We start from the raw sequence: 72,089 nt of genomic DNA, 5'->3' as shown, positions 1-72,089 counted from the left end.
TTGTGTAGGATCATTTCCCAAGGGATAAAATTAAAAAAAAAAGAATGTGCAAAAACCAGAAATACATTAAATACTAAAACTAAAGTAGTACATAAAGATTAAAGATGAGCGTTCAAATACCACTAACTACATTCAACTTCAAATACCATTAGGGCTGTACATGAGCAGATTTAGCTTGGTAGCTCGCTCGACTCGACTCGGTTCAAAACTGAGTTCGAGCCGAGTCGAGCTGATTTTTTTAGCTCGGAAAAGTTCCGAGCTGAGTTCGAGCTTGCCCGAGCTCGACTCAACTCGACTCAGTATTGGCTCGAACCTAACTCGGTTCAACTCGGATCGGCTCGGATTGAAAACCAGGTATATTAATAATATAATATATTATATATATAAATACTCAGGGGTGCTTTACTCTTTTTTAAAAAACACTAAATCTCTAAATCCCCAAATCCGTCCAGCGTCCAGCCCTCTCTCTCTCTCTCTCTCTCTCTCTCTCTCTCTCTCTCTCTCTCTCTCTCTCTCTCTCTCTCTCTCTCTCTAATGTGTAGCGTCCGTTGAGAAATGTCCTCAATCATATAATACTTCAAATCCATAAATCTCTTCTTCTCCAAAAACACCGAGAAGAGAGAGAGCAAAACCCTAGATTTGCAGCAGAAAAGGCAAAGAGAAGATGTCTTTTACTTTCAGCGGCGACAAAACTGCTCCCTTCTTCGGCTTCCTCGGCGCCGTTGTTGCCCTCTTCTTATCCTGTAATTTCTTTTTGACGGGTGTGCACACCTCTTGTCGGGGCTTGCTGGGTTGTCGGCCGGGATGGCAAATGTGAACGTCGGTGATGCTAGCATCTGGTAATTTATCCCTCTCTATTCATTTTCTTTTGTATATCTGGAGGTAGAGTATGGTGACTAAGCAGTTAGCAGTTCTTCAGTTTTTGAATTTATTCATTTGGATTTTTGAAGATCGGGTCTTTTCTAACTTGTGTTACGAGCTTGAACTCAGCTCGAAAACTCGAACTCGAACTCGGCTCGAACTGGACCGAGCTGCTAGCCGAGCACGAGCTACTGTTCCAAGCTCGAAGGCCAAGCCGAGCCGAGCACGAGCTGAGACTCAAGCTATCCGAGTCGAGCACGAGTTGGGCAAAGCTCAGCTCGGCTTGACTCATGTACACCTCTAAATACCATGAAGATCACCTAGTGCAAAAAAATCAGGCTAATCTAATCATCAGGTGGGTGAGACATCTGCTTTGGATTAGTTCAGGAGCCATCCCTTCTTTCCTGCAGTGTGGCCCACTTGATAAGCAGATCAACCTGATTTATAAAATATTTTAGACCAGTTGGATGTCATACAAACATGACACATTGACCCTTTGCACTAATTTCACAATAGCATCACAGTCCAACCAGCTGTATCTGCACATTCCTTGCATAGTGTGAGAACTTCACTAAGCCCACATATGTGTGCAAAACAGCTCATGTACACACAACACATGCCAGCATAGCACATAGGTGCAAGATCCAATCCATCGATCAGGTTGGTCCGACCTTGTGGATGCATTCCCAACAATAAATCTGGTCCACTCAGCAAGTGGGCCCATGTATTGGAAACAGGTGGAAGGCCAAATATTTGTCAGTGGATCAACCTTATTCTTGGGCTACGGCATCAATACAGTGGTGCCCTTCTGATGGATAGATTGAATCTTGGACCTACATGCCAAGTTGGCACATGTGTGGCTTGTACATGAACTGTATTGCACATGCGTGTGGGCTTAGCAAAGCTCTGAGCAGGTGGGACCCTGTACTAGAAGCAGGTGGACAAGTTGGAAAACTTTATCCAAATTTTTCATAGCCACGTTTGTTTTGCAAGCTGTGGCCCACCTGACTGATTCTTGAGCTACGGCATCAATACAAAGGTGCCCTTCTGATGGATAGATTGGATCTTGGACCTACGTGCCATGTTGGCGCATGTGTGGCTTGTGCGTGAGCTGTATTGCACATGCATAGCAAAGCTCTGAGTTGGTGGGCCTCTGTATTGGAAACAGGTGGAATTTTCACAGCCACATTTGCTTTGCAAACTGTGGCCCACCTGACCAGTAGATCAAGCTGATTCTCGGGCTACGGCATCAACATAGTGGTGCCCTTCTGATGGACAGATTGGATCAGGGACCTATGTGTCATGCTGGCACATGTGTGGCTTGTACAAATGACTCTGTACTCTAGTTATCTAGTTATAGAGCTCCCAATTGCATCTGAACACTTAAACCATCCAATCCATCAATCCAGACTGTCCACTAGTTCCAGGATATAGTTCGTGCGCTAGCAATGCAATGATCAAACCGATCCTAAAATTCTTGACGGTTTACCTTATAGGTTATCAATCGGATGGATGAAATCGTCTTAGCTGTGTATTTTTTGCACAGTAACCCATTAAACATGCCCTGGACCTAATGTACGGTCCGGATCGCTGGATTGAAGGATTCAAGTATCCCCATGCAGCTAGTACCACTACAATTTACAGTACTCCTATGTGAAAATACACTGAAAACTACGAGAACGAAAGATAATTGCAGATGCATATCAAAATAAAAAATAAAAATCAAATGGCGTCGAAAGATCAAAACCTGACAAAAGCCGGAAATTTTTGAAGAAACGAATCCAGAAACCCTAACCTGTTCTTCGCTGATCAGCTCCTGCAGCCTGCCTTTGAGGGTGGGACCCAGCCGTCCGCCGCTCCGCGAATTTACGAAGACGACCATCGGCGCCTCGGGAGCTTCGCCGCTGCCGCCGGCGTCATGCGCGTCAGTAGCTGCGGCGGACGGGTCTTTGGTGCGGATGGCCTGTACGATCGCGACGCGGAGGTGGTGGGGTATGAGGATCCGACGCTTGAGATGCTCCTTGTCGATGCGGATGCTGGAGAGGCCGCAGCCTCTGAGCGAGTCGACGAGTGAGGATCGGGCAGCGATCCGGACCGAGTCGCCCGAGTTGGTAGCGGTTGGGGATTCGGTGGTAGCTGCCATTTTCCGAGAGAGAGAGAGAGAGGTTTTCTCTGCTATGGGAATGGCGGGAGCAGTATCGGAACGGATCGTTTTCACGGGTTTTAAACGAGGGTTGTTGCAGTGAGTGTGAGAAATATCGCCGAGATTTTAGAATATCGAGATATTTTAAATATATCTTTCATTCTTCAATTTTTCGCTATTTTATCGTGGAAATATCCCGATATTTGCGCGAAAATTTGTTAAATTTTGAACCATCTCGTTAGCGCGTGCATGTATATTTAAAATTTAGAAATCGTTTATTAATTTATAATAATTAATTGGGTTTTAAACCCTGAAGCATGCTTTTTGAGGATGAAATGACCAGAATGTCCTCGTCCAATTTTTCTTTTAAAGAATGGAATTGGAGAGTGGATTAGCTGTTATCCAGACCCGGCCGTGCATGGCTCGCCTTACGTAATTTTTTTTGTAACCTTTAAAAGATTCAAATTTCAGGTGGATCATACCATTAGAAACTATGATAAATTATTATTATAAACTTTTTATATGTCATAGAAGTTTTAAATCAAGCTAATTTTTGCATTTCTTTTTCTTTAATTTATGTTTTATTAACATTATGGGAAATAAACATTATGACGACAGGCCCTATGCAATTTTTAATAGTGAGGCACTCAATCACCCGTGTTTCATATGGTGTGGTCCACATAAGATTTGAATTTGCTTAATTTTTCAAAGAAGCATTAAAATGGACTACAGAAAAGATGCACGGCGTGGATATATATTACATCATCAAGGATTCAAGGTAGGTCTCATAGTAAGGGTAACACGTAACACTTAATCCACACATGTGGATCCATGTGTTGTTTATATGACATCCAAACCTCTGGACAAGTGTACCTTTTTATGATAATTAGATAAATAAAAATCAAAATAATTCAATGGTGGTCCACAGCCATTAAAAAAACAATTATACCATACAAGACAAATATAAATTCATATGTGGCCCACCAATGTCAAATTTACATGATTTTTAGTTTATCCAATCTTTATCATTAGACTAATATACTGAACGGGTTGAGTGTAACACACAAAGCACGTGAACCCATGGTCCACTATACTAATAGACTTTAGAAAGAAAGAACAAAAAGGTAGACGAGGGCATTGGATCATTTCATCCTTTGAAAATCATGATCTTGTGCTTGCCCAACTGTAAGCACTTTTGGTAAATTTAGAATTCTCGGTAAAAAAATATTAATTATTTCTCTTTATTTCTCAAAAAAAAAAAAAAAAAAAGATAAATTTTAGAGAAATTTATGACTGTACGACCCCTTTATGGCCCATTTAGGAGACTAAGCCCACTTCATTTTCCTCTTCGAGAATACGACCCAGCTGTACGGATAGCTTGCCAAAGGTCGAAAATGCCCCTGCTGGTTCCGTCAAGCGGATCGGTGGTACTCAAAGACAAGCGCTGACACTCCTCGAACTCCGAGTTGCACGAACGGTTCAAAAGATATCAAAGTTACATGGGCCCCACAGTTACGTATTTATTATATTCACAACGTTCATCCACATTTCGAGATCATTTGGGAGCATTATCACAAAAAAAAATCATATCCAAAGATCAACTGGACCATACCACAAAGAGCAACGGGAAAATTGATTTTCACCGTTAAAAATTTTGTAGGGCCCACCATAACATTTATTTTCCATCCAATCTATTCATAAGGTCACAAAAGCCTGGATGAAGAGGGAAAACAAATTTCATAATGATCCAAAACTTCTGTGACCCCTAAAAGGTTTTCAATGGTAGACGTTCAATCCTCTACAACCTTTTACAATGTGGTCCACTTGATAGCTAGATCTGTCTCATTTTTCATCTCAAGCCTTAATACGAGTTCGTCCAATATATGGACGGTTTGGATATAATACATACCTCATCATAGGACCCACAAAAAGCAGTGGGGATTACAAAAGTAAAAAATAAAATAATAATAAATAAATAGGCGAGGAACCTATGGCTATGGTGTTTTCTATAGCTACGGATTATAACCGTAGCCACAGCCGTTGCCCTTGCCACTTTGATATGTCCTTTTATATGTATCGAAGGTCTTTCGATTAATCGAAAAAGGTCCAAAACTGTCCAGCGAGTTTACCTCAAAAATTCTGCAATTTTCGATACATATCGAAGAGTATTCGATATGTATCGAAGATGATATGACCAATAGCTACGGATTATAACCGTAGCCATAACTGTAGTCTGTGCCGGTTTATGAATTATTTTTATTTTTTTTATTTTTTATTTTTTATTTTTTATTTTTTTACATAGATAAATTTATTCAACCTACAATTTTCTCTAATACATATTTATATAACTATGTATATATAAGCATATAAAAAAAAATTTCTCTCTTTTTTTCATTTATTTCTTTATTCATTTAACAAGAATATCTCCTAAACCAAAATTAGTTACTTGACGTACCCTATATGATTTTGGGGTAGGAGAAGCTACTTTAGCCAACCAACCTGGTTATTTTTCAAGATTTCATTAGATCTATGGTCGAAAATCCATTTCATTCACTTCGCGGTCAATTTCAATAAGTTCGCGGTCAATTTCATTCATTTCATTTACTTCGCGATCAATTCCATGCATTTCACGGTCAATCCCAATGATTCTGTTTTGATTCACGGTCATTTCCATGCATTTCACAGTCAATTCCCTTCACTTCACGGTCATTTGCATGCATTTCGCGGTCAAATCGCTTTAAACCATGATCATTCCCAAGCATTTCACGGTCATCCCAAACTATTTCGTGTTGATTCACGGTCGTTTCGAGGCATTTCGCGGTCAATTCCCTTCACTTCACAGTCAGTTGCATGCATTTTGCAGTTAATTCGCTTCAAATCATGATCATTCCCATGCATTTCACGGTCATACCAAACAATTCCGTGTTGATTCACGGTCGTTTCGAGGCATTTCGCGGTCAATTCCCTTCACTTCACGGTCATTTGCATGCATTTCGCGATCAAATCGCTTCAAACCATGATCATTCTCATGCATTTCGCGGTCATCCCAAACAATTTCGTGTTGATTCACGGTCGTTTCGAGGCATTTCGCGGTCAATTCCCTTCACTTCACGGTCATTTGCATGCATTTCGCGGTCAAATCGCTTCAAACCATGATCATTCCCATGCATTTCGCGGTCATCCAAAACAATTCCCGTGTTGATTCACGGTCGTTTTGAGGCATTTCGCGGTCAATTCCCTTCACTTCACGGTCATTTGCATGCATTTCGCGGTCAAATCGCTTCAAACCATGATCATTCCCATGCATTTCACGGTCATCCCAAACAATTCCGTGTTGATTCACGGTCGTTTGGAGGCATTTCGCGGTCAATTCCCTTCACTTCACGGTCATTTGCATGCATTTCGCGGTCAAATCGCTTCAAACCATGATCATTCCCATGCATTTCACGGTCATCCCAAACAATTTCGTGTTGATTCACGGTCGTTTCGAGGCATTTCGCGGTCAATTCCCTTCACTTCACGGTCATTTGCATGCATTTCGCGGTCAAATCGCTTCAAACCATGATCATTCCCATGCATTTCACGGTCATCCCAAACAATTCCGTGTTGATTCACGGTCGTTTCGAGGCATTTCGCGGTCAATTCCCTTCACTTCACGGTCATTTGCATGCATTTCGCGATCAAATCGCTTCAAACCATGATCATTCCCATGCATTTCACGGTCATCCCAAACAATTCCGTGTTGATTCACGGTCGTTTCGAGGCATTTCGCGGTCAATTCCCTTCACTTCACGGTCATTTGCATGCATTTCGAGATCAATTCGCTTCAAACCATGATCATTCCCATGCATTTCACGGTCGTCCCAAAAAATTCCGTGTTGATTCACGGTCGTTTCGAGGCATTTCGCGGTCAATTCCCTTCACTTCACGGTCATTTGCATGCATTCGCGGCCAAATCGCTTCAAACCATGATCATTCCCATGCATTTCACGGTCATCCCAAACAATTCCGTGTTGATTCACGGTCGTTTCGAGGCATTTCGCGGTCAATTCCCTTCACTTCACGGTCATTTGCATGCATTTCTCGCTCAAATCGCTTCAAACCATGATCATTCCCATGCATTTCACGGTCATCCCAAACAATTCCGTGTTGATTCACGGTCGTTTCGAGGCATTTCGCGGTCAATTCCCCTCACTTCACGGTCATTTGCATGCATTTCGCGGACAAATCGCTTCAAACCATGATCATTCCCATGCATTTCACGGTCATCCCAAACAATTCCGTGTTGATTCACGGTCGTTTCGAGGCATTTCGCGGTCAATTCCCTTCACTTCACGGTCATTTGCATGCATTTCGCGGTCAATTTGCTTCAAACCATGATCATTCCCATGCATTTCGCGGTCATCCCAAACAATTCCGTGTTGATTCACGGTCGTTTCGAGGCATTTCGCGATCAATTCCCTTCACTTCACGATCATTTGCATGCATTTCACGGTCAAATCGCTTCAAACCATGATCATTCTCATGCATTTCACGGTCATCCCAAACAATTCCGTGTTGATTCACAGTCGTTTCGAGGCATTTCGCGGTCAATTCCCTTCACTTCACAGTCATTTGCATGCATTTCGCGGTCAAATTGCTTCAAACCATGATTATTCCCATGCATTTCACGGTCAACCCAAACAATTCCGTGTTGATTCACGGTCGTTTTGAGGCATTTCGCGGTCAATTCCCCTCACTTCACGGTCATTTGCATGCATTTCGCGCTCAAATCACTTCAAACCATGATCATTCCCATGCATTTCACAGTCACCCTAAACAATTCCGTGTTGATTCACGGTCGTTTCGAGGCATTTTGCGGTCAATTCCCTTCACTTCACGGTCATTTGCATGCATTTCGCGCTCAAATCGCTTCAAACCATGATCATTCCCATGCATTTCACAGTCATCCCAAACAATTCCGTGTTGATTCACGGTCATTTTGAGGCATTTCGCGGTCAATTCCCCTCACTTCACGGTCATTTACATGCATTTCGCGATCAAATCGCTTCAAACCATGATCATTCCCATGCATTTCTCGGTCATCCCAAACAATTCCGTGTTGATTCATGGTCGTTTTGAGGCATTTCGCGGTCAATTCCCCTCACTTCATGGTCATTTGCATGCATTTCACCATCAATTCCCTTTATTTTTTGAGGACTGATCACCTGCAACCGAGATACATATGCACATACAAAATTCTGAAGCCAAAAACTAGGTTGTGGCGTACCACTGGTTGTAGGTGGTGATCGTTCCCCCTATTCTCTTAAGATTATAGAATAATTGTACAAATATCGATATTGGTTTCAACGGCATTACCCTAGCAAACGCTTAGTCTGACCTGAGAGAATATACACTGGGCACTTCTCTTTCAAGTATTTCAATCAATTACTATATCATTTCACGCTCATTTCCATGCAATGTATGGTCAATTCTGACGATTCCACTTCACTCCACGGTCATTTCCATGCATTTCACGGTCAATTCCCTTCACTTCATGGTCATTTCCATGCATTTCACCGTCAATTCCCTTCACTTCACGGTCATTTCCATGCATTTCACCGTCAATTCCCTCCACTTCACGGACAATTCCATGCATTTCACGGTCAATTCCGACAATTCCGTGCATTCGAGTGTCCAACCTTCCCACACTTGAAGGAAATCAAAATTGTCTGTGATCGACTACCTCCTGTCATCCAATGCCTTTGTTGGTCAGATTGGGAACATTTCCTTGGCTGTGCTACCACACCGTTTGTGGTTGCTAAATGTGACCCAAGTTCTTCGATCTGCTGATGATGGCCCACCTTGTCAACTTAACTTCCTGTACTAGGCAACGGTTGGGATCATTTCCCATTTGATGTATTGAATGATGCACTCTCTCGCCCATTGACATCTCTTGTACCCCCATCTGTATGTAAACCAGGTTCCTTGCTAGGCAGATGGTAGGAAACCTCCGCCACTTAGAATCCTTCACCAGAAGATGATGGCGGCCCTTTATCTATGAATCCATAGAGTAACATACCCTCCAGTGCATTACCATTTTCTTCTGCCCCTTCATGTAAATCAAGACCCTTGATTGGTGGATGGTGGCTTCTCTCCACTTCAAATACTTTTTGAGATGATGATAGTGGTTCGTTCTCTATCGACCATGGAATAACACACCCTCTAAATCACTACAATCTCCTTCTCCCCCTTCATGCAAATAGATATCCTCAATTTTAAGATGGTGGCCCACCTCCTTCACTTTAGATCCTCCACCAGATGATGAAACTGGCCTCTCTCTATTGACTCATCAAATGATATATCCCCGCGTTTGTCATCATCTTATACCCCTTGTTCATGCAAATTAATCCTTTCGATCGGTGGATGGTGGTCCACTTCCACTTCAAATCCTTCACCTGATGATTTCTCTATTGACCGATGCAATATCACATCCTCCAGTCCATTATCATATCCTTCTTTGAGCACTTCGATCAATAGAGATTCTTTACCAGATGATGATGGACAATCATTCTCAATTGATCCATACAACAACATACCCTCGATTCCATCACCATCTCCTCCCCCTTCTTCATTTAAATCGAGCTTCTCGATCAGCGAATGGTGGCCCACCTCCTCCACTTGAAACCCTTCCCCAGTCAATAAGATTCCGGTTGCTGGACCATTGAGGTACATTTTCGATATGTCGATATTTACTCGATATATACTTACTTCGATATATCGAAATATCGGAGATATAATCGATAATTGCACTAAAAAAGCAGTTCGACGCTGGACATTTTCTGACAATTTTCGATATATCGAAATCTAGTTGATATATCGATACCCCGATATATCGACATCTACTCGATTATATCGATAATACAATTTAAAAAGCATTTTGTCGCTAGACAATGTGTGACCATTTTCGATCAATCGAATAATAGTCGATATATTGGTCGGTTGTAAGGATGACTTACTACTATTATATCGACTAGATTTCGATATAATCGACAACTTACTCCACCATTAATCGATTCGGTTTCAATTATATCGAAGAGTTTCAATATATTGTGATCTATTCAATATATCGAAGTGCAATTTTTCCATTTTTTTTCCTAATGTGTTTTTTTTTAATTATTTTATATATATATATATATATATATTTTGTTTTTCTTTTTTAGGTTAGCTTGTTAGTACACACCCATGTCGGTACACACTCCATGTTATCCAAGTTGTGTTTATAGTGTGCTTCTTCTAGTTTCTTAAGTTGCACGGTCATTTGCATGCATTTCGCGGTCAAATCGCTTCAAACCATGATCATTCCCATGCATTTCATGGTCATCCCAAACAATTCCGTGTTGATTCACGGTCGTTTCGAGGCATTTCGCGGTCAATGCCCTTCACTTCACGGTCATTTGCATGCATTTCGCGGTCAAATCGCTTCAAACCATGATCATTCCCATGCATTTCGCGGTCATCCCAAACAATTCCGTGTTGATTCACGGTCGTTTCGAGGCATTTCACGGTCAATTCCCTTCACTTCATGGTCATTTGCATGCATTTCGCGGTCAAATCGCTTCAAACCATGATCATTCTCATGCATTTCGCGGTCATCCCAAACAATTCCGTGTTGATTCACGGTCGTTTCGAGGCATTTCGGGGTCAATTCCCTTCACTCCATAGTCATTTGCATGCATTTCGTGGTCAAATTGCTTCCAAACATGATTATTCCCATGCATTTCACGGTCGTCCCAGACAATTCCGTGTTGATTCACGGTCGTTTCGAGGCATTTCGCGGTCAATTCCCTTCACTTCACGGTCAGTTGCATGCATTTCGCGGTCAATTCGCTTCAAACCATGATCATTCCCATGCACATCACGGTCGTCCCAAACAATTCCGTGTTGATTCACGGTCGTTTCGAGGCATTTCGCGGTCAATTCCCTTCACTTCACGGTCATTTGTATGCATTTCGTGGTCAAATCGCTTCAAACCATGATCATTCCCATGCATTTCACGGTCGTCCTAAACAATTCCGTGTTGATTCAAGGTCGTTTCGAGGCATTTCGCGGTCAATTCCCTTCACTTCACGATCATTTGCATGCATTTCGCAATCAAATCGCTTCAAACCAGGATCATTCCCATGCATTTCACGGTCATCCCAAACAATTCCGTGTAGATTCACGGTTGTTTCGAGGCATTTCGCGGTCAATTCCCTTCACTTCACGGTCATTTGCATGCATTTCGCGGTCAATTTGCTTCACACCATGATCATTCCCATGCATTTCAAGGTCATCCCAAACAATTCCGTGTTGATTCACGGTCGTTTCGAGGCATTTCGCAGTCAATTCTCTTCCCTTTATGGTCAGTTGCATGCATTTCGCGGTCAAATCGCTTCAAACCATGATCATTCCCATGCATTTCATGGTCGTCCCAAATAATTCTGTGTTGATTCACGGTCGTTTCGAGGCATTTCGCGGTCAATTCCCTTCACTCCACGATCATTTGCATGCATTTCGCGGTCAAATTGTTTCAAACCATGATCATTCCCATGCATTTCATGGTCATCCCAAACAATTCCGTGTTGATTCACGGTCGTTTCGAGGCATTTCGCGGTCAATTCCCTTCACTTCACGGTTATTTGCATGCATTTCGTGGTCAAATCGCTTCAAACCATGATCATTCCCATGCATTTCACGGTCGTCCCAAACAATTCCGTGTTGATTCACGATCGTTTCGAGGCATTTCGCGGTCAATTCCCTTTCCTTCACGGTCAGTTGCATGCATTTCGCGGTCAATTCGCTTCAAACCATGATCATTCTCATGCATTTCACGGTCATCCCAAACAATTTTGTGTTGATTCACGGTCGTTTCGAGGCATTTCGCGGTCAATTCCCTTCACTTCACGGTCATTTGCATGCATTTCGCGGTCAATTCGCTTCAAACCATGATCATTCCCATGCATTTCGCGGTCATCCCAAACAATTCCGTATTGATTCACGGTCGTTTCGAGACATTTCACGGTTAATTCCCTTCACTTCACGGTCATTTGTATGCATTTCACAATCAAATCGCTTCAAACCATGATCATTCCCATGCATTTCCCGGTCATCCCAAACAATTCCGTGTTGACTCACGGTCGTTTCGAGGCATTTCGCGGTCAATTCCCTTCACTTCACGGTCATTTGCATGCATTTCGCGGTCAAATCGCTTCAAACCATGATCATTCCCATGCATTTCACGGTCGTCCCAAACAATTCCGTGTTGATTCATGGTCGTTTCGAGGCATTTCGCGGTCAATTCCCTTCACTTCACGGTCAGTTGCATGCATTTTGCGGTCAATTCGCTTCAAACCATGATCATTCTCATGCACTTCACGGTCGTCCCAAACAATTTCGTGTTGATTCACGGTCGTTTCGAGGCATTTCGCGGTCAATTCCCTTCACTTCACGTTCATTTGCATGCATTTCGTGGTCAATTCGCTTTAAACCATGATCATTCCCATGCATTTCACGGTCGTCCCAAACAATTCCGTGTTGATTCATGGTCGTTTCGAGGCATTTCGCGGTCAATTCCCTTCCCTTCACGGTCAGTTGCATGCATTTCGCGGTCAAATCGCTTCAAACCATGATCATTCCCATGCATTTCGCGGTCGTCCCAAACAATTCCGTGTTGATTCACGGTCGTTTCGAAGCATTTCGCGGTCAATTCCCTTCACTTCACGGTCAGTTGCATGCATTTTACGGTCAATTCGCTTCAAACCATGATCATTCTCATGCACTTCACGGTCGTCCCAAACAATTCCGTGTTGATTCACGGTCGTTTCGAGGCATTTCGCGGTCAATTCCCTTCACTTCATGGTCAGTTGCATGCATTTCGCGATCAATTCGCTTCAAACCATGACCATTCCCATGCACTTCACGGTCGTCCCAAACAATTCCGTGTTGATTCACAGTCGTTTCGAGGCATTTCGCGGTCAATTCCCTTCACTTCACGGTCATTTGCATGCATTTCGCGGTCAATTCACTTCAAACCATGATCATTCCCAAGAATTGAAGCGAATTGACCGTGAAATGCATGTAAATGACCGTAAAGTGAAGGGAATTGACCGTGAAATGCCTCTCAATGACCGTGAATCAACACGGAATAGTTTGGGATGACCGTGAAATGCATGGAATTGTCCGTGAAGTGGAGGGAATTGACGGTGAAATGCATGGAAATGACCACGAACTGATTGAAATTGACCACAAAGTGAATGAAATGGATTTTCGACCATCGACCTGATGGAATCTTGGAAAATAACTAGGTTAGTTGGCTAAAGTAGCTTCTCCTATCCCAAAATCATATATGGTACATCAAGTAACTAATTTTGGTTTAGAAGATATTCTCGTTAAATGAATAGAGAAATAAATGAAAAAAAGAGAGAATTTTTTTTATATGCTTATATATACATATTTATATAAATATGTATTAGAGAAAATTGTAGGTAGAATAAAGTTCTCCATGTAAAAATAAAAAAATAAAAAAATAAAAAAATTTGCATAGACTTTTACGGACTGCAGTTATGGCTACGGCTATAATCTGTAGCTATACCTTCGATACATATCGAATACACTTCGATTAATCGAAAATTGCAGGATTTTTTATGCAAAGTTGCTGGACAGTTTTGGACCTTTTTCGATTAATCGAAAGACATTCGATATATTGAAGTACATATCGAAAGACCTTCGATGCATAGCAGAGGACGTATTGAAAAAGCATTGGCTGCGGTAATCGCTACGGTTATAATCCGTAGCCATAGATACAAGGCTTTTTTCTTTCCTATTGTAATCCCCACTGCCTTTGTGGGTCCTTTTATGAGGTGTGTGTTATATCCAAATTTATTTGGTGAACTCGTACTAACGTTTGGGAAGAAAAATAAGATAGATTTAGCTATCAAGTGGACCACACTGTAAAAGGCAGTGGAAGATTGAATGTCTACCATTGAAACCCTTTTAGGGGTCCCAGAAGTTTTGGATCATTACGAAATTTGTTTTTCCTCTTCATCAAGGTCTTTGTGACATTATGAATAGATTGGATGGAAAATAAATGTTATGGTGGGCCCTACAAAAGTTTCGATGGTGAAAACCAATTTTCTGCTGCTCTTTGTGGTGTGGTCCAGTTGCTCTTTGGATATGATTTTTTTCGTTTGGATAATGCTCCGAAATGATCTCGAAATATGGATGAACGTTGTGGATGTAATAAATACATAACTGTGGGGACCATGTCACGTTGATCTCTTTTGAACCGTTCGTGTAACCCGGAGTTTGAGGAGCGTCAGCGCTCGTTTTCGGGCAGCGGCCGATCCGCTTGAAGGAACAAGCAGGGGCATTTTCGACCTTTGGCAAGCCATCCGTACAGCTGGGGCGTATTCTCGCAAGGGAAAATAAGGTGGGCTTAGTCTCCTAATTGGGCTATAAATGGGTCGTACAGTCGTAAATTTCTCTAAATTTTGAGAGATTTTTTAATGTTTGTGCAACATCCAATCCATCCAATAGGTTGGCTCCAACATCAATATTCCCTTATACGAAAATCAGCCAAATCCACCCATTAAATGGTTTGCTATTTATCAATTGGTAAATATTATTTCTATTTTGTAGGTCATATGATGAGTAGATTAGATCTAATTTTTTCATTAAATGATCCTGGTAGTGGGCCAATCTATTGGAAGGTTTGGATGCTGCATTCACTTAAAAAATTGGAATCTATCCACCGGGTGGCCAATAACTCGTGGTCCAACTGGGCGCTTTTCTATTTTTTTAATCTCCCGAGAAATTTCTGGACGAGAAATCGCTGACAACGAGATTTGTCCCTATGCGAGTGAGAACAGAACTGCCGTGGACATTCGCCCGCGTAGTGATTCAAGTGGCGATTCGCGCACGTGCAAAGTGTCAAAGGTGTATGAGGTATGGGCCGTGCATCACGTGGAATACCTTGACCATGCACGAGCTCGGTCTGGTAGATTCATTAGGTGGGGTCGTCAGAAATTTTTTGACGGTAAAAAACGGCTCACCGTCTATTTTCCGTGTAGATGTGTGACCCACCAGCTGAATGGACCAGACTGATTTTGGGGGCCAGTGCTTGTTTACGGTTTACTTCATCTGATGAGTGGTCCAATTCTCGCACAAACGTGCACTAAATTGCCACGTGAGAATAGAAAGACATGAGATTGAGGGGATCCTTCAACTCACATATGCCAACGTGGCAGACAGAAGGGAATCCAGGTCCGTAATAGTTATCTCTGGCCCGGAAGGGGATATAAGGTTGAACGTATTAATGCGTTGAATATGTACCGTCGGTAATCTCTGTAACCGTCCGTTTTTCTCATACACGTGGTCCACTAATGAATGGACTAGATCGCATACACATGGCCGTGTTGGCACGTATGGGGAGCAAGGATCAGATTGCGCCTCTTGTAGGGACGCGGAACCTCTGTGGGCCCCACCATGTTGTATGTATTTTATCAACGACATTCATTTATTTTCCAAAACTTTTTTGGGCCAAATCTCATTTGGACCACACCACAGTAAACATTAGTCATTGAATGCCCATTATTAAAAAGTTAGGGCCACAAAGGTTTTGAATAAAGGTGATATTTGTATTTTCCTTTTACCCAGGTATATGTGAGCTGACCAACGGATGGAAAATAATTATTACAGTGGGCCTATGAAGTTTTAAATGGTGAAAGTTCAATCACCACTTTTTACTTATGATGTTGCTAACTTAAGATTTTGATTTACCTCAATTTTTTATTCATGCCCTAAAATGATCTTTGAAAAATAGATGGACGGTGTGGATAAATCACTAATATCATGGTGGGTTCACATAGCACCGTCCAACGGCCATCGCTCTACTAGCAGCGGGCAATCCGCGTCCTCTTGCAACTGGCCACATCACAGAAAGTAGCGTGGAAACTACCGGCAAAACAAGCATGCGATGGCCAGGGTGGGAAGCGGATTTACTTATGTGCCACACACCACCGGCTTTACTGATACGTTGAGGTCACCAAGTTTTGTGGGTCCCATTATAAGCTATGTATTATATCCAAGCCGTCTGTACATTTGGCGAGATTTCCGTAAGGTTTAAGCGTAAAAATAAGAGAAATCTAAAGATTAAGTAGACCACACTGCGAAAAGAAGTGGGGGACTAAACTATTATCATTGAAAATTTTTTAGATTAATATGATAAAAATTCCCCTTCATTTACATCTGTTTGACATTATGAATAGATTGGATGGAAAATAAACATTCTGATAGGCCTATGAATATTTTAATGATGAAAATCATTGTACCACCGTTATTTCTTGTGTGGTTCACTTATCTCTGATGTATTTTTGGGCTCATGCTATAAAATAATTTTTCTGAATGAACGGGGTAGACATAATAAATACATCATCGCGAGGCCCATATAACTTTAATCTCCTTTGAACGGTTAGCACAACTCATCATCGTGAGGCCCATATAACTTTAATCTCCTTTGAACGGTTAGCACAACTCGGAGCTCGTCATCGCAGGACACGTACTCACACCAGCCAGTTCGGTGGTGCGTGGTACACCAGCCAATCCGCTTCTGCCAGACTGTCAATCAGGTGGGCCACGCTTGTGTGATGGGTGTGGAACATTTGTTCATTGTTCTAAGCACCCTTCTTTCCACACATTTATGGCGCATTTTGCCAGACCACATGCTTGGTGGGAACACCATCAATCCAGGAGCTATCACATGGGGCCCACATTAGCAAGTGCTCCCACGACCACGAGTTATTTTCTAATCCTACTCACATGAATAGCCTCACATATATCACAATTGTGGGTACGTAGAGAGCGTGGTGCAATTCTGAGAGATTCTGGCCGTTCATTAGGTAGCTCAGCCGTTCTGGAGCATGGCCAAAAATAAGAAGGTTGATCCGTTCATGGAACGGGCCACACGTGTATGTTTAATGTTGTCAGTTGGTTATATTTTCAGTGTTCATCTAATCATCTTGTTGTGCACGTGCGCTAGCTAATGAGTGGACCAGCCTCTTTTTAACAGTGGATGTTCATGATGGGCTCTTCTGATGAATGGCACAGATCTCACGCACGTGTGCCATTGTAACCTATTTACCTCAAAGGCAACGCGTGAATATCTTTATCACTTCTAGTCTCAACTGCTAACTGCTAGAATGAACCGGTGGCATTCAATGCGCGCTACGCAGATTAGATAGTGACAGTTTGAGTAGCGAGACTCGCTACTGAAGTGACGTCACCAACTTCTGTGGGCCCCACCATGATATACGTTTTGTATCCACACCGTCCATCTATTTGGAGAGATCATATTAGGGCATGATCCAAAGAATGAGTCAGATCCAAAGCTCGAGTGGACCCCACCATAGAAAATAGTGGGGAGAGTGACGCCCGCCATTAAAAAGTTCTAAGGGCCACAAAAGTTTTCAATCAAAACAGATTAACAGATTAACACTGTAGATATAAATAAAATTAGATCAATATGGGCCCCACAGTCCTTAAAGCACCAAGATATAAAAGACAGAACCACCGACGCCCGTCCACACAGTTCATTTAAATAGCTTCATTCATCATACAGTTGGCCGAAAAGGAAAATACATAAATAAATATAAATAAGTAATAAAAATAGTACCCGGATTAGCTACTGAATCTTACAGCAGCTAAACTGGCCACTGAAATGACGGTTACCATATTTTGTGGGCTCTGCTATGAATTATGCTCGGTATCTACACCATCCATCCATTTGGAGAGACCATTTTAAGGTATGAGAAAAGAATAAATCACATCCAAAGCTTAAATGAATCCAAAAAAAATAGAAGCGGAGATTCAGCAGCTACCGTTAAAAGCTTCCCAACTTATAAGTTTTCGAGCAAGTTGATATTCGTGTTTCCTCTTATTGCTCGTAAGTGTTAACTTATAAACAGTTTAAAAAATAAACATATGGTGAGCATTAGGAAGGTTTCAAGAATGGGGTGTTAATGTCCCCACCATTTTCTCCCGGGGATACACTCGAGCTTTGAATCTTCTTTATTTCTTAGATCATGCCCTAAATGATTTTTCCAAATAGATGAAGGGCATGGATGCAACTACGGGTGTACATGATTGGTTAGCTCGATTTATTCGACTTGGTTCGAAGCTGAGTTCGAGTTGATTTTTTGAGCTCAAAAATGAGTTCGAGCATGCCCTAGCTCAACTCGACTTAGATCAAATCCATCTCGAATCAAACCAGTTTGGTGACTCGATTACTTTGCCATTGATGTTGTACACCAAGTTTTGATAAAATGAGTCAACAAAGTGTGGCCAGTGGTAAGAAAGATATGTGCATAAAACAAATACCATTTTTTATTTATTTTTTATGTTGCTTAAAAGGTGTTTGATAAAATACCTGTAAAACCATTACTTTTGTTTCACATACAGAGGGGTTTTGAAGGTGCAGTCTAGATGTTTATAAAAATGCTACAATGAGAACTCGGCTCGAACTTTGCTTGAACTGGCCTGAGTTGCTGACCGAACCGACCTAAGCTGGCCAATTAGGCTCGATGATCGAGCCGAGTCAAGTTTGAGTTGAGGTCAGCTAGATGCCGAGCCGAGTCAAGTTCGAGCTGAGGTCAGCTAGTGGCCGAGCCGAGTTGAGCTGAGGCTAGCTCAACTCAATTCGATCAACACATATATATTGTTGGAGCTAATCCGTGTGTATTAAATGAGGACGCAGATTAGCCACTGACTGGTTCATAACAAGACATCACCAATTTTGTAGGCCTCAATATAACCAATGTGTTGTATCCATATGGTTCTTCGTTTTGGAGAGATCATTTTAAGTCATGAGCTAAAAAATGAGACAAATCGAAAGCTAAAGTGTACCCATCACATAAAACAATGAAGACATTGCCACCCACCATTGATTCCTTCCTAGGGCTTATTATGATGTTTATTTGAGTTTCAACCTGTCTTTATGTCAACACAGACATGGCGAATCGAAATTTTTGTGGTCCCCAAAATATTTTTAATGGTAGGCTTTCAATCCCTACTGTTTTCTGTGGTGGGGTCCACTTGAGATTTATATCTGTCTCAATCTTTGAGTCATGCCTTAAAATGGACTCTCCAAATGGATGGACGATGTGGATACAACACACACCATGATGGGGTCCAAAAAACCTGTTGACGTCACTTCAGTACCCAGATTGCCACTGAACCAGTCAATAACTAATGCCCGTCCGGTCGAACACAGAGAAGGTCTGCTAGAATACATCCCGACGCATCATGATAGGATACATTGGGACTCTAGCCGTTTGATGTGGATTTCTGTCGTGATCTAAACTGTTTAAATGACATTAATTCCCTTGGATGCGATATGCACCAAAAATATCATATATTTAACATTTTAAACCTTTGATTAAATCAAATTTATAAAGACCATCCATATTCATGCAAAATAATCAACTGATCAAATGGTTGAAATAATTCAATTAAAGAGCTTTTATTTGTTCACTATCCACTTTAGAAAGTGTGAATAATCATATAAACGGCTTGGATCATTTAGAAGGTGACCCATATTCATCGGATAAAGTCTTAAACTATCTTATTGCAATATGTCAGGATGTATTATACCAGACACAGGAAGGAATTCCAGTGAGAAATTTACGACTGTGGACCCCACCTTTTATCCAGCGGTTTTTATGAAGCACTGCAAACTTAGAATACGCACTTGGACCTCCTTGTACGGAGTCAGAATTTCAGGACGAAAATACCCCTCCTTTCACGGCTGTGGCTTTTCCTCTCCCATTTCCACTGCCCGCTCTTCCTCTCCCTTTCCACCATTGCTTTAACCCCCTTTTCTCATTGCGTTTCCTACAGCGAGACCCCAAAAAACCCCCCTCAATGGCATTTTGTCTTCTTCTGAAAATGGTCGGTAGAGTGAAGAAAGCACGCAGCACAGGTATATTTTAAACTTAGTTGGGCCCACATTTAATATATATAGTTCCATTTTTATTTTTGTACTAGAGGAAAAGGTTCTATACGGTCGAGCTCATGGGAACTCCCCATGAGGTCGAGCTGTGTGGGCCCCACCATGATGTATGTCGAACATCAACACCATGAACTTGATGGGTCCCCTTTAAATTATGGGATAGCAGAAAAATCAGCCGTATACGGAACTCAGGTGGGCCATACCATCTAAAATCATGTGAAGACATGCCTAAAACATATAAAATTATTTGGTGGGGCCCACCTGAAATTTGGATGTGTCCGAAACTTGGTCTGACCCCTCATCCAAGTGGGACACACATTATGGATGGGCTGGATTTGTGAAACACATCTCGATGGGCCCAAAAAATAAATATGAATGTTTTAATGGAAGGTAACCCCTCGCAAGTTTTGTACGTGGTGTGGCCTACAAAAGTCACGAATTAACTTGATTTTTAAGCTCTAGGCCCACCATGTAATGGTGCATCTGACTGATGGGGTGGATGTTTGACATACTTCATGATAGGGCCCACACAGCTCGACCTCATGGGTAGTTCACATGAGCTCGACCATATAAAACCTTTTCCCACACACACGTAAATATACACACGACACATGTGCATGCATGCCCGCGCACGCGAGAGTGTGTGTGTGTGTGTGTGTGTGTGTGTGTGTGTGTGTGTGTGTGTGTGTGTAAGGCGTTGAGCCCCAAATTGAAGCATATCAAAAGATCAAGTGGACCATACCACGGGAAACAGTGGTCATAATGATTTTCCAGTTTGCCCCACTGAATTTCTAGTTTGCCCCGCTCAATTTCATGCTTGCCCTGCTAATTTTCTAGCTTGCCCCGCTGACTTTCTAACTTGTCCAGTTAATTTTATGTTTGCCCATTTTTTCTGGCCCCTTCCTTATCAGCATTGGATTGCATCCTATCCATACATCAGCATTTTGTCATCTTCTAAAAATGGTTGGTCCAGTGAAAAAAGCAGGCACCACAGGTATATTTTAAACGTGGTTGGGCCCACATTGAATGTATGTAGTATATCCACGCTGTCCATCCGTTTTTCCATCTAATTTTAGCGGTTTAGCCCCAAATTAAAGCATATCAAAAGATCAAGTGGATCATACCACGGGAAGTAGCGAGGCATAATGATTTCCACCGTTGAAACCATAGTGGGCCCAACAGTGATTTTTGTTTATTATCAAACCTATTCATAAGATCATACAGATATGGATCAATAGAAAAAACAATTATAAGCTTGATTCAAAACTTCTGTGGCCCCTAAGAAATGATCAACATTAGAAGTTCAATTCAAATTTTCATTTGGTGTGGTCTATTTGAACATTGGATACGTTTATATTTATCAGCTCAAGCTATGAAATTATCTGTTAAGTTTGCCCCGCTGAATTTCATGTTTGCCCTGCTCATTTTCATGTTTGCCCCGCTGATTTTCTAGTTTCCCCCGCTGATTTTCCAGTTTGTCCCGCTGATTTTCCAGTTTGCCCCGCTGATTTTCTAGTTTGCCCTCCTCAATTTGTAAGGGGCCCATGTCTTAGCAGCCTTAGAAAAGGGATGAAGAGGGCAACTCTCTTCCATTGAAACACAGAAACAGGTTGATGAAGAAATTGTGACCATTTCATGAAGAAAATATGAAAATTTTGCTTACATTTTCATAACATCTGTAAAAGATGTTTGCTGGTAGAATCAACCAACATGGAATCTTTTCCAGCCCATAGGGCCAAAAATCCATTTTTCTCAGATAGTTCTCTCTCTCTCTCTCTCTCTCTCTCTCTCTCTCTGAGTATATTGAGAGAGTTCACAATCCATATGAAATTTACTGGTCTCATTTGTTTGTTGATACCATTTTTTTTAGATGGGCCCACGTCTTAGCAGCCTTAGAAAAGGGATGAAGAGTAAATCCAATATTTAAATCCACAGATTTTAGGATCCATGTCATGACCTTAGAATTGTTAATGCTCTGTTTAATTGGTCCTTTTTTATCAGAAGGTTTAACCAATGAACCATCTAGAAACCCAACCCCTTAGCCTTAATAAAGTGACGAAAACAGAAGGCCCATTGAATAGAATTTTTTGCCATAGAATTTAATAGAAATTCTTTCTAATCACTAGCAGCTATTAAAAGAAAAAATTCCAAATGTTGGAGCAGAGAAAAGAAGATTTTCACCTGTTGGGAGGAAGATAATTTAAGAGATTCAACCTCTTCAAGAAAAATGTAATACAGATCTGAGTTCAACACAAACTAAATCAGTATCCAGTTAAAAAGGAGACTCTATCCATGAGCAAATAAGATCTAGATCTATATCAAGAAAAAATTGCGCAGATCACACTATCCACGAGTTGACTGAGATGTGGATTGATATATAATAAAAAGGGAGGACAAATGATGGTACTTAATTAGAGTTCGTGTTCAATAAAATACTTCGAATTTTTCTTTATTTCTTATGGATTCAAGAGCCATTGCACGTTGCAGATTCAAGGTCCATACCTTTAGAGGAGACATTGTTCTTCCTCTTCACTTTCCCACGCCCTTCCCTGCGTTATACTTGAAGAGAATTCACCACACATTACCCATTTGCAAGGCATTTACGACGACTTAGAAAATCAAACAGGGCCTTAGATATTCCTAAAGCATATTTTGTCACTTTTCAAATGCACTTAACTATCCAACTCCCCTTCAGTTCTCCTGTTAATTTATTTATTTTTGAATAACACTATTTTTTCGATATCTATTAATTTCATTCCATTTCTTCTATCTCTTAACGTAAATATCCATGACCATTGACCTATGTTGTGTGGTGAATTCTCTTCAAGTATAACGCAGGGAAGGGCGTGGGAAAGTGAAGAGGAAGAACAATGTCTCCTCTAAAGGTATGGACCTTGAATCTGCAATGTGCAATGGCTCTTGAATCCATAAGAAATAAAGAAAAATTCGAAGTATTTTATTAAACACGAACTCTAATTAAGAATCACTTTAGCATTCCTAATAGTCAACCACCCAAGCGTAGCAAACAAGAAAATGAGCGGGGCAAACTAGAAAAACAGCAGGGCAAAATGAAATATGAGTGGGGCAAACTAGCAAAACAGCGGAGCAAACTGAAATATGAGCGGGGTAAATAAGAAAAACAGCGGGGCAAACTAGAAAAACAGCGGGGCAAACTAGAAAAACAACGGGGCAAACTGAAATATGAGCGGGGCAAATTAGAAAAACAGCGGGACAGACTAGAAAAACAGTGGGGTAAACTAAAATATGAGCGAGACAAACAAGAAAAACATCAGGGCAAACTGAAATATGAGTGGGGCAAACTATCTGATTTTGCTGATGAATTTAGAACTTTGAACATCTTTTCTTTGAGAGTAATGATCTCCTACAACCAGTTGTTGGATAGCTTACAATACAGTCCATCTAACCTGTAAACCTATCATCTGCCTAGGACATGAGGGCCATGCTAAAGGAGGGACTCACCTTGAAGAATCATTTGGTGAAAAAACCAAGCCATTGTGCATGAAAAAATATCTACATACAATTGATGCAAACAAAAAAATTACAAAAGAAAAATAAGAGATAAGAAGCATAAAAATCTACATGGTTCAATAATATTCCAATATCAGCTATATTGTAAGATAAAACTTACTCTCAACATAACAAGAGTAATTAAGAGTGCAAGACTTGCACCATTCTCACGGTCTTACACTGTAGAAGAATATCATATCAAAGAAGACACGCCTCTCTATGGATAATATTCTCCCTCCTACCATTAACATATATAGATAGAAATCAATTACTCAAGGCCAATAAAGTTAGACTCCATAGGTATTAAATAAGATAACTGAAAAGAAGTTTCCTAACATGGAAACACCTTACACATTCTCCACCCGAACACAACCACCACTCTAACAAAAAATAAAAATAAAAATCATTGCCTTCGGAACAAGTATTTGCGGGTAAAAAAAAAAACTGTCCAAAAGCTAATTGCATTGTGTATAGATAGGGCTTGGCTAGAGATCCCCTTCAGTATACTCTCAATTTGCATGAGTTGGTCTAATCAAAATCTTTGATGTACCGGGCCCACTTTTGATTTTGGATTTCTACTATTTTTCTTCTTAATTGGCTATCGTACAAGCTACAAATAGGTGGCTACAACTTTCTCATATGGATCATACCACAGGGTATTACATATTGCGATGAAAACAGAGAGGTATTACATAATCCGATGAACATAATGTATTACAAATAAAACACATTATGGGGCGTAGCAAGCGTAATCGGATTGCGTACTGAGTTAGTCAATACGCTCCCATTGTACTAAGCAAACTTAGTTGGGCCCACATTGAATGTATGTAGTATATCCACGCCGTCCATCCATTTTTCTATTTATTTTAAGGGGTTTAGCCCCCAAATTGAAGCATATCAAAAGATTAAGTGGATCATACCACGGGAAACAGTGAATAATGATTTCCACCGCCGAAACCATAGTCGGCCCAAAGTGATGTTTGTTTGTTATCAAACCTGTTCATAAGATCATACAGATATGGATTAATAGAAAACACAATTATAAGCTTGATCCAAAACTTCTATGGCCCCTAAGAAATGATCAACATTAGAAGTTCAATTCAAAATTTCATGTGGTGTGGTCCATTTGAACATTGGATATATTTAGATTTTTCAGCACAAGCCATGAAATTATTTGTTAAGTTTGCCCCGCTAATTTTTCAGTTTCCTCCATTGATTTTCTAGTTTCCCCCGCTGATTTTTCAGTTTGCCCCGCTGATTTTCTAGTTTGCCCCGTTGATTTTCTAGTTTGCCCCGCTGATTTTCCAGTTTGCCCCGCTGATTTCCTAGTTTGCCCCGCTGATCTTCTAGTTTTCCCCGCTGATTTTTCAGTTTGCCTAGTCTTTAGATAGTATAAGGCTAGGGTACTCCTTAATCTCTATGAGTTTTCATCCATCTCAGCTATGGTGTCATTCCTTCATGATAGACGAATACCTGACTGCAATAGTCAATTGTGAAAACCTTATCTGAGAGCTGGCCAACCAAGAAACTCAATCCTTTGACCACCGTACCATAATTGAATGGTTATCCAACACTACTCTACTCTACCTCTGGATATACTTCATTCTTACCAAGCCACTTAACAATCCTGTTTAAAAAAGAGAGCATATAATCTTTGCTATCCCCCTCATCTATAGATCCCCGTGATTCTATCCATTTTAGTCCTCATGCCCTCCTCGTCCCCCTAGCGGTTAGAAAGTGGAACTATGAAAGAGCATGAGATGGCGGATTAAAGGAAATAGTTGTGGCTATGGTACGTTGAATCAGAGTGACTTGTCTATGAACTAACTGATGTGCCTGTCACTTCCTGATATGACTGGTGGATATAGCTTTTCACTATACCCAGCCACACCCCGCGTACAACCCAACTTCATATTCACCCGCCGCCCGAGCAGAGAGTCGACTATGCTGGGATGATTATTGGACCTACGTGCTTATCAACCAACTATGCTGGGATGAAACACCTCCCGATTGAATGATATAGGTTTTTACCAGCGGAACTAAAACGATTGTTGTAGTGGCCCATGCTACCTATGCCAATTTTTTCCAATAGCCCCAGGACCATCGATTCTTTGAGCTAAGGACATGGTAGGTACGTACGACCAAGCATCACGTTAATTGCTGATATAGTTTCATCTTTTGAGCTACGTTGATTTATGAGTGACGACTAGCATTGATGTGTTTCACGATCCATGAACAGTTTTCACTAATATGTTACGACTGCAATTCCATGAACAGATAGGTGTGGTAAGAGGAGGCATCTATATAGATGTACGCTATGTAAATACTTAGTGGTGACTGTTACCTAGACAATCAGCTGGTTTACACCTATTGTCCCGACGGTCCTGGAGCTGAATGTATGATCTATTGATCCAAGTGTTAATAACAGGTATGGGTTATATTGTCAGTCCGAAAGTATGTTAGCTCAATGATTACGATCAGCCAGCTTTTCATAGGTTCTGAATGTGGATAGGTGCTCTTGTGACCATTTATGACATCAATGGTTACTCGCCCCCTTCAGCTTAAGGCTCGCCCCTGTAGCTGTTGGGCTTATGCACTCAGGTGCGCTAAAATACAAAAGACTAGGGCCCTTCCAACTAAATATGGATAGGCACCCAGCTTTAATGGAATAGCCTTATGTCAAAGGAATAGCCTTATACGTCAATGGAATAGCCTTATGTCAAAGGAATAGGACATTTTCGAGTATTTATTGCCGAGAATAGGGCATAGCTCACTGATGCATGATTACACCACTCACGTGCCAGCAACATCATGCATAAACTGGACTTGAGGCCTAACTATTGCACATTATCTATAAATAGGGCTGTACATCGAGCCAAGTCGAGTCAAGGTGGTCAAGCTCGGCTTGACTCGTCCATGTTATACTCGAGTTTAAGCTCGAGCTCGAGCTTGCCCTTGAGCTCAACATTGAGGCTTGGCTTGTTTGTCAAAGCTTTTGAGTCGAGTTCGACTCGAGCTAGTGGTTCGAGTCGAGTCGAGTTTATCTTGAGTTTTGAAACTCAATTGAGCCATATGCAAACTAAATTGTCTTAAAGTTATACAACTTGCTTGCAACCAAGGGTTAGATGAATTCCCTATAATCCAAAGGGATGTAGATTGCCGACAACAACTTAGGGTAGGAATTCCTTACTATTGAAAGCTATGTGGGTCTCATGTCAATTCATTTTGACTACTCTTGTTATGATATAAGACAAAAAATGAGACAAATGTAAAAAAATGAATTGACTACTCTCATTATGATATAAGACAAAAAACGAGACAAATCTAAAAAACACAAGTGGGCAAGACAACCGACCCGGTCGACCCCAACTAGCTAACCCAGCTTATCAGGTCCCTGGACCAAGGTACCTATGGCTACAGATTCACGGTACCTATGGCTACGGTTATAATCCGTAGCCATAGAGGCCACTAAATCCGTAGCCATAGGCCAGCTTACTTAAAAACAAAACTAGCAAGTTGGGGTCGACCGGGTTGGACCCGATCGACCGGGTCAAAGCTGGGTCTATCGCTACGGATTATAACCGTAGCCAAAACTGTAGTGCTATGCACCTTTTTCATTTTTTTATTTTTTTAATTTTTATTTTTATTTTTTACATTGAGAATGTTTTCCCCCTTACATTTTTCTATAGTACATAATTATGTAAATATGTATATATAAGTATATAAAAATATTTTTCTATCTTTTAATTCATTTCTTTGTCTATTTATTTAACAAGCATATCTCCTAAACTAGAATGATTTACTTAACTTACCACATATGATTTTGGGGTAGGAGAAGCTAATTTAGCCAACCAACCTAGTTATTTTCCAAGATTCCATCTGGTCGACAATGGTTATAAGGTTTGTGATCATCCTATTTGTATTTTTCCAAGCATGGATCATCCATAGTGGAGCCCATCTGGCTAACATTCTAGATCATAAGACCATAGCCTCCACTTATACGAGCTCATGACACAAGGATACTACTTTGAAGGAGATTTTGCTAACAACATTTCATGGGTCTCCTTTGATTCTCATCTGTGGAACGATGTTCTATTGAAACAAAGAAACAACTTGATGTTCATCAGGATGTTTATGTTAAAAGATGTTGTAAGAATGCATATTCATTTAGAGTGTATTATTCCAAACCTTACTCATCTTCTAAATCCATACCTAAAGACACATATTACCTAAAACCATGTACATTGAATCTGGGGCCCACCAAAACTAAATTTCATGAGTATGGGGCATACACAAATCATGTGCATTGATTGTGGGGCCCATTGAAATTATGCGGCCCACTTGAAATGTGGTCCAGCGGTAGTGCCACCGCTGTTTGGAGGTCTGGGCGGTAGTGCCTAGGCAGCTGGTGGCCCACCTCCTCCACTTGGAATCCTTCACCAGAACATGATTGCAACCCTTTATCTTTGAATCGATGGAGTAACATACCCTCTAGTACATTACCATTTCCTTCTGCCCATTCAAAAAAATCAAAACTCTTGATTGATGGAATAACATACCCTTTAAATCACTACCGTCTCCTCCCCCTTCATGTAAATAGAGATTCTCAATTGAAAGATGGTGGCCCACCTCCTCCACTTCAGATCCTCCAGTAGATGATGAAACTGACTCTTTCTCTATTGATGAAAATGATGTCTCCAAATTCGCTTCAAAATAAGAAGCTCAAGTGGGCTACGTGATAGAAAATAGTGCAGATTAAAAGCTGTCAAAATGAAAAACAGTCGAGGTCGACCGGGTCTGGCCCGGTTGACCCCAATTCACTGGACAGTTACCTGGTCGACCCCATTTAGGTAAAATTTATCTAAATGGGGTCGACCGGATCATAACCCGGTCGACCTGGTAACTGTCTAGCGAGTTGGGGTCGACCGGGTCAGACTCGGTCGACCCCGACTGTTTTTTATGGTGATGGCATTCATTCTCCACTATTTTCTATCATGTGGCCTATTGAGCTCTGGATCTACATCATTTCTATCATGCTTTAACAATCTAATTCACAGTTGCCCAAGGTCGTCAAATGGTAGATATCAAATGACCGTTCCAACAAATGCACAATCCAATTGGCATTTCTAATATCCGTATAATTGAACGTTATGATGTTTTTAAATAGAACAAAATGACATAGGCAATTAGAACTCTCTTTGTTTTAAGATGATGAAATTTTATAAAAGAAGAGAACCAGAGAACCATCATTCATTCACCAAGTTTGAGAATCCCTTCACTTTCACCACATCAACTCAAACCTAAACAACTGTGGTCCCAAATCATCTTACTCCACTTCCAAAACAATCAGGCAATGTCTTTAAAATATTGGCTATCCAGATGTCATTGTCCTTTCTAGAAAATGCGCAATAGTCAAGCCTTAATTCAAATTTAAAAATCACAGGATTTGGACTTATCAATAACTCAGTGGGGTCTGTATTCTCGACCGGACAAAGGGGAAATAAAAAAATGAAGAAAAGGGAGGGTTTTACTGGAAGGAGGACAGTCACAGAGGGGGAGAAGTAATCGGAGAATCAGATCTGGTCGGATAGGATGAAGGAGTAGGGAGAGGAGAGAAGAAATAATTAAATTTTTGGTGGAGATGGGGTTGGCAACATTGGAAGGGGCATCTGTTTTAGAGCAGGGGCATTTTCGTCATGTACAAGGGCGTTCGTATGTCTGGGGAGTATTCTTGGCAACTAAAAAGAAATGGGCTTTAAAAGGTTGTGGGCCATATACTGGTCGTACATTTGGAAATTTCTCTATATGTTTTTCACTTGGTTAGGTATGTATGGGAACAATGGACTAACTCTAATCACTAGCAGTCATTAAAAGAAAAAATTCCAAATGTTGGAGCAAAGAAAAGAAGATTTTCACCTGTTGGGAGGAAGATAATTTAAAAGATTCAACCTCTTCAAGAAAAATGTAATACAGATCTGAGTTCAACACAATCTAAATCAATATCCAGTAAAAAAGGAGACCCTATCCACGAGTTAACAAGATCTACATCTATATCAAGAAAAAATTGCGCAGATCACACTATCCACAAGCTGACTGAGATGTGGATTGATATACAGTAAAAAGGGAGGGTAAATGATGGTACTTAATTAACTTAAATGAGTTTTTGCCTCCAAAAATAAATGGATACAGATCTAAGAAGAGAGATCTTCAACCAATTGAGAGAAAACGGCCATTCCAACAATCAATAAAAGGAAACTGAAAATAGCCCTTCCAGCAGTCAATGTCTAGCTTGCCCTATTCAATATCCACTTTGCCCCGTACAATTTGCAGATTGCCCCGATCAATTTATAGCTTATGTTGATAGTTTGTCTCGCACAATTTTCGGTATTTCCCCGCTCAATTTCTATTTCTATTTCATATAAAGCTTGTTCAAATTAATGAAATGATTCACTGTTTTCAATTATGTCTGATTTTGTACACTATGTTTATCTTGTGAATTTTATATTTAATATGTTTTTCAATTCATCTCTGCAGGTGACGAATATTCTGCCGTTATCTCCAACCCAACATCTAGGTGTATACTGACATGGTGGTTTGACAAGGCGAAGGGTGGAGTGGAGAAGCACAATAGTTGCTTAAATCTGTTTAAGCAATCCCCTTTCTCGTTTCTATTGCATGTTACATCTTGTAGATTTATAGGGGCTCTATTTCACGTTCTTTTATTAAGATACAAAGGTGATTCAGTATTTGAGATCAGGGGGAGGTGAGTGCAGTTTTTCGAGATGGACTTCGCCCTCATTACCGGTCTTAAGACTGGAGATCTTACTGTACCGAAGAATCGCTACACTACGAGTACACTAAGAGACAAATACTTCAAAGAATATCCATCAACACACCCCCACAAGAGCCTATGTGGCAGATAAGTTTGATATCTAAGCCATCCATTTTTCCATCTATTTTAAGGGGTTGAGCCCCAAATTGAAGCATATCAAAAGATCAAGTAGATCATATTATGTGAAACAGTAGGCAGAATGATTTTCATGTTTGTCCCGCTCATTTTCATGTTTGCCCTACTGATTTTTCAGTTTGCCCCGCTGATTTTCTAATTTCCCCCGCTAATTTTTCAATTTGCCCCGCTGATTTTCTAGTTTGCCCTGTTGATTTTCCAGTTTGCCCCGCTGATTTTTCAGTTTCCCCCGCTGATTTTCTAGTTTGCCCCGCTGATTTTCCAGTTTGCTCCGCTAAATTTCATGTTTTCTCCACTGAATTTCATATTTTCCCCGCTGAATTTCATGTTTGTCCCGCTGAATGTCTAAGTTCCCTCCCTCTATGTCTAGGTTCCCTTCCACATATGAGGTTTTGGTGTATACATATTACGATGAAAACGGAGGGGTATTACATAATCTGATGAACATGATGTATTACAAATAAAACACCATTGTGGGGCCTAGCAAGCGTAATTGGATTGCGTACTGAGCTAGTGAGTACGCTCCCATCATACTGAGTAAACTCAGTTGGGCCCACATTGAATGTATGTAGTATATCCACGTCGTCCATCCGTTATTCCATCTAATTTAAAGGGTTAACCCCCAAATTGAAGCATATCAAGAGATCAAGTAGATCATACAACGGGAAACAGTGGGCATAATGATTTCCACCATTGAAACCATATTAGGCCCAACAGTGATGTTTGTTTGTGATCAAACATGTTCATAAAATAATTAAAACGTTGAGTCCCTGTTAAATTCAAGAGCAACTAATCAAATAACAAGCCTTTCTTGTTGCATGATAATATGGAGGAATGTTACTGAAAATTCAAAACAACTTGAAAGAGTTATGGTGTAATATGCATACTTTGGCATGTCACATCTCAACTTGATAGGTATCATTTTTGCATTGATTAGTGGATATTGTTAGTACTTCTCAACTTGATTCGAAATTTTTAAAAAAAAATTTGCAATGGAATTGGATGGAATGTGTTGTTTGGAATTGGATTGAGTCCACTATCTAAATCAGTCCTATATGCATGCATAATTTCATTTTGAAATTACATTTATTCACGAGGTGTAGTGGGTTTTTACTTTACATCGTATCCTACACTATTGCTACTGAAATGATGTCTTGGGTTTGTTGCAATTTTGAAAATAAAGTGAGGACTTTTTCTCTTTCATGGCAAGTGATAGGTCTTAGGTGGCCATGATTGTTGGCTATGAAAAAGATGGACTTCTCTGAAATCTCAAGAATTGCATTGTGTGATCACCATATACAATCAAAACCGCATGCATGTATTTGTATCTGTATGTGCATATGCATATCTATATATTTCTATAAGTATGTATGTTTGTATATGTGTATGAATTTATAAATGCATCATCATCACCATTATTATCTTAGTCTTCTCCTAAGAATTTGGGTTGGCTTTTAGGAAGTATATGGCAGAGGTTTCTACATGGAGCACTCTTTATAACCAACTCCAACCATGTGAACTACCAAAGCAACCAGAGCAACATTCATCACATTGGGCATTTATTGAAGCCAGACAGCTGCAATGTGCTTATTGAAACGAACATTTCGAGCATGATTCAAAGCATTCCTCAGAAGATCCATAAAGTATTATTTTGGGACACCTCCATAGTTTAGTAGTAAAATTAAAGTCTTATTTAGGTACGTTTTCCTTGGTATCGATCCCTAGTGGGGGTGGCTAACATGGAGGGTGTGCACTGACATGGGTGTTTACTAGCAAGCTAACCCACATTTCCATGCATTTCATGGTCAATTTGCTTCACTTCATGGTCATTTCAGTGCATTTCATGCTTGCCCCGCTCAATTTCATGTTTCCCCCCCTGATTTTATAGTTTGCCTTGCTCAATTTCTAGTTTGCCCCGCTCAATTCCATGTTTACCCCGGTCAATTTCACGTTTCCCCCGCTGATTTTCATGTTTGCCCCGCTGATTTTCTAGTTTGCCCCGTTCATTTTCATGCTTGCCCCGCTGATCTTCTAGTTTGCCCCGCTGTTTTTCTAGTTTGCCCCGCTCATAATTCAGTTTGCCCCGTTCATATTTCAGTTTGCCCCGCTGATTTTCTACTTTGCCCCGTTCATTTTCATGCTTGACCCGCTCATTTTCATGATTGACCCGCTCATTTTCATGCTTGCACCGCTGATTTTCTAGTTTGGTCCGCTCATTTTCATGCTTGACCCGCTCATTTTCATGATTGACTCGCTCATTTTCATGCTTGCCCCGTTGATCTTCTAGTTTGCCCCGCTTATTTTCTAGTTTCCCCCACTGATTTTCTAGTTTGCCTCGCTCATATTTCATGGGAAATGGGAAATGGGAAATGAGATGTTTTGATCTTTCAATAAAACAGATTTTTTTAAAATGATTTCTTGAAAAATCTAATTTCATGGGGTTTACAATGTTTAAACTTCAATTATCCATTAAAACTCTTCTTCAGGAATTCCAATGAACGAAAGAAATCTAACCACAACATTCTGTGGCTAACTTAAAGAAGTCTATGCTTTTAGCTAAGCATCCAAAATAGCTCACAAGAACCATCTATTCAAACTCAGTTGTATATTTATCCAAGTCATTGATACGGAGGAAACCATCATGAATGGGTCATGTCTAGTTTACATGTCTTGTTCCTCGTATCCATACCTTATCTGAATTACACAAGCAGGACATCTAGAGCTTGTAGTGCTAGATGAGCCCGCTAAGCATGCATACAAATATGCCACTATCCAATACCGAGTGAAATAAGACATGTTCGAGTATTTATTGCCGAGAATAGGGCATAGCTCACTGATGCATGATTACACCACTCACATGTCAGCAAAATCATGCCTAAACTGGACTTGAGGCCTAACTTTGCACATTATCTGTAAATAGGGTTGTACATCAAGCCGAGTCGAGTCGAGATGGGCCAAGCTCGGCTTGACTCGTCCATGCTATACTTGAGTTTGAGCTCGATCTCGAGCTTGCCCTCGAGCTCAACATTGAGGCTTGGCTTGTTTGCCAAAGCTTTCGATTCGAGCTAGTGGTTCGAGTCAAGTCGAGTTTATCTTGAGTTTTGAAACTCAATTGAGCCATATGCAAACTAAATTGTCTAAAAGTTATGCAACTTGCCTATAACCTAGGGTTAGATGAATTCCCTATAATTCAAAGGGATGCAGATTGCCCACGACAACTTAGGGTAGGAATCCCTTACTATTGAAAGCTATGTGGGTCTCATGTCAATTCATTTTGACTACTTTCGTTATGATATAAGACAAAAAATGAGATAAATAAAAAAAAATGAATTGATTACTCTCATTATGATATAAGACAAAAAATGAGACAAATCTAAAAAACACAAGTGGGCAAGACAACCGACCCGGTCGACCCCAACTAGCTGACCCAGTTTATCAGGTCCCTGGACCAAGGTACCTATGGCTACGGATTCGCGGTACCTATGGCTACGGTTATAATCCGTAGCCATAGAGGCCGCTAAATCCGTAGCCATAGGCCAGCTTACTTAAAAACAAAACCAGCAAGTTGGGGTCGACCGGGTCAGAGCTGGGTCTATCGCTACGGATTATAACCGTAGCCAAAACTGTAGTGCTATGCACTTTTTTCATTTTTTTATTTTTTTCATTTTTATTTTTATTTTTTACATTGAGAACGTTTTCCCCCTTACATTTTTCTATAATACATAATTATGTAAATATGTATATATAAGTATATAAAATTATTTTTCTATCTTTTAATTCATTTCTTTGTCTATTTATTTAACAAGCATATCTCCTAAACTAGAATGATTTACTTAACTTACCACATGATTTTGGGGTAGGAGAAGCTAATTTAGCCAACCAACCTAGTTATTTTCCAAGATTTCATCGGGTCGATGGTCGAAAATCCATTTAATTCAGTTCATGGTCAATTTCAATCACTTCGCGGTCAAACTAAAAATTCGGTGGGACAAACTAGAAATTCAGTGGGGCAAACATGAAATTGAGCAGGGCAAACATGAAATTAGGGCTAGAAGTTGGGCGGGTTGGTTCGGGTTGGTGCTCAAGCCTAACCCAACCCAAGTTTTATCAGGTTGGTGTTTGTATAGCCCAAGCTAGAGATCGGGCCTGATATATCCTGCCCGAGCCCAACCCAATGTCAGGTCGGTCGGGTTGAACCCGCTCAACTTTCACAAACATGAAATTGAGCGAGGGCAAATTAGAAATTGATGGGCAAACATGAAAATGAGTTAGGCAACCATGAAAACAATGGGCAAATCGAAATATGAGCGGGGCAAACTAGAAAAAGCAATGGGCAAATGAAATACGAGGGGCAAACTAGAAAAAGCAAATGGAAATTCGAAATATGAGCGGGGTAAACTAGAAAAATAGCGGGGCAAACTAGAAAAACAACGGGGCAAACTAGAAAAACAGCGGGGTAAATTGAAATATGAGCGGGGCAAACTAGAAAAACAGCGGGGCAAACTGAAATATGATCGGGGCAAACTAGAAAAATAGCGGGGCAAACTAGAAAAACAGCGGGGCAAACTGAAATATGAGCGGGGCAAACTGAATTATGAGCGGGGCAAACTAGAAAAACAGCGGGGTAAACTGAAATATGAGCGGGGCAAACTAGAAAAACAGCGGGGCAAATTGAAATATGAGCGGGGCAAACTAGAAAAACAGCGGGGCAAATTGAAATATGAGCGGGGCAAACTAGAAAAACAGTAGGGCAAATTGAAATATGAGTGGGGCAAACTAGAAAAACAGCGTGGCAAACTGAAATATGAGCGGGGCAAACTAGAAAAATAGCGAGGCAAATTGAAATATGAGCGGGGCAAATTGAAATATGAGCGGGGCAAACTGAAATATGAACGGGGCAAACTAGAAAAATAGCGGGGCAAACTGAAATATGAGCTGGGCAAACTAGAAATACAGCGGGGCAAACTGAAACATGAGCGGGGCAAACTAGAAAAACAGTGGGGCAAATTGAAATATGAGCGGGGCAAACTAGAAAAACAGCGGGGCAAATTGAAATATGAGCGACGCAAACTATAAAAATAGTGGGGCAAACAAGAAAAACAGCGGGACAAACTAGAAAAACAGCAAGACAAACTGAAATATGAGCGGGGCAAACAAGAAAAACAACGGGGCAAATGTCGGGTCTCATTTGTCCACGTCATTTCCAAGGACTCAAGCTAACAAGATATACCGGATTTCTCTATCCCAAATAGACTGCGTGCTATGTTACATGACTTTTTAAAGGAGTAGTCCTATATTTTAGCCTAGTTTTTTAAAGAAAAAAATGAAATTCTTTATGATGAATAATCACGTATATAATTAATAAAATCATAGATAACAAAAATAAGTCCTATATTGAAATATAATAAACTAATGTAATAACAAAAATATTAGCACGTAATGGATTGGCACGTAATTGAAATAACAAACTAATGTAATAACAAAAATATTAGCACGTAATTGAAATATAATAAACTAATGTAATAAGTCCTATATTAAAATATAATAAAAATGAAGTTCTTTCTAGTTTTCCCCGCTCAATTTCATGTTTGCCTTGCTCAATTTCATGTTTGTCCCAGTGAATTTCTAGTTTGACCACGAAGTGATTCAAATTCACCATGAACTGAATGAAATGGATTTTCGACCAATGACCCGATGGAATCTTGGAAAATAACTAGGTTGATTGGCTAAATTAGCTTCTCCTACCCCAAAATCATATGTAGTAAGTTAAGTAAATCATTCTAGTTTAGGAGATATGCTTGTTAAATAAATAGACAAAGAAATGAATTAAAAGATAGAAAAATATTTTTATATACTTATATATACATATTTACATAATTATGTATTATAGAAAAATGTAAGGGGGAAAACGTTCTCAATGTAAAAAATTAAAATTAAAATTAAAAAAAATCAAAAAATGAAAAAAGTGCATAGCACTACAGTTTTGGCTACAGTTATAATCCGTAGCGATAGACCCAGCTCTGACCCGATCGACCGGGTCCAACCCCAACACGCTGGCTTCCTTTTTTCTTTTCCTTCTTTTTCCCTACTGTTATCCCCACCGATTTTTGTGGGTCCCATTATGAGGTATGTGTTATATCCAAACCGTCCATCTATTTGGCGAACTCGAATTAAGGCTTGAGGTGAAAAATAAGATAGATCTAGCAATCAACTGGACCACACCGGAAAAGGCAGTGGGGAATTGAACGTCTACCATTGCAACCCTTTTAGGGGTTACACAAGTTTTGGATCATTATGAAATTTATTTTTCCTATTCATCCAGGTCTTTGTGACCTTATGAATGAACTTAGACGGGGTGGATTTCTCACAAACATCACAGTGGGCTCCACCTGAGTTTCTAATGGTTGACGCTCATTCAAAATTGTTTCCTGTAATGTGGTACAATTGAGTTTGGATATACCTAATTTTGGTCTCATACCATAAAATGATCCGGAAAAATATATGGACGGCATGGATGAAAAGTATACAATATGGTGGGGTCCACAGACCAGCGACCGTCCGCATTAGTTGGTGGCAGGGGGAGTACCGAATCCGTTTCCGTCAAAAGGAGGGGTATTTTCGTCCTGAAATTCCGACTCCGTACGAGGAGGTCCAAGTGAGTTTGTATTGCTTCGTAAAAACCGTTGGATAAAAGGTGGGGTCCACAGTCGTAAATTTCTCAATTAAAGTCGGAGGTATCTGTATTCCAACTTCTTGTGTATGAGAGATATGTGCTTGTCTTAAACGGGGAGTTATTTGATACACTAGCATACTGATGTTGATACACGGTCACTCTTAAATTGAATACGTGGCATGGATATTGATGGAAACTAGACCGTTCAAATTGTGGGATCCGCTATAGGTAGATCAGATTCCAAATTCAGAGGATTGATTGAACTATCCTCAGCTATGATTAATGAGCATTTATTTGTTGGGTGGAAACTTTGATTATTTTTTAATCTCATCTGTCCATTAAATGCCCACCAAATCCCTGATGGTGATTTGATTATTTTAATATATGTTATCCATGTGGCATGCGTGTGATTTCTTAGTGCGTTCCATCAACTACAGTACTCTGCCAGAGTATCAAAGTTTTATAATCTTTAAATCCTGATGCGGCAACCGTCCCATGACTCTTCCATTTAAAATTTAAAAGCAGTTATTTGATACTTTGGCAGGGAATGACTATTCATACGCAGCCGATAAAAAATTGTGCATCTCGCATACATAAACTTATTAAACCAACTAAATTGCAGAGCTTTTCTAAGTTAGTACCGAAATCAGATTTGTAAAAGAAATAAAGAATCCTAACAAGAGCCGGGCATGGAATGACTCGACTTAGTAGATTTGACTCATTTGACTCGTTGAGTCCCGACTCGAATTGAGTAAACTTCATCCTATCTGAATGCAAACCGAGTCGAGTTCGGGTCACCCAATAAATCAACTCGACTCGACTCAAAATCTAACTCGGTACTAACTCGACTCGATGTGACTCGTACATATATAATAATAATGACAAATTCCAAATTTGACGTTTTAGATCTGAAATGTTGTGTAGCTGATGGAGATGCTACAATTCTGATAGGTGCACCTAGCTTCTGAGTTGTGACTGCACCTAACCCAACTCGGTGCCAACCCGACCCAATTTCATACCTATGATCGGGTCAGACTTGGTCTGGATTAGTTCGTGCTGGACCCAAACTCGGATGGGGTTAGGCATGCTAGACTCGGTACCGAGTCTAGTCGAGTTCCGGCCAGGTCTATTTTGAAACCAAGTCGAGTTGAGTTACCTCTAACTCGGTCTGACTCTACTCGATGCCAGCTCTAATCGTAACTGTAATTTGTGAATGATTTTGTATTGAATTAGAACCATTGGAACATTTTCACTTTTTAGCTATCTAATAACCAATATAATCTTATATTTTGGTTCATGGTACACCAAACAGAGACCCATATTGGGAAATTTTTAATTTGAATTACTTGTAAGTAATGCAGCTAAATTTTTTTGCAATTTACCCCATATATCAACCATATAAAAATCTTATTGCTAGGGTACAACAAAACAAAATTTTCTATAATGTTAAAGCAAGATTGAAATGTTTAAACAGATACATTAATCAATGTTTTGGTGTGCAATTAATAGTATGTTCAGTTGCATTGTATATTATTTTTTGCCATCCAACTAGTGGGCCTTTTGTATATCATCCATGTTTTGAACCCACTGTGATTGAAATTTTTCTGCATATGGTTGGTAGGTACTTCCTTTTCTTTCATCTAGACTGTTAAGAATTAAAAAAGCCTCAAATAGATGATTAGGATTGCCGAATTATATTGTTACTGCTACCATATGGGTTGTCTATGGTAGGGCATGCAAGAGATGCAATAATTAAGATTTACCTGTTGAAAGGCTAGCTCTAATTGAAAAAATCAAATATTAAGTAAAAAAGTAAACTGATGCAGAGCTAAATAAACAGAAAATACAAAGAATTTATATGCATTGTGCCTGTTCTATATGTAAGCCCCCATAAAAAATAAAATTCTTAAAAGAATTATAATTCTAACAATATTTCTAGTAAAAAATCAGAAAAGAATTTCTTGTATAACCCTAATTGGACCTCATAAATAATATTTATACCTAATATATAGAAATACTTAAAATATCTTATTTTGGCTAGGTCATGTCTTGAGATTGAATCTCATACCATTCAAGTTGAGGGCGCTGCCTTCAACTTTTACCATTATGCAAAGGCACCTCACCTTATTCAGTATGGGTGTCAATGGGCTAGGCTTGAGCCTGAAAATTTAAAATTTTGAATAGGACTAACCCACGGCCTGGCCTGAAACAGTTCAAAATCAGGGCCTGAGGCCTACCCAGGCTTGGCCCATTGACAGTCCTAAGATTCAAGCTGTATCCATAAATTTCTTTACACCATTCTACAAAATATAAGACATTTATCACAACACATTTTATTATTTTTTTGCCTATAATTGGAGAAGAGATGTGACTAGCTATATGAGGAAGGTGTATGACGATCCAACCCGTCTTGTAAGTTATGGATAAATATTTTATATGGCACTTTTTTATTTACAAAAGACAATTAATAAATGACTAGAAGCATCTAATCAAATTGATTTTTGGGGTAAGAGAAATCTACATTGAAGTCCACGAGTTGGACCGTTTGGATTTCAGTAAAGGTGTGCTAAGTGTAATGTGGCAGTGTGCATATGTATGGACAATCATACTCCACCATGCCATTTATCTTGTAGGATACACAACGAACGTACCATGGACAAAAAATACGTTGGTTTTCGGATCAGGTAAAAAATCATACGAGAAAAATGAGCGGTCAGAGAAAATGACCAACGGTCCAAATTCAACATACATGTATAGATCACTTGATGAGCGTACTAAGTTGATTTTTGTATATGGAATTTTTCACTATGTACCCCGCCTGATGATGGATGGCTTGGATCCGTCTTGGAAACCATGGATTGATGAATCTACCTAGGTAGATGCGACTCGTCTGAGTTGACTCGGATTCAGTCAAGTTCAATCCGGTTCAGCACCACGACTCAGTACTGAGAATAGAGTGAGCTGTACATGAACCAAGTTAGTTCGGTTAACTCGCTCGACTCGATTTGACTCAAAAAGGCTTGATTCTACTCGGTTCGAAATTGATTTCATGCCGAGTCGAGTTGATTTTTGGAGCTTAAAAATATTTCAAGCCGAGTTCGAGCTTGGCCAATCTCGATTTGACTAAGATCGAACCTCAATTCAAATGGAACTTAGATTGAACCAGTTCAATGACTCGGTTATTTTAATATTAATGTTGTTCACCAAGTGTTTGATGAGATGACTCAAGGAAGTGTTGTTTCAGTTGTATACATTCTCCTTGGGATCGGCTAGTGACTAGGAAGGTATGGATATGAAACAAATCACTACTAAAAGAAAAACATTACATGATAAAGCTATTTTTGAATCTTGATTTTGATACTATCTATCAAGTGATTGATGAAATACCTATAAACTACTATTGATATTTTGCATACTGTGAGAAATTGAAGGTGCACTCCATATGTTTGAATAAAATCCGCACCAGTTCAAACTTAGCTTAAATTGGCCTAAGCTGCTAACCAAATCGAGCCGATCTAGCTAGTTAAGCTCGATGACCGAGCCAAGTCGAGTTTGAGCTGGGTCAGCTAGTGGCCGATTTGAGTCGAGTTGTGCCAAGTTCGACTTAGTTTAACTCGTGTGTAGTTGGAAGTGTGACTTGATCCGACTGACCGTGTCACCCCCTAACTCGGCGGAGTGTACTCTCGACTCGGTACCAGATTAGTGAGTCCGTGTCGCGGAGTTGAAAAACCATGGCAACCAACCAAGGTTTGAGTTCCTAAATAAGGGTTCCATGCCTGCGCCTTTCTGCCCTAAGATACAATGATCTAGACCGTTCATTTATAAGATCTTATAGTATATGGTCAGCATGGAAAGAATCTCATCGAGTGGAGATCATCACTGTTCATTTTATAATGAGTTAGAGACTGTTTTTATTGGACTATCGTTTTAAGTCACTCCATGTGGATCATGAGATCCATGATGGGCGATATTTTTAGGAACTAACTTCAGTAAGGACTTTTATGTGAACGGTCTTGATCATCCCATGGTGGGCCAGAAGGGGCAATGGGGTGAAACCCCTTTGTAGCTAACATCTAGTGGATGCCAGTCCACATCCATGCCATATTGTCATATCAAAATCCAAACAATATCATTTAATTATGGAAGGTGACAAGCATCCAACTCCTTTACTAAAGTAGTTGACATTAATCAAGTGTCCCACCTACAATCATCTAAGTAGGTGGTTTCAAAATCATGCTCGATCTTCATTGTTGGGCTGTGTTTGGATGCAAAAATGATTTGAAATCCCAAATAACCAAAGTGGAACCGTTCATGTAGGTGGAAGCTATTATGTGGGGCCCACCCTGATGTCAATGTGATATCCGGACCGTCCATCACTTTCCCCATGTTAGGACATGAACCTAAAAATGAGTAGATCCAAAGAAACAATGGGGATTGAACCTGCACCATTGAAATCTTCATGGGGCGATGGACGGTTTGGGTCAGGCTAATATTTTTATTTTCAGTTCATCCCGGTGGGAATAACATTATGAACGGTTTGGATGGCATATAAACATCACCGTGGACACTGTGAAGGTTTCAGCAGCGGGCATTTCCATCCCTAACTGTTTCCTGTTTTGTGGTCCACTTCAGTTTTGGACATTCCTCATTTTTGGGCCTACATTCTTACCCAAGCTGGAGAAACTGGACGGAGTGGATTTAACAGGGACATCGCCATCGACTCCCTAGCGCTTGGGGGCACATGAAAGTCGCGTAGGCTGGACTCCTATGATGGTTTAGCACCATTAATAGTGGTGACTGTTAAACCATGCACGTGGCATGATTTCATAGTGATCCAGACCGTCCAAATCTCCTAAAATTTACAGGGAGGATATTACCTTGATTTTGGACCACTAATTAGATAGCCTTCGATTTGATTGTTAGGAATCCTGATCTGTGTGATTTTAGAGATATGCTCCATCCACCCTATGGCTTACATTTACGCGTGTATCACACGTGAGGAGGATGAGTCAGCACCATTCTCAAAATGATGGAGAGCTATCCTGCAAGTATAGCATCCAACTTGGACCGAATTCCATCGTGCTACAATGCGTTCATTTTCAATTATCTCGTAATTGCAATTTGGTCCTATCGTGTATCCAAACGCACCACCTTGACGGATCACCGCACCAGTGCAAGCACAGACTTAAAATCTAGAGAAATTTCCTACTGTACGACCCACTTCTGGCCCATGGACCTTTTGAAGCCCACTTATTTTTAGCTCCCATGAATAAGCCCCAACTGTACGGACGACTTTTCACCATACCAAAATACCCTCCATTCCTTTCGGAAGCGGATTGGCTGGTGCGTGAAGAGAGCTGACGCTCCTGGAACTCCCGCTTGTATCGAACGGTTCAAAAGAGATCAAACTTACATGGCCCCACAGTTATGTATATTATATCCACAACGTTCATCCATATTTCGAGATTATTTCAGAGTAATCATATCCAAAAATCAACTGGACCACACCACAAATAGCAGCAGGACATTGATTTTCACCGTTAAAAATATCGTAGGGCCCACCATACCGTTTATTTTCCATGCAATCTATTCACAAGGTCACAAAGACCTGGATGAAGAGATAAAACAAATTTCATATTGATCCAAAACTTCTGTGATCCCTAAAAGGGTTTTAATGGTAGACGTTCAATCCCCTACTGCCTTTTACAGTGTGGTCCACTTGATAGTTAGATCTGTCTTATTTTTCGTCTCAAGCCTTAATATGAGCTCGCCAAATAGATGGACGGTTTCGATATAACACATACCTCATGATGGGACCACAAAAGCAGTGGGGGATTGCACTGGGGAAAAAATAAATATGCACAACAGTACCACCGTACTGGCTATAGTGCCGCGGCAGCCTGTACATTTTTTATCATTATTTTTTTTACAAGAAGAGCTTTTTCCTCTCTACATTTTTCTCTAACACATTTAAATAAATACGTAGATATAAGTATATAAGTTTTTTTTCTCTCTTTTTATTCATCTATTTCTTTATTCATTTAATAAACATATCTCTTAAATCAGAATGAGTTATATGACATACCATATATGATTTTGGGTAGGAGAAGCTACTTTATCTAACCAACCTAGTTATTTTTCAAGATTCCATTAGGTCGATGGTTGAAAATCCATTTCATTCCATGCATTTCGCGGTAAATTCCGGCGAATTCCCTTCACTTCACTATCAATTGCATGCATTTCGCGACCAATTCCCTTCACTTCATGGTCAATTTCATGCATTTCACGGTCAATTTTGGCGAATTCCCTTCACTTCACAGTCAATTTCATGCATTTCGCGGTCAATTCCCTTCACTTCATGATCAATTCCATGCATTTCACGGTCAATTCCTTTCACTTCATGGTCAATTCAATTCATTTCACGGTCAATCCCCTTCACTTCACAGTCAATTCCATGCATTTCACGGTCAATTCTAATGAATTCCCTTCACTTCACGGTCAATTCCATGCATTTCACGGTCAATTCCGGCGATTCCCCTTCACGTTCAATTCCGGTGAATTTGGTTCACTTCATGGTCAATTCCATGCATTTCACGGTCAATTCCTTTCACTTCATGGTCAATTCAATTCATTTCACGGTCAATCCCCTTCACTTCACAGTCAATTCCATGCATTTCATGGTCAATTCCCTTCACTTCACGATCAATTCAATTCATTTCATGGTCAATCCCCTTCACTTCACGATCAATTCCATACATTTTACGATTAATTCCCTTCACTTCACGATCAATTCCATGCATTTCACGATCAATTCCGGTGATTCCCCTTCACTTCATGGTCAATTCCATGCATTTCACGATCAATCCCCTTCACGATTATTTTCATGCATTTTATGGTCAATTCCCTTCACTTCATGGTCATTGCCACCCTCCCATTTTTCTCTAATACATATTTATATAAATATGAATATATAATCATATAAAAAAAATTCTCTTTTTATTCATTTCTTTCTTTATTCATTTAACAAGCATATCTTCTAAACCAAAATGAGTTACTTGACGTACCATATAAGATTTTGAAATAGGAGAAGCTACTTTATCCAACCAACCTGGTTTTTTTCGAAGATTTCATCAGGTCGATGGTTGAAAATCCATTTCATTCACTTCGCAGTCAATTTCAATCAGTTTGCGGTCAATTTCATTCATTTCACGGTCAATTCCCTTCACTTCACGGTCAATCCCGGCGATTCCCCTTTACTTCACGGTCAATTTCATGCATTTCACGGTCAATCCCTTCACTTCACAGTCATTTTCATTCATTTCAGGGTCAACTCCCTTAACTTCACAGTCATTTTCATTCATTTCACTGTCAACTCCCTTCACTTCACGGTCAATTCCATGCATTTCACGGTTATTCCCAGCGATTCCCCTTCACTTCACGATCAATTCAATGTATTTCACGGTCAATTCCATTCACTTCACGGTCAATTCCATGCATTCTCCCCTTGTACGTGTATCGATTGTTTTCGCTTACTAACTCCCCACCATATGAGCATAAGATGATTATCGAAGTCATTTTCTGAAAACAAACACAATGACATAACTCGTAAATTTACCGCGAACTTCTTGAAGTTTATTGGATAACCACGTAAAATTGACTTAGCAATGCATGAAATTAACTACAAACTTCTAAGTAATTTCTTAATAATTTAAACGACCTTACTTCTCACAGCCGTCGTATCAGTGAAATTCGTATTCGAGAAAAAGAATAAGAGTGCATTGATGTGAAACACATTCTTCGAAGAAAAGCTTACAACATTTCACGTTTATCAATGCATTCACGTCCTCTTAGAAAACGAATGCAGGTAGCTTTGAGTAGAATGGAATATGGAAGATGTAATGTGATAGTAGGATGGAGATTTAATGAAGAAAATGGGTGAAAAGAAGGAATAAGGATGTGAGAGATGAGTTCGGATGTGTATTTGAGAGAATAGGGATGACAGAGATGAGTTTGGATGTGTATTTGAGTGTAAGGGAGTGAAATGCATGGAATTGACTGTGAAATGCATGGAATTGACCATGAAATGAAGGGAATTGACTGTGAAATGAATTGAATTGGCCATAAAGTGAAGGGGAATTGCCGGAATTGACCGTGAAATGCATGGAATTGACTGTGAAATGAAGGGAATTAACCGTGAAATGAATTGAATTGACCGTGAAGTGAATGAAATTGACCGTGAAATGAATTAAATTGACCGTGAAGTGAAGGGGAATCACCAGAATTGACCGTGAAATGCATGGAATTGACCATGAAATGAAGGGAATTGACCGTGAAATGAATTGAATTGACTATGAAGTGAAGGGAATTGACCATGAAATGAATTGAATTGACCGTGAAGTGAAGGGGAATCGTCGGAATTGACCGTGAAATGAAGGGAATTGACCGTGAAGTGATTGAAATTGATCGTGAAGTTAATGAAATTCACCTCGAACTGATTGAAATGGACCGCCAAGTGAGTGAAATTGACCGCGAAGTTAATGAAATGGATTTTCGACCATCGACCAATCTTGGAAAATAACCAGGTTGGTTGGCTAAAGTAGCTTCTCCTACCCCAAAATCAATTATGGTATGTCAAGTAACTAATTTTAGGTTAGAAAATATTCTTGTTAAATGAATAAAGAAAGAAAGGAAGAAAAAGAGAGAGAGAGAGAGAGAAAAATAAAATAAAATTATATGCTTATACATACATATTTATATAAATATGTATTAGAGAAAAATGTAGGAAGAATAAAGTTCTCCATGTAAATTTTATTTATTTATTTAAAAAAAAAAAAAGTTGCACAGAATGATATCCATATTCGGTGACAGAGATAACGCCGTGATAGAAACATCAACATGCATTGCATCTATCTGTCTTGCGAAAATAACATCCCAAATTCTAAGGCTTCCATCCATGCTTGAAGATAAAAGCCATTTCCCATCCTCACTGAAACATAGGTCAGTAACACGGTCTGTATGACAGTCAAATTTACGAACCATCCGTAACGCCACAACATCAAACAAACGGAGAATCATATCTTCTGCTACAGTTGCCAAAAGACCTGAAAATGCAGCATTGGATATTGACCATCACATTTGCTTCTCAAAAGAGAACAGAAAATTAGAAGGAAAAAAGAAAAAAAAAACACAGTACAAGTACCATTTGTCCGGTGATAGACAAATTTGACGACAGGGCAACCAACTACCAATCTTGATCTCAGTTCACGTCCCTTGAAATCCCACACCTGCAAGCAGATCATCATTAACATTATTGAAGGCCCATATAACATATGCAAGAGAGACCATATAGAACAACATAAAAATCACATAGACAAGACTAAGTTAATTTATCAAGAAAAAAATATTATAAATTAAAATAAGTTGAGTTGAGGTATTATAAATTACAATAAGGTTCTGGGAAAAAAGCTAATTTAAACCTCAGAAGAAGAACAAACAGAATTTTGAATAGGCCACCTTGCAGGGCCAGCCCATATAGTTCAAAATCTTGGCCAAAGCTGACCCCAGGCCTGGCCTGTTGATCGTCCTATGTGGAAGAGTAAGACGAACATAAGGCTGTTAGTATTGAAGGGCTTCAAAAGAAAGGGGCACTCAAACAACTAAAAGACACCATTTACAGAACCAAATGCAGCCTTTGACGCTCTCGTAACATGGTGCCTAGGAGAAATGAAAAAAAAAAAAAAAAACATATGTAAAAAGGACTCCGATCCATTAAAAACAACTCCTGTTTAAAAAAATAAATAAATAAATACCGTTCTCAAAATCTCGATGCCTGTGTAGATTATATTTTTAATATTCAACTATTTGGGTACACTTGAGCCATATCCAACATAGTTCTATACTTATTTCCCACGTAATGTAATGTGCGGCATGAGTACCCAGGAGGATTTGAAGGATTCGTGAAACACAGATGCTTTGTAAGCAAGGCTCAAAATTATCGTTATCATGGCGCATCGGTGGCCACATTAGTCTGAATTTTGGCTGATTGAGTCATTTGAATGGGTGATGAATACGAAAATGTATCACATAGGTTTCTCAAAGAACCAATGTAAATCCGCAGATATTTGGAACTATGATTACAATTTCCACAAATATAACAATTTGCCTTCTCTAACCAACATTTAGTAGCTGATCACAAGTGGTTTATGCTCGAGTGGGATCGGTAAATAATCATAAGACTAAAGCAAATAATAAATATTATTAGCTAAAAAAGCAAATAAAGAACATGAAGCGGTAGACAGTGGAACTTAATCACCTTTATATCACCATGATATCCTGCACTTATCATGAGACTATTTGTGGCATCGCAAGCAACTCCAACTACTTCTCCATATTGAGCACAACTTCTTGCTTCAGAAATATCCACATAACCGCCTCGGCTGATTCCAGATTGAAGATTAATCTTTCAATCCAACCAACCTCCATTCCTAGAACAGCAAAGTTAGCACAGGCGCTGATGGCACAGGACTGCCAAACAAGACAAATAAATAAGTGAAGATATCCATGAGCTGCGTCTTCATATAACTTCCATAAAATCATGTGTTGATGGACTGTGCAGGTGATTTTCTTTTCTGTAGAAACAATAAGCATACTATTCTATGGCGTACTCTGTCCATCAATTAACAAATGTGTGCTCAGCTGATAAAGATTGATCAAGTGTGAAATTATATGCAAGTTTAAAAGGCATACCTTAACAGGTGTTGGGTTTTCTGGGCATGGTGTTAATATATGTTCCCCAAGGACGAAGTTCTGAAGACGCCACACATATGCTCTTGGAGTATCCATATGACAAGTCACCACATTGCACCAATCACGCTCACGGATTTCAGCTAAAATTGGTTTTTTGACACAGCAAAACATTAAAACAGCATGATGGAGAAAGAAAGATGTGTCATCAATGTAGGAAATGTGATAGAAGGAGTGTTGTTCCATGCCTCAACTGTAGCAAGAGAAGATTTTGTATGCAATGTATACATCAATGGTAATTCTGTAAATTCATAATAATCATCGCATTATTTGAATCCGTTTCAATGAGGATGTTGAATGCAATCTTCTAATTATTATTATTTTTCTCTCTTTGATTGTAGGTATCTGATGATTTCAGAGGAGGAGATTGCGGCCGCTTGCCCAGTCTGTCGTGGGAATTGCAACTGCAATGAATGCTTGCTTAGAGCAGTGACTGTCAAGGTGTGATTTTAATTCTTGGTTTGTTTGGATAACCATCTAAATTGAGATTTGGGCATATGCCTTTTGTTCTGTTTTAGCTTCTTTTTTTTTCCAAAAAGAGGCAATTTATACTTCATTAAATGCAAAGAAAATGCACATTGGGGTCCATCTTTGGTGATCCACACTGTACATATGGTGGGCCCCAAAATCTCTTCCATTGGATCATCTCATATTTCAGTTGGACACTCATGCATGGACCATTTTGTTGTAGCTAGAATCATCTGATGGGGAAGATATTAGGGCTTCGGAATGATCCGACATACCATTGGTTGGATAATCAAACAATGGGGCATGTTTGGATTAATGGATTAGGTTTCAGGAAGGTAGCCTGCATGTGTCCTTGTTGTGCCAAAAGATAAGATGGTCTTTCCTTGAATCTCAAATCACATAATACTTATTTTTTTAATTAGAATTTGGAAGGAAAAGATGATCTTTCCTTGATTCTCAAATCACATAATACTTAGCTTTTTTTTATTTTTTTGTTTTATAAGGCAGTCTAATACCTTCTTCTGTCACAGAAACCGCAAAGGAAGTAAGTAGAGAGGAGAAAATCATACATGCGCATTATATGCTACGCTTCCGGCTCCCTTTTCTAAAACAGATTCATCAAGAACAAATGATGGAAATGGAGTTGGAGGCTAAGATTCGAGGTACTGAAAATTTCTTGGGTGAGGGCGTCATTGTTACGACATTCTACACTTTCTTCCAACATTTTAATTACTAGATGCTTTTGTCTGGTAGGATTGTCATCACCAACCGAAATGGAATTACATCAGGTGATCTCTTTTGATGATGAGCGTGTGTACTGGTAAGCATTTCTCTTTACTTATATAGGTAGATTAGAGCTTGTTTGGGTGCCACTTGAAAATGAGTTCACTTCATTTTATTTAATTGCAATTATGTCTTAGAGATCAAGTTTTTGGTAGGTATTAAAAAGAGATCCAAGTTTTTGGTAGGTATTAAAAAGACAACCGGTAATTTATATAAGGTTGCATTTGGTTGTACTAAGTATCACAGAATTTTCTTGATATTTCATGAGTAATTAGTCTTTCATGAAATTTGGTGCAACTAAACACACCCCTAAACCATGATCTCTAATACATAATTAATCTTTGCTAAAATGAGATGAACTCATTTTTTTAAAAAAGTGGCAACCAAATAGGCCCTTGTAGTTTTATTTATGTCATACATTTTAACTTATTTGCTTGCATTTTCAATGTGGTTTTTGGTTTAGTAACAACTGCAAGATGTCCATTGCCGATTTGCATAGAAGCTGTCCGAAATGCTCCTATGAACTATGCCTTAGCTGCTGCCAGGAGATCCGTGAAGGCTGTTTAAAGGGAGGTGGTGAGGAAATCACTTAGCATTTTCCCGACAGAGGGATAGATCACGTGCACGGCGGAGATCCCCTTCCAAAGTCTATGATAGAAGTGGGACTCCCGGATAGCTCTTCAGGTCATCATGAGCCATCGATTGAATGGAAGGCTGACAACAATGGCAGCATCCGTTGCCCCCCAAAGGAGATGGGTGGCTGCAGAGACTCCCTTTTGGAGTTGAAGCACATTCTTCCTAGAAACTGGATTTCTGATATGGAAAAAAAGGCAAAGGAAGTAGCAGCCCAAAGCTGCGAATTTATAGGAGTTGCTGATACTTCGCTCTGCAGTCGCTATAGTAGCAGGAGTAATAAGGATTTGCGGAAAGCAGCTGCGAGGGAAGGTTCAGATGACAACTATTTGTATTGTCCAACTTCAGGTGACATTAAAGATGAAGGTCTAGAGCACTTTCAAAGCCATTGGATTAAAGGTGAGCCGGTAATTGTTCGCAATGCACTTGAACTTGCCAGTGGCTTGAGCTGGGAGCCGATGGTCATGTGGCGTGCATTGAGTGGTGAGATGAATTTGAAGAAAATTAACAAGGAGCTCGAAGTGAAGGCCATTGACTGCTTGGTTTGGTGTGAGGTTAGTTCTCTAATTATTTTACTCTTTTTTCTTCTTTTTTTTTTTTTCCATTTCAGATAACTAAGATTTGCTTTTGTGCATTGCACTTATCATGGGATTTATTATTTGGAATTTGTATGCACCAAGAATCCTTTTTATTGGATAAGCTGTATCAATTTCGGTAAACTAACTCGGTATTGGTTGTGGATTAGTCAGGAGCTGAAGCCGATATTTTGAACCATAACATGATCCACGTTGACCCACTTATATGAAGATTATAGAAAAGCTTTAATCATCAATCTTTTTAAATAAGTACTAAAGGGTCTGGAAATGAAGCCTTTTGGAATGACTTAACTTGGAATAGGGGCTAATAATCTATTTTGGGTCATTCACCGGCTTAAATTCTACACCATTTAGTAAATGTTCATGATCAAGTTGCTGGTCTCAATTTGAATTCTTGGCCCATTTAGTAATGCCTGGACCTGAACTACCCTTACGTCGTAGCCATTTTATGCTTGTGTGATTTATATCTCTCAATTATTGAATCTGGTTACTATAATGCAGGTAGAAATTAATAATCACAAAATTTTCAAGGGATATACGGAAGGGCGAATGCATAGAAATCTATGGCCGGAGATGCTCAAACTGAAAGACTGGCCCCCTTCTAATCTCTTTGAAGAGAGGTTACCATGCCACAGAGATGAATTCATCAGCTCGTTGCCATTTCAGGAATATACACATCCTAAGTTTGGTCTTCTTAATCTTGCCACGAAGATGCCAGAGGGAATCCTGAAGCAGGACATGGGGACAAAATCATATATTGCTTATGGCATTCCTGAAGAGCTCGGCTGCGGGGATTCTGTAACTAAGCTTCATTGCGATATGTCAGATGCAGTATGTCTTCGCTTCCATAACTTTACTAGAGTCCTGTTATGGGGTTACTCTTACTTTAGCAAATGTTGTACAATTTGAGCGAGATCATGGTCATTCATCATTTTCTAAATTGCGGTTGAGATGTCATTGTAGTTAGTACTCTTGCTGAGCTTTTTTCTTTTTAATTTTAACCTTTTCTTTTTCTTTTTTTATGCTTAGGTGAATGTTTTGACACATACTGCAGAAGTGAACCTTTCCAACCGACAGCATTCTGCCATAAAAATGCTGAAGAGGAGGCATAAAGCTCAAGATGAAAGAGAACATATCCATACACATGAAACAGATGAGGAGAACAATGATTATTCTAGTTTTCCACCAGAAGAAGGAATTGAAGAAAGAGGGGGTGCGCTGTGGGACGTTTTCCGAAGACAAGATGTACCAAAGCTACAAGCTTAACTTAGAAAACACTCAAAAGAATTTAGGCACATTCATTGTTCTCCAGTTGAGAAGGTAACAACAGATGAAAGAAGAATTATATGATCCTTGGCCTTAAGATTGTATTGGTTGGCCCATATATCCACATTTCAGGCCATTGATTTATTGGGCTCCCTGGCTGATGGGTCAATACCCAAAAAAAGAAGCGATGAGACAACAGAAAAAAGAAGCTGAAATTTGTGAATGAGTAGTATCTCCCAACCTGGGAGATTTTTCGAGCATGGCCCATCGACTGAGATGCCCTTGAAATCAAGAACATAGATTACCAAAGCATACATAACCTTTGTCTGAGGATTGATATTATTCGTCTAAATTAATATGATGTTCTTGATCTGTGATTATTTATGAACAGGTTGTTCATCCCATTCATGACCAGACTTTCTATTTAACTTTGGAGCATAAAAGGAAGGTCAAGGAGGAATTCAGTTAGTACACACCTTCTTCACGATCACCATTGTGCATTCAAACCTAACAGTCATATTAAAGCATGTTGTGTTTCTTCTATAGGAATTGAAGCTTGGACATTCGAACAAAAACTCAGAGAAGCAGTATTTATTCCTGCTGGATGCCCCCATCAAGTGAGAAATCTCAAGTTATACAGCCATTTTCGGTCCTTAAATTGAAGAAATTGTTTGTTGTTGTATCTGAGGGATTGCTTCCAAAACAGAACCATCTGTTTGCCGATTTGGAATTTTCTATTTCTCACTTGCGGTTTGGCACGAAAAGAGAAGGAAACAAGAGCATGTCCAATGCACTTCTTACTTTGTGACCTGCTCTTATTCACAAAGACTCCCAAGTGGGACTATTGTTGTGCCCTTGAAACTCAATATGTCCCACCTAAGTTTGAAAGGATTTTGATTGAAAAAGGTTTTGTAAAAAAAAAAAGCATTTTATAGCTTTAGTACACATGTTTTCTTTTAGTAGTAACTTGTTAAACATTCAAAAAAATTCAAGATCATAAAGTGGGGTCCAACTTTGGGACTGACTTATATGATATAGAATGATGGTGACAGAAAACGATGTAAGATGATACAGTGTCGAGGGTCAGAGTTCATGTGCATGAAGACTTTCTTCTAGTGCAAGTGGTTGGTTATAACACACATGCAACTTAAGTGAGAATGCAACAAAAAAAACATGGGGATTAAAATCCCAACAGGGACCTTATGTGTTAAATGCAACAAAAAACAAGGTGTATGAATATGATATCATGCTTTTGACATTTTTATGTGTTTTATAACTTCTTCTGCTTGTGTTTGTTCCATCTCTTCTATAGTCATGTATAAAGGTTGCTCTCGACTTCGTCTCACCTGAAAACCTCCACGAGTGCATCCGTTTAACTGAGGAACTCCGGCTACTTCCTAGGAATCACAAGGCCAACGAAGACAAGTTAGAGGTATGCCAATCTCTCCCGATCAAATAGTCACATTTTACCATTCATGCACATGGGCCAATTGAATCTCATTTGCATATTGATCGGTTGGCCCTGCAAAAGAAAAACCTGTGTATGTATTGGCTGGCACAAAATAAAAGAGCCAAGGGCATATGCACATAGACACACAAACAATATACATACATCCTTTATTAAAAACATAATAATAATAACTCATAAACTCGCATTGGAGCAGGTAAAGAAAATGACCCTTCATGCCGTAAATCAAGTGGTGAAAGATTTGCAAGAGTTATTGCCTACGCACGAAATTGAGGTATTGTTTCATAAATATATTGTTAATTTATATTAATGCAAGCATTGTAGTGGACTTCACATTCCTATACCTCAAGTTTATGTAATGTAGTTGCAAGCAGTCTTTCTAATTGATTTGTAAATGCTGTTTTAGCTTCTTTGAGATTGCAATTAAGGAAATGGGAGAAATATTTAGTAGCCATTGCAGCCTTCTACTGACTTCATCAATGGTTCTCTTTCAAGCTCTGTGCATGATGGAGAAAAGATAGATTGATCATACAGCTCTATAGATAACATATGAATGTAATATGTTCTACAGATGAGATGGAAGATTGTGTTTGTGTTTATGCAAGTAATGAATGTTGTATATATAATTACTAGGGGAAGTAGCACGTGCAACGGACATTAAGAGAGGAATGGAAAGAGAAAAGAGGGAGAGAAAATGAGAGAAGAGGATGTGGCTACAAGGTCTTCAATGTTGGATGATCCATACACGTTTTTTTTCTTTTTTTTTTTGAAGTCATGTGGCCCACTTGAGTAGATTTGACTTTTATTTGGACTGATGCCCTAAAATGAGGTAAGCTCAACAGATGCAGAGATGGATGTTATAGAGTCATTATAGCGGGACTCACATAGCCTTTGTAGAAAGGCTCCTAGGTAGGATCTTCAAGTGGGCTAGACATGAATAAAAGGGAGATGAGTGTGGGCTATTCGTGCAGAATATAGGAGATGGGAGGAGCCAGTAAAAACCAATCTGTCAGTTGGGGCAGCTGAAATCCAAGTGCTCCATTCATAAGCAGGCAGATTTTCAAAATTCCACTTAGTAATATAAATATGCTGTGACTATATTGAAAATCACATCTAACATCCCATAGAAATTGTTCATGTGGGGCCTGCCTTTCCCTCGATTTGTTTCCTTTTTTACCCAAACCGTTCAACTGCAGGCCCATCTTTTAGAATTGGCTGATTTTTTTTTATTAATTTTAATTAAATAATTAAAATATAATTAATTGAATGTGTGGTAATGCAGCCTAGAGATGATTGCCTGGAGACTAGCCTGATGATCACAGTGATGTATTTGTTTTATCCACACCGTCCATCCGTTTTTCCAGCTCATTTTAGGGTATGAGCCCAAAATTGAGTCAGATCCAAAGCTCAAGTGGACCACACCACAGCAAACTGTGGAGATAATAATGCTCACCATTAAAAACTTCCTAAGACCACCCTTATGCTTGTTTTCCATCCAACCTGACAAGGGAAAATACCAATATCAGCTTGATCCAAAACATCGTGGCCCTATTATTTCTTGGGGCGTGGTTCTCTTGAGCTTTGGATCTGTCTCATTTTTTTGTTCATGCCGTAAAAGTAGTGGAAAAAATAGATGGATACCGTGGAAAAAAACAAATTCATTATGGTGGGCCCAAAGAGTCAGCTTACCAGAGATAAATCCACTGGGTCCATTCATTTTGCCGGATCATGTTAGGACATAGGCCTAAAAATTATAAGATCCAAAACTTTAGTGAACCACATTACAGGAAATGCCTAATGTTGAAACTTACATGAGAATGTTATTCCTACCTAATCCAAGACTTCTATAGATCTAGAAATGTTTCAAGAGTGGACCTCCATTCCTTATCCTGTGATAGGATCTATTGGATGAGCGGTGTAGATCACTGAAAGATGGGTCCCACACGCATGGTTTTGGTGGAACCTGAATCGTACCTGCATCTAGATCAACAGAACCATGGACCGTATTGTAGATGGAGCATAGCTTAGTGATCGTTTAATCAGTTGATCCTCACCGTCAATTTGGTGGCATTGGAAAGGACGGCGAAAGTACAGTTGTCAATTGTCCAAATTTCAACGAGAGAAGTTAGTGGTAACGATCGTTGTACATGCCTCATCCACTATAAGACCTCGATTTTGGGTGGTCTGGATCGTTTACATGCATGCCAGATGGACGGTTGATGGTACGATCCAGTACCTTTGTTTTCTTTTCGAGGAATGTTAATGTCAGGTCGCTGCATAAAATTTCAATGCATTTCCTACCTCACACAGCCCATATGGGAGCACGTGCGGTGATCAGAACTGTCCATTAGATGACCTCCCTCTGCTACAGACCAACCATCGCCTGTGACCCCGGGAACAAAGATATCTCTGTGTGGGATCCAAAGAGATGTCCATGACAAATCCACTCCGTCCATCTATTTTGAAAGACCAAAATAGGACATGATTCTAAAAATCAGGAAAATCCAAAATTCATTTGGGCCAGGCCATGCGAAACAGTTGGTATTGAACGCATAGCAGTGACAGAAGTTTTGTATCAGCATCATATTTATTCCTCCGGTTTATCTAAGTGGTAATATTTCTATGAACGGTTCGGATGGTATATAAACATCACAGTCAGCTCCAAGAAGGTTTCAACGGTGGATGTTGTTGTTCCCACTGTTTTGTTGGTTGGCCCACCTGAATTGGATCCGCCTTCTTTTAGAATCCTGTCCTATTGTGGTCTTTTAAAATAGATGGACGGCATGAAATGCATGGAATTAACCGTAAAGTGAAGGGGAATCGCTAGGATTGACTGTGAAATGCATGGAATTGACCGTGAAGTGAAGGGAATTGACCGTGAAATGAATAAAAATGACCGTGAAGTAAAGGGAATTGATCGTGAAATGCATGGAATTGACCATGAAGTGGAGGAAATTTGTAAGGGCCATGAATAATTTAATTAATAAATATATATATATATTTATTAATTAAATTATTCACGGCCCTTACATTCTACCCCCCTAAAAGAAAAATTTCGTCCCTGAAATTACTGCTCAAAGAGATGAGAATATTTTTCACGAATTTCTCTTTCCTGCTCCCAAAATGCTTTGTCTATTTCATGATGATTCCATAAAACCTTGACTAAATGCACCGTCTTAGTGCGTAACACGTCCTCCTTGCGATCCAGTATTCGAACTGGTTTCTCCACGTAAGATGTATTTTCCTGTAAATCGAGATCTTGCCATTCAATCACATGAGAATCATCCCTCTTGTACTTCCGTAGCATCGATACATGGAAAACATTATGGACATTGGCCAACTGAGGAGGTAATGCAAGTCGATATGCCACTGCTCCAATCCGCTCTAATATTTCGAATAGTCCGATAAAACGTGGTGCAAGTTTTCCCTTAGTACCAAATCGCATCAATCCCTTCATGGGAGAAACCTTCAAAAACACGTGGTCTCCTACTGTGAACTTTAGATCTCGTCTTCGATTGTCGGCATAGCTCTTTTGACGACTCTGGGCAGCTTGTAGTCGCTTTCGAATAATTTCAACTTTTTCAGCAGCTTCTTGAACAACATCTGGCCCAATTAAACATTTCCCACCTACCTCGGCCCAACAGTTTGATGCTCGGCAAGGACGTCCATACAAGACTTCGTACGAAACCATACCAATGCTTGCTTGGTAACTATTGTTGTAGGCGAATTCGGCATAATGTACGTTGTCGTCCCAGCTCCCCTTGAAATCTAGAGTACTACTAACTTGATGATTTGTAGAATTTTTCTTTGTTAATAATGCTGACGTATTTTTATAATATTAGAGAATCTATAAATTCTACTGAATTATTAATAATTTATCTTATAGGAGTTATGGCCCCTAAGAAGACACGTAGTATTCGTGATTTAATACCATCCGTAAGCGCACCTCTCCCTGATACTCCCTTACCAAATCCTCCTATCTCCGAAGAATCTGGAACAGCTCCTGATAAGCAAGGCGAGAATGAAGTCAATGAAGCAGGGCAAGCTCCTCCATCGCCTCCTCCTCCAGTTAACATGGCAGATGTTGGACCTAGTACGCAACTCTTGTTATCCCCAACCACTATTCAAACTAACCTCGCAGGACCAAATGTTCAGCCGTGGGATGCTGCCTTTGGGTTGGTAGCACAAATGGCGGGAATGCTAAAACAACAACAGGAACAGTTCGCCGTTCAGTGGGACATGTTAGCCACCTTAAATCAGACACCCCAACATCAACGGAACACATCTTCACTAAGGTTTGATCAGCCTCGTGAGGTAGATTTGCTTGAAAGGTTTTCAAAGTTACGACCACCAGTATTCAAGGGTACATCTGACCCATCAATAGCAGAAGATTGGTTGAAGCAGATTGAGAAAGTACTAGAAGCCATGAACTGCCCTGATGATCAGAAAGTTAGACTGGCGTCCTTTATTCTTCAGGGCGAAGCTGATGTATGGTGGAGAGCTGCAAAGAGAATGGTTCCAGCTAATCATGTGTGGACCTGGAATGAATTTCAGGAAAAGTTCCGTGAGAAACATTTTCCTAAAGCGTACCGCATCCAAAAAATGGTAGAATTTTCAAAGCTAGAACAAGGTTCCATGTTGATAGCCCAGTATGATGCAAAAATTGCTGAATTAGCAGGATATGTACCAAAAGTAATGGAAGATGAAGATTATAAGATTACAAAATTTGAAGAAGGGTTAAGACATAATATCAGAACAAAATTTTGTTGTGTGGATGTGAAGAAATACTCAAAAGTAGTCGATAAAGCCTTACGAGCAGAACAAGATACAGAGCGGCTTCTCATATCTTGTGTACAGTTAAAAGAAACAGGACAAAGATATAGGCCGACACTTACCCAACACCAACCACCAGAGAAGAAACCCAGAATGGAAATTCAATCATCAACACCGAGAACCCAAGAGCGATATTTTTCAGGAAATTGTGCGTACTGTGGTAAGTATGGTTACATGGCTCATGTGTGCAGAACTAAGATGAGAAATATGGGTATAACGCCTCTTCAACAGATACCACCGCGATTGCAACTTCCAGCATCATCTCAACCAACAAGTCAGACATCACAAGCATCAAATACCCAACCGCCTCGACCACAGCAGAATCAGCAAAATCGACCATCTCCATCAATTCCTCAAGGCCAAGGGAATCATCCCAACAGGCAACAACCACCACGTGCACGGGTTTATTCCATCTCATCTAAGGAGAATCTAAAAGAAAATAATAACGTTGTGGAAGGTATGATCGAAACGCATGGTACTTCGATTTTTGTATTATTTGATTCTGGGGCTACTTTATCTTTTATTTCATCGTCGTTAGTATCTCGGTTAAGATTGAAGTCAGAAATCCTAGATAAGCAAATTTTAGTAGAATCCCCCATCAGCAAGTCAATTATTTTAGACAAAATCTGTAAATCTATTCCCCTTATGATAGGCAATATTCCTATATTAGCCAATTTAATAAAAATGAGTATGGCGGGATACGATGTTATTCTCGGAATGGATTGGCTTACTCGAAATCATGCGACGTTGGATTGTTATGCGAAGACAGTTACTTTTGCAGCGCCAGGAAGAGAACCAATTATGATTCAGGGGAAGAAGAAGAATGAGAAGATCGAGCGTGTTATGACATTAATTGGTAATGAGAAACAAGAAAAAATAGTGGATTTGATTCCAGTTGTGCAGGAATATCCTGAAGTTTTTCAAGATATACCAGGACTACCACCTCGGCGAGAAGTGGATTTTGGTATCAATCTCTTACTAGGATCAGCACCAATATCTATGTCTCCATATTGAATGGCGCCTATTGAATTGAAGGAGCTGAAGGAGCAGCTGGAAGATTTGAGGTCTCGAGGATTTATTCGACCAAGTACTTCTCCTTGGGGTGCGTCAGTACTTTTTGTAAATAAAAAAGATGGCACTCGACGGTTGTGTATTGATTATCGTCGCTTAAATCAGATGACGATTAAAAACAAGTACCCATTACCCCGTATAGATGATTTGTTTGATCAGTTGAAAGGAGCTCGATATTTTTCTAAGATCGATTTGAGATCAGGTTACCACCAATTACGTGTTAAAGAAGAGGATATTTGTAAACTGCTTTCAGAACACGTTATGGTCATTATGAAGTCTTGGTCATGCCGTTCGGGTTGACCAATGCACCTGCAATATTTATGGACCTGATGAATAGGATGTTCCAGCCTTATCTGGATAAATTTATCATCATGTTCATTGATGACATTCTGATTTACTCGAAGACCAGTGAAGAGCATGAGCTACATCTAAGGACGGCGTTGCAGACTCTAAAAGATAACCAGTTATATGCTAAGTTTTCTAAGTGTGAGTTCTGGAAAGAGAGTGTTAAATTTCTTGGGCATATTGTTTCAGAAAAAGGTATTGCGGTTGACCCTATGAAGATCGAAGCTGTAGTGAAGTGGGAACAACCCACAAGTGTGTCAGAAGTTAAAAGCTTTCTTGGGCTCGCTGGGTATTATAGAAGGTTTATTAAGGATTTTTCGAAGATTGTCGGACCGCTAACGAGTTTAACTCGAAAAGGAGTGCCCTTCAAGTGGATTGAAAAGTGTGAAGAAGCTTTTGCTGAACTGAAGCAACTCTTAACCTCAACTCCCATTCTAACCCTCTCGAAGGATGAGTTGGTATTTGAAGTTTACACTGATGCATCAACTAAAGGTCTAGGTTGTGTATTAATGCAAGGGGGCAAGGTGATCGCATATGCATCAAGGCAGCTTAAACTTCATGAGCGTAATTATCCAACTCATGACCTAGAGTTGGGTGCTATTTTATTTGCATTGAAGATTTGGCGGCATTACTTATATGGCGAACAGTTCGAGCTTTATACAGATCACAAGAGTTTGAGGTATCTATTTTCTCAAAAGGACTTGAACATGATGCAGAGAAGATGGATGGAATTTCTTAAGGATTATGATTTCTTGTTGTCCTATCATCCGGGTAAGGCTAATCTGGTTGCTGATGCTTTGAGTAAAAAAGAATATAAACAAAAGAGTGTAGCCAGCTTAATGGTACACGAATGGAAAATGTTGAATTTCATTAGAGAGTTTGATATTCGATTGAATTTTCAAGAAAAGAAGATTTGCATATGTAACATTACGGTAAAATGAACTCTTGTGGAGCGAATAATTGAAGCTCAAACGAATGATGAGTGGTTTTTAAAAATGATAGCCAAGTATCAAAATGATAAGACTTCAGATTGGAGTATGGGGGACGATAAGGGAATTCGGTATCAAGGTCGACTCTATGTGCCTAATATTCCAGATCTAAAAGATGATATTCTAAATGATGCATACCGAACTAAGTTTACAATTCATCGGGGAAGCAGAAAGATGTATCATAGTGTGAAACGATCATTTTGGTGGCCAAATATGAAGAGAGAAATCGCTGATTATGTGTCGAGATGTTTTGTGTGTCAGCAGGTAAAGGCGGATCATCAGAACCCATCAGGATTATTGCAGCCTCTGAAAGTACCTGAGTGGAAGTGGGATTGTATTTCTATGGACTTTATAGTCGGTGTTCCTAAGACACAAAAGAAGCACGATTCAATTTGGGTAATTGTCGATCGACTGACCAAGTCAGCACACTTTATTCTTATCCGTATCAATTATTCAATGGAGGAACTCGCCAAGCTATACATCAAGGAAATAGTGAGACTTCATGGTGTCCCTAGTTCTATTGTATTGGATCGAGATCCACGTTTTACTTCGCGATTCTGGACAAGTCTACAGGAAGCTATGGGTACGACTACGAATTATAGCACAGCATATCATCCACAATCTAATGGGCAAACGGAACGTGTGAATCAAATATTCGAAGACCTGTTACGTGCATGCGCTCTGGATTTCAAGGGGAGCTGGGACGACAATGTACATTATGCCGAATTCGCCTACAATAATAGTTACCAAGCAAGCATTGGTATGGTTCCGTACGAAGTCTTGTATGGACGTCCTTGCCGAGCACCAAACTGTTGGGCCGAGGTAAGTGAGAAATGTTTAATTGGGCCAAATGTTGTTCAAGAAGCTGCTGAAAAAGTTGAAATTATTCGAAAGCGACTACAAGCTGCCCAGAGTCGTCAAAAGAGCTATGCCGACAATCGAAGACGAGATCTAAAGTTCACAGTAGGAGACCACGTGTTTTTGAAGGTTTCTCCCATGAAGGGATTGATGCGATTTGGTACTAAGGGAAAACTCGCACCACGTTTTATCGGACCATTTGAAATATTAGAGCGGATTGGAGCAGTGGCATATCGACTTGCATTGCCTCCTCAGTTGGCCAATGTCCATAATGTTTTCCATGTATCGATGCTACGGAAGTACAAGAGGGATGATTCTCATGTGATTGAATGGCAAGATCTCGATTTACAGGAAAATACATCTTACGTGGAGAAACCAGTTCGAATACTGGATCGCAAGGAGCACGTGTTACGCACTAAGACGGTGCATTTAGTCAAGGTTTTATGGAATCATCATGAAGTAGACGAAGCATCTTGGGAGCAGGAAAGAGAAATTCGTGAAAAATATCCCCATCTCTTTGAGCAGTAATTTCAGGTAAATTTCGAGGACGAAATTTTTCTTTTAGGGGGTAGAATGTAAGGGCCGTGAATAATTTAATTAATAATTATATATATATTTAATCTTATCTTTATTATTATTTATTTATTTTAAATCTACCTTATCTCCTATCTTATCTAAATCTTTAACTCGTTTAGTTTAAATATACCTCTAAACACTCCTCGCATCTCTCAAGATAAAAAGAGTTCTAGTCAAACTAAAATATTAACAAAAAGGCTACCTGCGACAACAGAGAAAGGGAGAGAAAATTTTGGAGTGCTTACATCGGGTATATATATCGTCCTCATTCTAGTATTTTTTATATCTAATATAAATTGATTCGGTGAACGCAATGAACGGTGTGGATTGGTCACACATTCATTGTATTGGATTATGGGTGGAGGCCCTTTAAAGGTGAGGTGAACCTAAAATTATGTAATTGTAGTTGGTGCGCGTCTAATCAAATTAGATTTGGTCTGTACGGATCATATGATCCCTAAGGCCAAAATATACAAAGGCCCTAATATTCAGATTAATCTAACCATCAGATGGGCCACATTAGTTAGACCTAGAAGTGTTTGATAAAGGAATCTTGGATATTTTGCACAAGTGTTACTATCACTTGGCGTAGAAGGTCAAGATGGGCCATATGTGAATGTGTGGTTAGATCCACACCACTCCTCAAATGCATAGAGGTAAAACATGACAAGACCTCAAGAATCTGAATGATCTGACCATTCGATGGACCACCCTGATCAAGTAATTATCATTCAATTTTAAAATCTTATGAGAGAGAAAAAAATAGAATATAAATTTGAATTATTTAATTATTTTGGATCTAGCCACTAGGATGTTAATCAAAGGTGGGCCCACCATATAATACAAATAAATGAATAATAATACCGTTGATATAATTGATAGGACCTCGACATTCAAATCAACCTAATTACATTGCAGAGTCAATACTACCAAACTCAGGTGAGTGACCCAACTTGTCTCATAATTCATTAAAATTAAAATTTGATTTATTTACTGGTTTGAATATTTTGATATGATAATTGTACGATAAATTTATATGTGAATATTTTAATTGAGACAACTATGCCAATTATGAAAAAATACGCATTTACTTATCATCCCTCATTCATTGCATTGCATAATTCATGGTTGATCCTAGGAGCCCTCCCTGGAAAAAATATTGATCCTGGTAGAGTGTTACTAGATGCTGGCTATGCCTAAGCCTACCGAAAGGTGGAAGCCTACCCAACGGGTGGATGCGGGTTGATGACCTCCAATCTAAGCAGATGGACGATCACCCCATCTGATGCATTCATACTCCATTTTACATTCATATCTTTGTACATGTATTTTTACATTATTTTAATTATTATGATTATGAACCATGTTGGGTTATATCACTAAGCCTGGCCAGCTTATATTTTTTTATTGATGGAAAAACTATACAGATGAGCCATTAGCAGATGACGTGGCACAAGAATCGGAAGGATCTACTATACCTGAACACGACCCACCTGAATCATGGTCATACTTATCTGAGGATGAAGTGGCTGCATTAGAAAATTTTTAATTATATGTTTTATTTTGTTAGCACAACTTAATTAACGAATAATACATACTGGTATTTATTTTGAGACTTTAAGGAATTATTTAGCTTTATTTCTTTGGACCAATATTAGCATGGAATAAATATCATTATAGTATAATGGTATAATAAATGAATAATTTTAAGGTTTATTTTATTTTAAGGATTATCAAGATTTATAAATGCTTAGTTGATTGGTGTTATGTATTATGTATGTGTGATTGAGATTATGGTGGACTTTATATTGAATGTAAATATCACATGCGATTAAACTGATTAAAGAATTAAGTTGGTATACTTTGTGTATAAGTTACGAACCAAAACTCGGGTCTGAGGGTGCACACTCTGTACCCGGATTTTGGGGCGTGACAGAATTGATCGTGAAATGCATGGAATTAACTATGAAGTGAAAGGAATTAACCGTGAAATAAATGGAATTGACCGTGAAGTGAAGGGAATTGACCATGAACTGCATGGAATTGACCGTGAAGTGAAAGAAATTCGCCAGAATTGACCGTGAAATGCATGGAATTGACCATGAAGTGAAGGGAATTGACTGTGAAATGCTTGGAATTGACCGTGAAGTGAAGGGAATTGACCGTGAAATGCATGGAATTGACCATGAAGTGAAGGGAATTGACTGTGAAATGAATGGAAATGACCGTGAAGTGAAGGGAATTGACTGTGAAATGCATGGAATTGACCGTGAAGTGAAGGGAATTCGTTGGAATTGACCGTAAAATGCAAGAAAATGACCGTGAAGTGAAGGGAATTAATTGTGAAATGCATGGAATTGACCGTGAAGTGATGGGAATTGACCATGAAATGCATGGAATTGACCGTGAAGTGATGAGAATTGACCGTGAAATGCATGGAATTGACTGTGAAGTGAAGGGAATTCGCCGGAATTAACAAATGCATGAAAATGACCATGAAATGCATGGAATTGACCATGAAATGATAGGAATTGACTGTGAAATGAATGGGAATGACCGTGAAGTGAAGGGAATTGACCGTGAAATGCATGAAATTGAGCGTGAAGTGAAGGGAATTGACCATGAAATGCATAGAATTGACCGTGAAGTGAAGGGAATTCGCCGGAATTGATCGTGAAATGTATGGAATTGACCGTGAAGTGAAGGGAATTAACCGCGAAATGCATGTAATTGACCGTGAAGTGAATGAAATTAACCGCGAAGTTAATGAAATTCATCGCGAACTGATTGAAATTGATCGCGAAGTGAATAAAATGAATGAAATTGACCGTAAACTGATTGAAATTAACCGCGAAGTGAATGAAATGGATTTTCGACCATCAACTTAATGGAATCTTGGAAAATAATCAGGTTGGTTAGCTAAAGTAGCTTCTCCTACTCCAAAATCATATATGGTACGTCAAGTAACTCATTCTGATTTAAAAGATATGATTATTAAATGAATAAGAAAATAAATGAATATAAGGAGAGGAAAAAATTATAATGCTTATATATACATATTTATATAAATATATATTAGAGAAAAATGCAAGAGGGTGTAAAAAAAATTTCTTTTTTAAATGCATAGGCTGCCGTATGGCGGTACTGCCGCCGCAGGCAGCCGTTTTTATATATTTTTTTTACTCACGTGAAATCTCCATTGCTTTTGTGGGTCACATTATGAGGTATGTGTTATATCCAAATGGTCTATCTATTCTGCGAGCTTATATTAAGGTTTGATACAAAAAATAAAACAGATCTAACTATATCAAGTGGACTACACGGTAAAAGGCAGTGGGGGATTGAATGTCTACCATTGAAACCCTTTCAATGGTTATAGAAGTTTTGGATCATTATGAAATTTGTTTTTCCTTTTCATTCAGGTCTTTATGACCTCATGAATAGATTGAATGGAAAATAAACGTTATGATGGGCCCTACAAAATTTTAACGGTGAAAATCAATTTTCCCGCTGCCTTTTGTGGTGTGGTCCAGTTGATCTTTGGATATGATTTTTTTTTTTTTAATAATACTCCAAAATGATCTCGAGATACGGATGAACTTTGTGGATATAATAAATACATAACTGCGGGGCCATGTAACTTTGATCTCTTTCGGACCGTTCGTACAATTTGGAGTTCGAGGAGCGTCAGCGCTCGTCTTCGAGCATCAGTAGGAAAAGCAGGGGCATTTTCGATCCGAGAAAAAGCTGTCCGTACAGCTGAAGCGGGGGCTTATTCTTGGGATTTAAAAATAAGTGGGCTTAAAAAGGTTATTGGGCCATAAATGGGTCGTACAGTAGGAAATTTCTGACCGTTCATTCCTCGTGATGATCATCTTAGCTCTCCCTGCACTTCGGAGGCAACTAATAACGGTTGAGGGTCATTGAAAGGTTGTTTAAAAACTCTGAAACCGGTCAGTGGTCCCAGGCTTTGATACCCTTCTTTTAAACCACTGCTCAATGATTAATGGCCGTCCATTTGTGAGCCATCAATTGAATGGTTCAGATCAAGGGCTAATAGGGACCAACATGGGTTGCCATCATTCATAGGGGTATCAATGGGCTGGGGTGGCCAATCAAACTTTGGGTGGGCTCCGCCATGATCGGACGGTCTGATGATCGTCAGAAAGAACATGCCATTGATGGCCCTCCTCATGTTCAAAGCTGTGGGGGCCAATCTGTAATGTTTTTGTAGAATCCATACCGTACATCCAGTGCCCCTTCTCATGTTCACCGTATATACCAAGAGTCATCCAAACCCAAAACTCAAGTGGGACATACCACGTGGAGCAATGTACAATCACTCCTATGACCTATATATTCATGTGGTGTTGCTGACTAGAGTTTTGAAGTGGCCCACCTAAGTGTATGCGTTGATCCTGGTGCGGCACTCATGGGTAACAGATTGGATGACATATACACAACATGTTGGACCTTCCATATGGAAATTTCTATGGTAGGTGTCATCCTCTCCAATGTCTCCCATTGTTCCTTTTGGTGTGGCCTACCTGAGTAACGGATAAGCTTGAACTTTGACACATATGCTTTAAAAGAAGCAATCATCTAATGGATGGGTTGGATGGCACTCACGCATGATAGTAGACCCAAAAAGCTCAAACTTATGATAATTACCTTACATTACAATTAGGGGTAGAACTCAGGCTGGCTGAGGGTCAACCCAACCTCATGATGACCCAACCCACACCTCTGACTGACTCAAATTCCAAACCAAGGTGCCCAATGATTGCTTAACTCCAAGTGCAGAGGTTCGTAAGTAATATGGATCGATTTCACAGGGATATGAATTTTAAAAACGAGAAAATCAAATGCAAAACAAACTAAGTAATAAAAATTAAAGTGATTATTTGATTCTTGGATTTTTGAATGGATGTAATTCAACTGAATTAAAATAACACCCAAGCTTCAAAGTTCCACACGTAGGTTAATCTTCCAAAATCACGATGACTTGGATAACACAACTAGGATCTGAGCACTATGGCCAGCCTAATCGAAAAATAAAATAGTTTAAATATTTTAATAAATGATACAAAAGATTAGAAAATCATGGATTTACACCATTGACATGTATAGTCAAGCGTCAATAATTTTAAGAATTCAATATCAATGAGATAATGAAAATCAAATAAATATAACGGTTGAGAACCTCTCCTATTTGGGAAATCTGATTGATCTAGGATAAGTCTATCCATCAATGTGGATCTCATATGATGGAAACATATGGATCTCACAAGATGATAAAAAAACAAAACCTAAATAATAGATAACATGCATACACTATTATTCTCATCATTAAAACAATCAATCATCATAACTTAAAGAATTATTAAACTCATATGCTTCTCTTCTAGCTTGGGCTAGAGGAAATTAGAAAAACATAATTAAATTTCAGAAATAAAAAGCAATAAGAAAGAAATAAATGGAAATAGAAAAGATCTTAAAGGAAAAAAACAACTTATAAAACTTTAATAAAATTAAAAACTCTTTAAAAACTCTAAATCTTATTCTTGAATGCTTTTAATGATACATATAAATGTCATAGGAAGCCCTATTTATAAGAGGAGAACTCCAATTTTCGTACAAAGTTAGGGGAGAACTCCAATTTTTGTACAAAGTTGGAAAACTGTAAAAACCGCCTCAATTTTACACAGTTTTTCAAAATAAACTTCTTGCTGCACAGTTTTGTTAAAACAGATTTTCTTCTGCGCAGTTTTCCAAAATAAACTTCAGAACTTCATAATACACTTTTTAAGAACAATTTCAAGATTCTTCCCTTCAAATATTCAATTCTTTTCATTTCTCACTTGGTTTTCTTGGATCTTTAGCATGTAAATTCTTCAATCTTGGTCTCATAAGATCCATCCCTTGCCTCGGTGATTCTTGAGCATCAAATCCATGCTTTTTAGCACCATTTTTCAATCCAAGCTCTTAAATTCACCTTGCAACATATACACGAGTAAAATAGAATATTAAGTTGATTCATGTTTATAAAACCAAGATATAAATGAGGAAAACAATGCAATATTTGAGTCTCAACACACACCTCAATCAGCATTTTGCTAGTCCCGAGCAAAATAAGCGAAGAAAAATACAAATAAAAATAAAAACTAATTTTAGAAACAAAATTAAAATGATAAAAAATTCTAACTACACCACTTTCACAGGTAATCTCGATTACATTTAGAATATGCAACAAACCTTTAAACCCCTAGGTTTCTCCTAGTGGACGAGTTATAATTTCGTGAAGGTTTTCAAAAATGTTACCCACAAACATTGAAAACATGAAAAATAGTTCAACACTCAAAAATTTATATAATTATGCATCCATTCATCATATGAATTCCAAAACAAAACAATACTTACCCTAAGTCTGAAGTTAGTTAGAATCTTAATTTCTTAATTCATTACATCCTTAAGTTAAGAAACCTAATCAAAATTTAGAATAGTTATGATTCAATATCCTTAGGTGCTCCGTGATACTAGTCTAACTTTGAGAAATATGCATGTTCTTTATCCTAACTCTTTTCAATCATTCTAAGAACATGAAATGTCTAGTTATCTCATTTTCTTCATGACATTTCTTCTTTTATCATCATATCCTCATTATTATAAACCACCCTTAGATGAAGATTCCATCCGGGTCTGCTTCATAACCTAAGGTATCGTACTTGTAATGGTAACAGTAATGGATACTTAGGTATCCTTACTCCGAATTACTGACACGATTGTTATGGTCATTGCATTCATGTTCTATAATAAAATTTTCTTTTTCCATCACTTTCTTTCCCCTTCAATATTCTCTCTTTTAAGCATATATAAATGGTACTAGTTCATTCAACCTTGTTTGAATCAAAATTTATTATTCTAGTTCACATATCATATTCCTCACTTAGTTAGCTAGGGTGTATTGTGAATTTAGTACATCAGATAATTGAACTAAGTATATAATTTTCAGTTATCAGATTTCTGACTAGTATCGACCTAGACTAAGTATTAACTTTGCATTTGAAATTCGCATAATATCATGTTCACATTCTTGTGTATAAATATATTATTTTGAAAATGTTGAAAAAAATTTCCCATAAACCTAAAAAAAATAAAAAAAAATCTCACATGGATAACTATCCATACACCCCAACTTAAAATCTACATTGTCCCCAATGTAATGATAATGTAATGAAGAAAACAATAAAAATAAAAGAAAGGGTGGATAGTACCTACCATGAAGAACTCACCTACTATGTGACACTAAAAAAATTGAATACGATACAAATCCTACATAAATGCTCCGTCAGATTAGGATCATCAATCTAAATATTCTGGCTTATGAAGAGGGATGAACTCCTCTCCTAAATGAAAGTTTTTCACATAAGGCTTCAATCTCTAACCATTAACCTTGTACACATTGTCATTACGTGGATTCTCAATTTCAACAGCTCCATAAGTATAAACATTCTTCAGAATGGAGAGGTCTGTCCATTTTAATCTTAACTTTCCTGGAAAGAACTGGAGATGAGAATTGTACAATATGACCTTTTACTGAGATTCAAAAATTTTCCTCAAGATGTTTTTATCATGAAAAGTTTTGGTCCTCTCTTTGTAGATTTTAGAATTTTCATAGGAGTCTCTCCTCAGCTCTTCTAATTCATTCAACTCTAATTTCTTTTGTCCACTTGCTTGGTCCATATTAAAGTTTAATTTATTTATTACCCAGTAGGCTCTATGTTCCAATTCCACAGGCAAGTGGCAAGCCTTCTTATACACTAATCTGTATGGGGACATTCTAATCGGGGTCTTATAAGCTGTCCTATAAGACCATAAAGCGTCGGGTAGTCTAAGTGACCAATCCTTCATATCTGGCCTTATAGTTTTCTCTAAAATGTGTTTGATTTTCCGATTAGAAATTTCAACTTTCCCACTCGTTTGTGGGTGGTATGGGGTGCTCACTTTATGCTTATGTCATATTTTTTCATCAAAGCCTCAAATGTCCTATTGCAAAAGTGAAACCCGTCATCACTAATGATGGCCTTTGGAGTTCCAAATCTATAAAAAAAAAAAAAATTTCTTTAGGAATCGTATGACCACTTTGTTGTCATTGGTCCTACTTGGAACTGCCTCAATCCACTTTGAAACAAGTCCACACCAACCAATATATAAAGAAATCCAAAAGAAGATGGAAATGGGCCTATAAAATCAATATCCCAACAATCAAATATCTCCAATGGTAAAATTGGAGATAAAGGCACCATGTTGCACTCAGACACTCTTCCTAACCTTTGATATCCATCATAAGTAACACAGAAAGTATGGGTGTCTTTAAACATGATGGACCAATAAAAACCACACTGCTAGATTTTTGCAGTGGTTTTCTTAGCAGAAAAATGGCCACCACATGCTTCCATGTGACAAAAGGAAATAACACTCTGAATTTCATCCTCTGGAACACAACGTCTAAAAATATGATCATTCCCATATTTATATAAATGCGGGTCATCCCAGAAGAAGTTCATAACCTCGGTTTCAAAACGCTTCCTGTCTTGTGACTCTACTCCTTTCTTATCTTTTATCTTTAAGTCAAATTCTTGGAGTAGGAGGATCAATCTCAAAAGTCTCAGCTTTGTATCCTTCTTAGATAGCAAGTATTTCAAAGCTGAGTGGTCCGTAAAAATGACCACTTTAGATCCAAGCAAGTAGGACCTAAACTTACCCAAAGCAAAAACTACTGCAAGTAACTCTTTTTCAGTTGTTGAGTAGTTCACTGGGCCAAGTTTAGAGTTCTACTCGCATAGTGAATAATGTAGGACCGTTTATCTTTCCTTTAGCCCAAAACAGCCTCTATGGCATAATCACTTGCATCGCACATTAGTTCAAAAGGAAGTGACCAATCTGGTGGACGCATAATAGGAGCAGTGGTAAGGAATGATTTAATTTTATTAAAGGCACTTGCACACTCATCTGTCCACTTAAATGGGACATCCTTTTGAAGAAGATTAGTCAAGGGTCTAGTAATGACACTAAAGTCCTTGATGAATCTTCTATAAAAACCAGCATGCCCTGGAAGTGATCTAATATTTCTAACAGTTCGGGGGATAGGTAAATTAGCAATAATGTCGAGTTTTGAGCAATCTACCTCGATTCCATTTTTGGAGATAACATGGCCTAAAACAATTCATTTTTGAACCATGAAATGACATTTTTTCCAATTTAAGACAATGTGCTTCTCTTCGCACCTAGATAAGACAATAGATAAATTGTTGAGGCATTCCTCAAAACTACTCCAAAATACAGAAAAGTCATCCATGAAAACTTCAAGAAACTTTTCAACCATATTTGAAAAAATACTTAACATACACCGTTGGAAAGTTGTTGGGGCGTTACACAATTCAAATGGCATCCGTCTGAAAGTAAACGTGCCAAATGGACAAGTGAACGTAGTTTTCTCTTGGTCTTCCAGGACTATCTCTATTTGGTTATATCCAGAATATCCATCAAGAAAACTATAAAATGAGTGACCTGCTACCCTCTCTAAAACTTAATCAGTGAATGGTAGAGGGAAATGATCATTCTCTGTGACCTGGTTCAATTTTTTATAGTCAATGCAAACACTCTAACCTGTGATGACACGTGTTGTTATGAATTCATTATTATAATTCTACACGATAGTTATTCCGGATTTCTTTGAGACCACTTGAGTTGGACTCACCCAAACATTATCAAATATTGGATAGATGATTCTCACATCCAATAATTTGATCACCTCATTTTTTTACAACTTCCATCATGTCTGGATTGAGACGCCTTTGAGGTTGTCTAATTGGTTTGGCATCCTCATCGAGGTGGATCCGATGGGTGCATATGGAAGGGCTTATACTCTTGATGTCAGAAATGGTCTAGCCCAAGGCTCCTTTGTGGTCCATTAGAACATTCAACAATTTAATCTCTTGATCCTTGTCTAAAAATGAAGAGATCACCACAAGATAAGTTTTATTTTTACCTAAGTATAAATACTTAAGCTCATTTGGTAGTGATTTTAAATTAAGCTTTGGAACATTGGTTGGTGATGGCAAAGGTCGCGAGTCCTCAATAGATAAGATTTCAATGTGCGGTCTCCATTGGTACATACTAATGTCCTAGGTAGTAGTGCTCTA

The 72,089-nt window shown here is 39.2% G+C and overlaps 5 protein-coding genes across 6 annotated transcripts in view; 2 read left to right on the top strand and 3 right to left on the bottom strand.

The window, feature by feature from the left end:
• The window catches only part of LOC131217122 (diacylglycerol kinase 7-like), a 15,883-nt gene extending 12,814 nt beyond the window's left edge, over positions 1–3,069 (bottom strand). For both annotated transcript variants that reach the window (XM_058211889.1, XM_058211890.1), the window contains exon 1: positions 2,657–3,069. In XM_058211889.1, the coding sequence (XP_058067872.1) occupies positions 2,657–3,004 (348 nt within the window). In that variant the 5' untranslated portion in view covers positions 3,005–3,069. The remainder of the gene's footprint in view (positions 1–2,656) is intronic.
• A 42,946-nt stretch (positions 3,070–46,015) lies between these two features.
• On the bottom strand, positions 46,016–48,111 carry LOC131217632 (U3 small nucleolar RNA-associated protein 21-like). Its single transcript, XM_058212572.1, has 4 exons — positions 47,942–48,111; positions 47,508–47,719; positions 46,395–46,479; positions 46,016–46,296 (listed from the first exon to the last, which is right to left on the bottom strand). Exons 2-4 carry the CDS (start codon positions 47,538–47,540, stop codon positions 46,016–46,018), a joined length of 399 nt encoding a protein of 132 aa, XP_058068555.1. The 5' UTR covers positions 47,541–47,719; positions 47,942–48,111.
• Positions 48,112–48,230: 119 nt separating this feature from the next.
• Positions 48,231–53,627, top strand: LOC131217631 (lysine-specific demethylase JMJ29-like). Its single transcript, XM_058212571.1, has 12 exons — positions 48,231–48,241; positions 48,340–48,439; positions 49,080–49,128; positions 49,220–49,286; positions 49,926–50,436; positions 50,980–51,309; positions 51,508–51,723; positions 52,136–52,208; positions 52,291–52,361; positions 53,057–53,176; positions 53,409–53,486; positions 53,619–53,627. Exons 1-12 carry the CDS (start codon positions 48,231–48,233, stop codon positions 53,625–53,627), a joined length of 1,635 nt encoding a protein of 544 aa, XP_058068554.1.
• Positions 53,628–56,279: 2,652 nt separating this feature from the next.
• On the bottom strand, positions 56,280–56,903 carry LOC131217629 (uncharacterized). Its single transcript, XM_058212570.1, has one exon. The coding sequence runs from the start codon at positions 56,901–56,903 to the stop codon at positions 56,280–56,282; it is 624 nt and encodes a 207-aa protein (XP_058068553.1).
• A 200-nt stretch (positions 56,904–57,103) lies between these two features.
• Positions 57,104–59,059, top strand: LOC131217627 (uncharacterized). The gene has a single exon (XM_058212568.1). It carries the CDS (start codon positions 57,104–57,106, stop codon positions 59,057–59,059), a length of 1,956 nt encoding a protein of 651 aa, XP_058068551.1.
• The last annotated feature ends 13,030 nt before the right edge of the window (positions 59,060–72,089 follow it).

The sequence above is a fragment of the Magnolia sinica genome, chromosome 10 (assembly GCF_029962835.1).
Source record: "Magnolia sinica isolate HGM2019 chromosome 10, MsV1, whole genome shotgun sequence".
Lineage (NCBI taxonomy): Eukaryota > Viridiplantae > Streptophyta > Magnoliopsida > Magnoliales > Magnoliaceae > Magnolia > Magnolia sinica.
This window is presented reverse-complemented; position numbering and strand designations above follow the sequence as displayed.

Coding starts and splice junctions, on each gene's coding strand:
- LOC131217631 (XM_058212571.1), top strand. Junction 49,129..49,219: donor GTTGGAGGCTAAGATTCGAG/GTACTGAAAATT, acceptor TTTGTCTGGTAG/GATTGTCATCACCAACCGAA. Junction 51,724..52,135: donor ACGTTTTCCGAAGACAAGAT/GTACCAAAGCTA, acceptor ATTTATGAACAG/GTTGTTCATCCCATTCATGA.
- LOC131217632 (XM_058212572.1), bottom strand. CDS start 47,540: ATGATAAGTGCAGGATATCATGGTGATATAAAG. Junction 46,480..47,507: donor GATATCATGGTGATATAAAG/GTGATTAAGTTC, acceptor ATCTGCTTGCAG/GTGTGGGATTTCAAGGGACG. Junction 46,297..46,394: donor TGTCTATCACCGGACAAATG/GTACTTGTACTG, acceptor CTGCATTTTCAG/GTCTTTTGGCAACTGTAGCA.
- LOC131217627 (XM_058212568.1), top strand. CDS start 57,104: ATGGCCCCTAAGAAGACACGTAGTATTCGTGATTTAATACCATCCGTA.
- LOC131217629 (XM_058212570.1), bottom strand. CDS start 56,903: ATGGTTTCGTACGAAGTCTTGTATGGACGTCCTTGCCGAGCATCAAAC.